The following is a 72089-nucleotide window of genomic DNA, read 5'->3' on the forward strand; positions in this document are numbered from 1 at the left end:
GGGGTTTTTGTGGAAAGGCCCTTACGAATGGTGCTTACGGGAAAGGAGCTTACGAATGGCTTGTGGGCTTTGAAGCCTATTTGAGAAAAGCCTCTTGCGAATGAGATTGTGGGATTTAGGCCTGTGGGAAAATAGGTTTTAAGGGAGGGCTTTTTAAACCTCCCTCGCGGAATGTTCCCGTGTGTAGAAGGTCTTAGACCTTGCTTCTTTAGGAAGCTTCCAAAACTTAGGAAGCTTTGGTTTTCTCCCCTAAAGGCACGTGGTCAAAGGAGAAGAAAAGGAAAAAAAAAAACATGAAATGGGGGGATGACGAATGATTGTCAGGGAGTCGGCGGGGATAAGGATGGTGGCGCTAGCATCTGGTCTGGGCGGCGGCTGGCGACTCCCTCTATTCACGGCGCAGCTTCTTCAACTCTCCCCTCTTTCACCGTGCACGACATCGTTCCGATTGGCTGCCATGAGAGTGTCGAGCTGCCTCTAATTGCGTCTATGGATGGCATAAGAAGCTCACGGCAAGCAGCAGTTATGGTCTCGGCGAGACGCGTAGAAACACTGGTTGAATAGAGAGGGGAAGACAAAAATCTATCTTGCTTTCTCACTGTCTATCAACCTCACGACCCTTTTTTTTCCTTCTCACCCCTTAGAGGGGATATTTATAGGGAAGGAAGGGGTAAGGCCTTCTCTTCCCCCCACGTGTTTAGCCGCATGTAGACTCTCCCCTCCACCTCATTCACTCTCCCATTTTAGCACCGTCCCCTTCCCTCAGCCACGCTTCGGCTGGGGGAAGGTAATAAAAAAATTTGCATTAAATCCAATATTTATCCCTTATCCTCCTCCCAAGAGGAGGTTCTCATGAGAAATATGGGTTTTGCTAAGCTATGTCTCGATTGGTCTCAATGGAGAGTGTATTAGATTAACCCGTCCCAATGTAACATTGTCACTTCCCCGAGACTTCACCTGGCCTTTATGATATATATATATATTTTTTAACAGGAATATTACATTCTCTCCCCCTTAGAGGAATGGAGATGACCTCATCTCGAGATAAACTGGGGATATTGATGGTTGAGAGTGCCTTCATCTACCCAAGTGGCATCCTCTTCTGGATAATCTTTCCACTAAACGAGGCATTCTCTCAAGGTTCTGGATCTTAACTGTCTCTCCCTAACATCTAAGATCCTATCCGGCCTTAGTTGAAGGACTCCTTGACTAGGCATTACAATTTGTTGATCATCGAGTACACGGTTAGGGTTGGGTACATATTTTTTCAATAGGCTGATATGGAATACATTGTGAACCTTTGGGTTCTCAGGGAGTTGCAATCTATAAGCATATCCTCGATGACTTGATTTACTCGCTCTGTTTGGCCATCTGTTTGGGGATGGTAGGCAGTGCTAAAACAGAGTTGAGTCCCAATAGCTTCAAAGATAGCTCTCCAGAAGTGTGATGTGAAGGGAGAATCTCGATCACTAATGATTCTTCTGGGTAAACCATGTAGCTTGAATATCTCCTTGATAAAGAATGTTGCAATGTCGGAGGCTTTATAGTTTGTCTTTACTGGAACCATGTGTGCAACCTTGGTAAGCATGTCAACCACAACCATCTATGGAAGCCCTTGGGAGAACTTTAGGCTTGGGGTAAAAGGCATAGGAAGGGGGATTTTTAGTAGGTTTTTGGGAGACGAAGTAGTAAAGGTTTTAGGGATTTTAACTGGAGGTAAAAAAGGTGTAAAAGTAACGGTTGAAGGCTTATAGCACGGGTTCAAAAAGGGCTTAGAGGGTGTGTCAAAAAAAGAAAATGAGGGGGTGAAACACAAGGTTCCAACACACGAAGGGACTTATAGATTTAGGCATGGGGGTTTTTGTGGAAAGGCCCTTACGAATGGTGCTTACGGGAAAGGAGCTTACTAATGGCTTGTGGGCTTTGAAGCCTATTTGAGAAAAGCCTCTTGCGAATGAGATTGTGGGATTTAGGCCTGTGGAAAAATAGGTTTTAAGGGAGGGCTTTTTAAACCCCCCTCTGGGAATGGTCCAATGTGTACAAGGTCTTAGACCTTGCTTCTTTAGGAAGCTTCCAAAACTTAGGAAGCTTCTGTTTTCTCCCCTAGAGGCACTTGGTCAAAGGAGAAGAAAAGGGAAAAAAAAAACATGAAATGGGGGGATGACGATTGTCATGGAGTCGACGGGGATAAGGATGGCACCGCTAGCATCTTGTCTGGGCGGTGGGGCTGGCGGCTCCCTCTATTCACGGCGTAGCTTCTTTAGCTCTCCCGTCTTTCACCCTGCACGTCATCGTTCCGATTGGCTGCCACGAGAGTGTCGAGCTGCCTCCTGATTGCGTCTATGGCTAGCATAAGAAGCTCACGGCGAGCAACAGTTATGGTCTCGGCGAGACGCGTAGAAACACCGTTGAATAGAGAGGGGAAGACAAAAATCTCTCTTGCTTTCTCACTGTCTATCAACCTCACGACCCTTTTTTTTTCCTTATCACCCCTTAGAGGGGATATTTATAGGGAAGGGGTAAGGCCTTCCCTTCCCTCCACGTGTTTGGCCACATGTAGACTCTCCCCTCCACCTCATTCACTCTCCCTTTTTAGCACCATCCCCTTCCCTCAGCCACGCTTTGGCTGGGGGAAGGTAATAAAAAAATTTGCATTACATCCAATATTTATCCCTTATCCTCCTCCCAAGAGGAGGTTCTCATGAGAAATACGGGTTTTGCTAAGCTATGTCTCGATTGGGCTCAATGGAGAGTGTATTAGATTAACCCTTCCCAATGTAACATTGTCACTTCCCCGAGATTTCACCTGGCCTTTATAATATATATATATATATATATATATATATATATATATATATATATATATATATAAAACAAGATTATTACAGGCGATTAATGAAAAGAATATACTAAATGGTTATTGGGCTGAAGCAGTTGTGACTAGAGTTTCCATCTTGAATAGAACACCTATATCAAGCATGCATGATCTTATGCCATATGAGAAATTATATGGCTACAAATCGGATATCAGTCACACCTTAAGGTATTTGGTTGCATTACTTATGTACATGTACTTGATCAAAACAAGAAGTAGTTAGATTTGAAAGTGATAGGCTAACTTACAACGGGGATTTAGCCAAACATTTTGCTTACATGACTAAAGAGACGAGTCATAAAGAGCCTGTAACGTGTCCCCTAGTATCATCCAGGACACGTCTTAGCAGTCCAGCGGAAAGGATGTCTAGAAAACTCCACCCGGCACTCCCAAGGAATGTTACGGGTTTTGCGATCTAGGTCTTCCCGCGTCTGCCATGTAGCGGAAGTATCCTGGCCGTTTCCCACTTAGGATCGACCAAAATTAGGGTTTTCTTGTTTGGTCATTAGCTAACAGCAACTAGCGTCAGACCTGAGCGAACTACTTTATGCAGAAATGCCAGGTCCGAAGCGGATTCACGCTCCACTTGGTTCAAGGAGAATGGGAAACGAGAGGGATGCAAGGCTCAACCTCTCTGCCATAAGACCTAGTCCCATTCTGTTCCCCTAAAACAGCGTAAATCGGGTAAGACGTAAATCGGGTAAGACGTTCTTCGAGATTTTTGAGAAAAGTTCCCAGCTAACCGGGACCACGCAACCGTAGGATGGACCCATGGCCCATCCTCCGCACTTTCCTCGGTTTGTTTTAGTTATGTAATTATCTAACACATTAATTTGGCATATAACAATCAGCTTCTTTAATTAACCCTGTTAAGCACTGGTTCCTTCACGTAATCTTATCACGTGACATAGAAAAACAATATCAAGCAAGTTCTTTTAATATTTCATCATTTTATCTTTGAAATACAAGGAGTTCCACCCGTATGCTTGTCCATAATCTGCCCGAAGGCTATCCAGCAATCTCCAGGGATCACTATTCCAAGCTTCCGCCCTTCAACTAGTATGCGGGCCTCGAGATCCAATCCCGAGTCACGTTAGCCTCTTGTACAGGACCTGGAAGGCGAGGGATTTATGGCCAGAGCCCCCCCTGGCACCCAAGCGTCCTCCTACTCCAAGTAGAGCTCAACGGAGAGACCTCTCGTGGCGGGTTTGGTCCACATTCCCGGCGCGGTCAACAACCCCCTTGGTTAGGGTAAGGGAGGTAGTCGGGGGTAAGTGAAGCTGCCTCTCCCTTCAGGCCTTTAAACTGAAGTATAGGTACTCATTTAATTTGTAATTCATAATTCAAACAGAGCCCTAAAATCTCTAGCAAGCACAAACATTTCCGTTAATCAACCGAGTTGTTTGGCAAACTGCTAAGGAAGTGTTCTTTCCTTTTTGAGTGTATCAGCACTCGTTCCCAAGGTGTCTTGTAAATTGGCAAGATCTTTTACATTTGGTGTAGGGCCTACCCAACTTGGTTAACCCTAAAGTGCCTTAGATATGCTACATGCGGCATGTCCTCTTTTCTAGCTTCTATAGAATCGGCATTAAGCAAACAAATATAGTGTATGTACGCTAATCTAATCTCTGGACTCTCCTTTAAGTAGACACAAGTATAGTGCATTATTACCAATAACATTTTCTAGGTCCTTTAGCAATCCCTTTGAACGGCCGGGATTGAGCGTGTGCTTGTTAAGCAACCTACTACGTGTAGTTTCGGTATTTTGGTGCAGTATTCATGATGATATGTGATTGCAAGTATAAGTTCTATAAAAAAATGTCAAGTAGATAGTCAACTTTATTCAAATTTATAGAAAATATTGAGGAAATATTTTCTTTGCCCAAAATCTCTTTATTTATGAAGTTGAAAACCTAAATGCGATCAACTATCATAGTTAGAGTCTAAGGTGTCACAATTTGCATGGCAAGGGGACTTGCTTGAGGTACTATGCCAAACACACACAATACACACAAGAGAAAGCTCACCCAAGAATATAAGAAGAGAGATGGAGGGCAAAATGTTTTCTTGCTCATTTTTTTTCATTCTTTCTTCTTCATTGCATAACCAACGTTCACAAAGTATAGATAAAATGTAACATAAAGGAAAGTGACCATCTAAGTCAAATCGTGTATAACTAACTATATTAATCAAGTGATACTATAACTATGCCAGTTGTAGGTACAGGTAACTAACCAAATATAGTAAGTGATAAGTTAGTGGTAATGTGAGGATCATAATAATCATTGACATGCGGAACTATCTAACCAAGAAATCCATCATCATTGTTCGGACATGTTGAGTTTCACATCTCAACACTCCTCCTCAAGCTCAATCACATCTCTACAACTCCAAGTACACTTTAAAATACTTAAAGCTTCTCTCTAGAGCCATTGCCTTTGTGAAAAAGTGAGCTATCTTACCGTGTGTACTAACATATACCAAGTCGATCTCTCGTGCAAGTGCTTTCTCATTTTGTCATAGTAAAGGATAATTGGACCATCTCCTTATACATGCGAATCATTAAATAACTTTTATAGCCATATTATCTTACATATTACTACAGGAACACCTCTTTACTCACCCTTTGTACTTGATAAAGCAAGCGCTACTTGCTATTTATTGCTCCAAGTAACACTTACACTACCAAGGTAAAACATGAACCCACTTATATCTTCTTTCTCACAAAATGGTAGTGCACATATATATGTTTGGTCTTATCATGGAATGCTAGGTCCCTAGCTAATTGTATACTACTCATATTATCATGGTGAATGACAATTGGACTATCTCCTTGCAAATCCAAATCATCCAATAACTTTTCTAGCCATACTATCTCACATGTTACTGTAGGAGTACCTTTATACTCATCCTCTGTACATTGAATTCTATCTGCTATGGCCTTGTCATGGTTATACGTTAAATTCTATCTACTATACTCGTGAATATAGTAGGGTCTTCTATTTTATCCCTAGCATCAACACTAGACTTTACATTTTACTTTAATGGCGTTAAAAGTGTAACGTGTCCACTAGTATCATCTCGGACACGTCTTAGCAGTTCGTCGGAAAGGAAGTCTAGAAAGCTCCGCCCGGCACTTCCATGGAATGTTACGGGATTTGCGATCTAGGACTTTGCGCGTCTACCACGTAGCGGAAGTATTCTAGCCTTTCCCACTTAGGATCGACCTGAATTAGGGTTTTCTTGATTGGTCATTTCCTAATAGCAACTAGCGTCAGACCCAAGCGAACTACTTTAAGCAAAAACGCCAGGTTTGAAGCGGATTCACGCTGCACTTGGTTCAAGGATAATGGGAAACGAGAGGGATGCAAAGCTCAACCTCTCTGCCATAAGGGATAGTCCCATTCCGTTCCCCTAAAACAATGCAAATCAGGTTAAGACATAACTCTAGGTCAACGCTTTTGTTGTTCGTATCATTTGACGATCATCCCGCTGTTCTTCATGATTTGAGAAAAGTTCCCAGCTAACCGGGACCACCCAACCGTAGGATAGACCCATGGCCCATCCTCCGCACTTTCCTCAAGTTGTTTTAGTTATGTAATTATCTAACACATTAGTTGGACATGTAACAACCAGCTTCTTTAATTACCCCATTAAGCATTGGTTCCTTCACGTAAACTTATCATGTGACATAGAAAAACAAGATCAGACAAGTTCTTTATTAACATATCATCATATTTATCTTTGAAATACAAGGAGTTCCACCTGTAGGCTTGTCCACAATCCGCCCAAAGGCTATCGAGCAATCCACAAGGATCACTATTCCAAATTTCCGCCGGTAGACTAGTATGCGGGCCTCGAGATCCAATCCCGAGTCACATTAGCCTCTTGTGCAAGACCCGGAAGGCGAGGGATTTACGGTTAGAGCCCCCCCTGGCACCCAAGCGTCCTCCTGCTCTAAGTAACGCTCAATGGACAGACCTCTTGCGGCGGGTTCGGTCCATGTTCCCGGCGCGGTCAACAACCCCCTTGGTTAGGGTCAGGCAGGCAGTTAGGGGTAACTGAAGCTCCCTATCTTCTTCAGGCCTTCAACCTGAAGTATAGATACGTATTTATTTTGTAATTCATTGGTAAAACAAGTCAAACAGTGCTCTAAAATCTCTAGCAAGCACAAACATTTCTATTGATCGATTTTTGTTGTTGGCAAATTGCTAAGGAAGGAATCCTTCCTTTCAAATGCATCCACCACTCGATCCAGGGTGTCTTGCAACTTGGCAAGATCCCTTATATTCTGGGTTAAGGCGTACCCTATTAACCCAACTTGGTCAAACCCTAATGTTCATTGGATACTTCCGTTTCTGGTTTTTAACCTTCCTTACTCAGAAGGATATCAAGGTATACATCCTCTTGCAAGATAACTTGCGTAAGGATCCGCCATCCTTGTTGCGAGAATTTAGCCTTTCTTCTTGTGAATCAATCACAAGACCATATGAGTTCGTACTTGTCGTGCAAGTCCTGCATCATACTATGCGATAATGGGGTTACGAAACAATCCGTTTCAGTTTCTTTAAGCTGACGTTTGTCAGACCTAGGGTTTCCTAGCCTTATTATTTTCTTTTAAGAAACTCAGGGACAAACCCTAGTCTCTTTTACGTTTACAATTTGCTGACCCTACAATCAGGGAATGTGTGCAAGTATTTAAGGTATAAACATTTCTTGGATTTTAATTCATTCCAAATGAATATTTCGCAGCATAGGTATTTCTAAGTCTATATTAATTTGGTTAACTTTAGAGGATAACATCAAGATCACCTCCGCATGATTTGTTATCTATGTGTCAATTTATTTTTCAATCCTAAACTTTATCGATTTGAGGTTAGGTTAATTCAATTAATCTTCCATTTTCTTTGTGAACAAACTCATGCTAAATAAGAAACCTTTTCCTTGCTAAGTTAAGCAGTTAGAAACGATAATTTCCTAGAGTTTTATGCATCCTAAGAATCCTTTCATGATTTGCATTGTTCATGCATAGAGCTATTTGAAAAAGAATTACTTTTATGTATTATTTATTTTGCATGTTTCATTAAACTAAATTCCTTCGTCGTGAACAACTAAGACAAAATATATCCTATGCTTAACAATTCATCCTGCACGATTGAATTACAACGATAAAATTAAGAAGGAAAAAAACCTGGGTTTGGGGTGAGATATCCACATGGATACCGGGAGATGACCCTCCCGCAGCTACTCTTTGAACTTTCTTAGGAGGCATTGTCCTTCGAACGTGGAAGCAGCTTTACACTCTTTTTTAGAATTCCACCATCGCTCCCTTGCACGTCAATACTCTTTTTCGAGTAGGGGAAAAACCAAGTCCCAAGGGTATTTTGGAAAGGCAAGGAACCGTTAAGGGTTTAACCACGAGGAGGAGGCAATAAGACCTTTAAGGCCTTAATTCTTTTGGGAGGGAAAGGCTTACAAAGCCCAAGGAAAAGGCCCTATAGGGTTTTACACACGTGGGGGGAAAGTAACAAGCCCAAAAGAAAGGGGCTTAAGGGTTAAATACGGGGGAGGAGAGGTTTAAATTACGGGGTTCCAACACCCATGGGATGAGGGGGCTTAAAACACAGGGGGGTGTATGTGTGTGGTTCCAAAGGCATAAGAAGGGGGCCTTGGGAGATCTTTGGACACAGGAGTGAAAGATATAGGAAGGGGATCTTGGAGGGATTTTAGGACACGGGGGAGGGGTGTGTGGACATGGGGGTGAAAAGGACTTAGGGGTTTTAAAACCCAGGGGGGAAAGATGAAAGGCAACACAAGGGGGGAAAAGGGGCTTAGGAGGATTTTAAAAAAATACGGAGGGGGAGGGTGGATTCCAAGGCCCAAGAGAAAGGGGCTTATAGGGGTTAAAACCGAGGGAAAAAGGGGGGTGAATAGTGTCGGGACTCAACTCTATTTTAGTACCGCCTACCATCCCCAAATGGATGGCCAAATAGAGCGAGTAAATCAAGTCATCAAGGATATGCTTAGGGCATACTGCTGTCTAGAGCCGAAGGGGTGGATTCAATACTTACCTTTGGTAGAATTTGCATACAATGCTTCTTACTAGTAGAGCATTCAGATGACCCCTTTCCAAGCATTGTATGGACATGATTGTCGAAGTCCCCTAAACTTTTCTGATCCAACCCTAAAGGTTGAAGCTTCAAGGCTAATATTGGAAGAGATTGATGACCAAATTAAGACAATAAGACAAGACATACAAGCGGCTAAGGATAGACAAAAGGCATATGCGGATTTGAAGCGTCAAGAAAGGGTCTTCGAAGAAGGAGACATTGTCTTTATTTGCATACGCCCTAAAAAGAGTTCTCTATCCTTAGGGGATTGCAAGAAGCTAAGTCCAAGGTATTTTGGGCCATACAAAATCCTCAAAAGCCTAAGACCTAATGCTTATAAATTGCAACTTCCTGAGAACCTAAAGGTTCATAATGTATTCCATATTAGCCTATTGAACAAATATGTACCTAATCCTAACCATGTACTTGATGATCAACAAATTGTAATGCCTAGTCAAGGGGTCCTTGAACTAAGGCCTGATAGGATCTTAGATGTTAGGGAGAGACAATTAAGATCCAGAACCTTGAGAGAATGCCTCGTCAAGTGGAAAGACTATCCCGAAGAGGATGCCACTTGGATAGATGAAGGCACACTCAACCATCAATATCCCCAGAGAATGTAATATATCAAATAAAATAAAAGCAAAAAATTTCCCCCCCCTCCTTCTCCCCCAACCGATGTCGCATTGAAGGGGAAGGAGGACACGGAATGCAATACGCTGGTGCCCATGTAGGTGCTAGGGCCATGCGTACGACCGTGTAAGAGAGGGAGGATTCCCCCTCCCCTCCTATTTAAACCAGGCCGTGTAGGTGCAAGGGAGGGACGGAAGGGAAGAATTGGAAAGGACTCGCTGCCGCCCTGCAATTAGTGGAAGGAGGGAGGGACAAGCCACCTCATTGCCACTCTGCCCTGACAAGGGCTGTTGAACTCCTGTTGAGCTAGGACGGCATCACCCTGCCGTCAGTCCGTGCTGCCCATAGCAACTGGTCGTCGCCAGTCATCATTTGGCCATGTGGGAAGCTCTAGAAGCTTCCAAAGGCTTAGCCCCCATTCCCTTGACCTCGAAACCACATCCCCCGTGTCTAAACCCCCTTTTTGATGGGTGTTAGAACCCCCATATTTTACCCATTAAGCCTTTTCCTTAGGCCTTAAAGACCCTTTTCCTCCCCGGATGTAACCCCCTATAATGTCCTGCGAAAGGAGAATCGTGAGCTTCCCACAATATCTTCTACTTAAGTGACTAGCTTGCTGGTATACACAGCCTTGTTCTGTAGTAGACAAGTCCACTATTAATGGAAAAATCCTGATACTTAGCTTGCAACTTTTGATTCTGCTCCTTGATAGAGATATCCTTTAGCATTGATTGGTAGGCCAAATCATGGCATGCTTCCTCTCTAGCTAACTCAAGTATAGGGTTGTTCGGCATAGATACTTTTGTAGCTACAGATCTGGCTGTTGATGGATTCTGCAAGATTAGAGAATTTAGGAATGCCTTGTGACTAAGTGCATCAGCAATTACATTCTCTTTCCCTGGTCGGTGCTTGATTTCAAAGTCATATTCTTCCAACACTTCAATCCACCGACGTTGCCTCATGTTGAGCTCGTTCTGGGTAAAGATCCATTTGAGACTCTTATGGTCAGTTACTAGAGTAAACTTGTTACCCAACTGGTAGCGTCTCCAAAGCTTTAGAGCATGGATGACAGGTAGTAATTCCAGATGATGCGTAGCATAGTTCTTTTCATGACTCTTCAATCTCCTTGAAGAGTATGCTACTGGATGACCTTCCTGCATAAGTATACACCCCAAGGCAAAAATGCTAGCATCAGTTACTACCTCGAACTCCTTAATGAGGTCTAGAAGTTTTAGAATAGGTAATGATACCAAACTTTGCTTCAATCTGTTGAAGCTATTTTGTTCATGAGTTGACCATGCAATGGAAGTCTGCTTCTTCAGTAAGTCCGTCAGAGGTGCTGCAATCAAAGCATAGTTTTTGATAAAGACCCTATACCATCCTGTCAATCCAAGAAAGCTACCTATCTCTTTAACAGATACTGGTGTTGCCCACTCAAGCACATCTCTGACCTTGGCTGGGTCCACTGAGATTCCTCCCAGATATTCAATCTGATGCTTGAAGAATGCACACTTCTTCATTTTAGCATACAATTTATGTGACCTCATTGTCTCTAGGAAAATCCGAAGTTGAGGTTCATGATCTTCTTCCTGTTTAGAATAGACTAAAGTGTCATCGAAGAAGAAAAGCACGAAATCATCAAGATATGGCCTAAAGATATCTTGCATTAACCTATTGAAGGTGGCAGGTGCATTCGTAAGCCCGAATGACATAACTAGGAACTCAAAGTGCCCATATCTTGTATTAAAGGCCGTTTTTGGGATATCTTCTTCCTTGATCCTTATCTGATAGTAACCTGACCTGAGATCAATCTTGGAGAAGATCTTCGCACCCTGGAGACGATCAAGAAGCTCATCTATTCTAGGAATAGGATACTTTTTCTTGACTGTCGATTGATTCAACCCTCAGTAATCAATACATAGTCAAAGTGTCCCATCCTTCTTTTTTTGGAATAGTACTGGAGCTCCCCACGGTGAATTGCTAGGCTGGATGTAGCCCTCATCTAACAGTTGCTTGAGTTGTTCCTTCAGCTCAATTGCTTCTGGTATGGACATTCTATAAGGTCTCTTTGCAATTGGCGCAACTCCTGGTACTAACCTAATCTCATGATCCACTTCTCTTTGAGGCGGAGGTTTTGTCAACTCTTTAGGGAATACATCCGCGTATTCCTTTAACCACGAAGGTTCTTCATGAGACTCTTGCTTCTGATCTAATTTGTTGAGTTTGATTAAGTAAACATGTAATCCTTTTCTGACTCCTTTTACGATCGAGATACTTTGGCCAATTGGATTCTCGGCACTCCAGCCTCGCCTTGAGTTGTGACTAATTCCCTTTCAGAGTTTCGAAAGGAAACTTGACCCTTTCCACAGTGAATGTGGGCATCGTTAGGCTTAATCCAATCCATTCCGAGTAGACACTCATGGATACCTAAATTCATGACTCTGAATTTGACCGAAGTCTTCTTTCCTCCCAGAAAGAATTCCACCTTAGCAGTTTGCCTGGTACAAGTAACCTCACGACTTCCACAAGCAGAGTAGGTGCTTCTACTGTGGTTATTTCTAATCTTTTTGCACATGCTGGTGAGATAAAGAAATGTGTACTGCCACAATCAATCAAGGTCTTGAAATCTTTACCTTGATAGTCCGATGGTGTCTGAATCATCGAGAATTGGCGATTCGGCCCTTTCTTTTGTAAAGCGGCATGGACTGTCACTCTTTCGAATTCTGCTTCCATGGTCGGATCTTCCTCTTCTTCTTCTTCGCACATTTTCCTATTGGCAATGTAAGCGGTTCTTCCTCTTCCTTGGGTAGCGGCTCCTTGACCATGGCCTATTCCTTGGAAAGGCGCTTGGCGATGTCCTCCACCAAGCTTGGGACTTTGCCTCTTGAAGTGACCAGGTTCATTGCAGTGGAAACAAATGAGGTTTCGGCCATTACTTTGAGTAGGAACAAATTTGTTGACGTTATTTATCCTTGCTTTCTTTCTTTGTCCCTGATTATGACCTTGAACTCTCTTAATTTGAGGTTTGAATGCTCCTCTATTCGGGTCATTGTAAGACCAAGCTTTGTTACCCCTTGGTCTAGACTGTACCTCCTGAATTATAGGCGCCGCTTGAATGAGTGCATCCTAAAGATCTGATGGACGCATAGATTCGAGACAGGTATTTATTGGTGGATTTAAACCCATACAAAATTTGGACACCTACTGTGTCATGTCCATCTGTGGCGCATACTTTAAAAGTGAGACGAATTTAGAGTAGTATGCGTCAAGAGTGAGTCCCAGCTGTTTTAGCTCGTAGAACTCATTCATCTTCTGAGTGCGATATGCAGGTGGCAAGTATCTTCCCTGCACGGCTTTCTTCAGCTTCTCCCAGGTAACGGATCCCTCTGTGATCGCTTGAACCCTGCACCATTGCTTCCACCAAAGTCTGGCTTCGCCGGTGGGTTTTAACTTGGCGAGCATAGCCTGATTGGCGCGTGCAGTACCGGCTGCTTCGAAGTAATCCTCCATGGATTCAATCCAAATTTCAGCATCAGCTTGGACGAATCTGCCTCTCCCGTCAAACTCAGGTGGCTTAATCTGCTTGAGAAGGAACTTCTTCTCCTGGATTACAGCAGTACTTGATGTAGAAGGTGAATTAGGAACCTGTACCTGGGGTTATGCCTGAATAAAGGTTTTCTTAACGTTATTATACAATAATTGACATTAACTTATATTATATCTTCAATTCTGCTATCATGTAACCAATGTAGCTATTTAACTTTTTATCAACTCTTATGCACAATCAGACATAAAAAGAAGTCTTTATTTGTATTTATATGGGTATAGCCCTTTTGAATACAACGTTTCATGCGATGATAAGCCAACTGCTACATTTAGTTTGGGGAGAACAACGTTGTATTGCATTTATCTACAGGAACTATGTAATAGTAAGGTTTTGGGTCATGGATCTTCAGGAATCGATAAGTCATTGGAAGTTCAGGATATCCTTTCCGTTGGAATCCATACTTCTCATGGCGGCCCAACACTTTAATCTTGTCGGCGGGGATTACACGGGTTACTTCCTCATATACATATGAAATCATCTCAACCCTCCGACCTCGAATATGTAAATTCGAATTTATGTGAGCTTCCACAAAAACGAACAGCTTCACGACTTTCAGGTCTTCCAACCACTTGATCCTCTTTAGGTTGATCTGTAGATAAGCAAACCAGTGGGCGACTATAAAGTAGATTCCTAAAGCACCCGTCCATCTTCGTTCCATGTACAAAGGTGATGGATTATAGATCTGCTCCATGATGTTCATCATCCCAATCCTTTGTCTATAAAGGGGAGAATGCATTGCAGTCATAAAAATGACCCGAAATACCAAGAACTTGTTCCACGCTTCGTAATTCTGCAAGACAGCATTCAAGGTAAGGAAATGTTTGGACAGCAACAATTTCTTTACTTCATTTCATTGAGATTTCATAAAAACAATTCCATTGTTGGTCGGCTCTGATACCAACTGTAACGTGTCCACTAGTATCATCCAAGACACGTCTTAGTAGTCCGTCGGAAAGGAAGTCTAGAAAGCTCCGCCTGGCACTCCCATGGAATGTTACGGGATTTTCGATCTAGGACTTTCCGCGTCTGCCACGTAGCGGAAGCATTCCGGCCGTTCCCACTTAGGATCGACCTGAATTAGAGTTTTCCTGATTGGTCATTTCCTAATAGCAACTAGCATCGGACCCAAGCGAAATACTTTACGTAGAAACGCCAGGTCCCAAGCGGATTCACGCTACACTTGGTTCAAGGATAATGGAAAATGAGAGGGATGCAAAGCTCAACCTCTCTGCCATAAGGCATAGTCCCATTCCGTTCCCCTAAAACAGTGCAAATCGGGTTAAGACATAACTCTAGGTCAACGCTTTTGTTGTTCTATCCTTGGACGATCATCCCGCTGTTCTTCATGATTTGAGAAAAGTTCCCGGTCAACCGGGACCACCCCACCATAGGACGGACGCATGGCCCATCCTTCGCACTTTCCTCAAGTTGTTTTAGTTATGTAATTATCTAACACATTAGTTGGACATGTAACAACTAGCTTCTTTAACTACCCCGTTAAGCACAGGTTCCTTCACGTAATCTTATCATGTGACATAGAAAAACAATATCAGAAAAGTTCTTTATTAACATATCATCATATTTATCTTTGAAATACAAGGATTTCTGCCTGTAGGCTTGTCCACAATCCGCCCGAAGGCTATCCAGCAATCCACAGGGATCACTATTTCAAGTTTCCACCCGTAGATTAGTATGCAGGCCTCGAGATCCAATCCCGAGTCACGTTAGCCTCTTGTTCAGGACCCGGAAGGCGAGGGATTTACGGCCAGAGCCCCCCCAGGCACCCAAGCGTCCTCCTGCTCCAAGTAGCGCTCAACGGAGAGATCTCTTGCGGCAGGTTCGGTCCATGTTCCCAGCGCGGTCAACAACCCCCTTGGTTAGGGTTAGGAAGGTAGTCGAGGGTAACTGAAGTTGCCTCTGTTCTTCAGGCCTTCAACCTTAAGTATAGATAATTATTTATTTTGTAATTCATTCGTAAAACAAGTCAAACAGTGCTCTAAAATCTCTAGCAAGCACAAACATTTCCATTGATCGATTTTTGTTGTTGGAAAACTACTAAGGAAGGAATCCTTCCTTTCGAATGCATCCAGCACTTGATCCAGGGTGTCTTGCAACTTGGCAAGATCCCTTATATTCTAGGTTAGGGCGTACCCTATTAACCCAACTTGGTCAAACCCTAACATTCATTGGATACTTCAGTTTCTGGTTTTTAACCTTCCTTACTTAGAAGGATATCAAGGTATACATCCTCTTGCAAGATAACTTATGTAAGGATCTGCCATCCTTGTTGCAAGAATTTAGCCTTTCTTCTTGTGAATCAATCACAAGACCATATGACTTCGTACTTGCCACGCAAGTCCTGCATGATACTATGCGATAATGGGGTTATGATTCTTGGAGATTTTATCTTTTGCAGTGATGTCGCTTATCCTTATTTTACATGTTGTATATTTAGGAGTGATAAAGCTCTTTTGATGCCTCTGAATAGGTTGTTGTAAATTAGGAGTGATGTAGCTTCTTCTCTGTTGATGTAATTCATGAGTGATGTAGCTCCTGTGAATAGGCTCTTGTAAGTTCAACTTCATAATTTCATATTTTGAATATTAATATAATGGTAGGCCTATATAGAGCTGTTGGTTTTTCCCTTGAGCCCCTAGGGTTTTTTCATTCACAGTAAGGGACCTTTATTTGAGCAGGGGTGTTAGCTATATATAGTCTGTCTATATATAGTGCCCGAGGTCCCCTCTATATATTTCTATCATGTGTGCTCAGTTGACACACTTCTGGGGTTCCACTTTCAGTGTCTCCTGTCTCTCTTTTCCTCTCTCTTCCTCCATTCCTTGTCTCCCTCATGCACTATTCAACACAAACTCATCGCGGTTCTGCCCACCCGCTTCCCTCAATAGGCGTACTTAAGTTATCTAATTAGCCCTATCACATTTATATGTGACATGTAAAAGTAGCTTCCTTAATTAAGCCTCTTAAGGGACGATGTTCGTTTCACGTAATCTTATGGCACTAACACGAAAACCATTGAAACACGTTTCCTGGAAGTAAACTTAATATTAGCAAATTTATCAAAGATACAAGTCTTATTAAAAGGTAACACTTTCCACAATTCATAAGGATGCACTTTATTTGCATCAAGTTTTCACCTTGCACTAGTAACAAGGGCCCTCAAGAATCTATCTGGAGTCACGCAGATCGTTTGAGTAGGACCCGAAGGTAGGGAATTTATAGCCAGATTTTCTCTTGGCATCCAAGCGTCCTACAATCAAACCAACCCCCTGCGCAGAGACCTCTCGTGATGGATTCGGTCCACGTTCCCATCATGGCTATGTAGAAACCCCTTGGCTAGTGTTGGCGGCCAGCTAGGGGTGGTTTGGTGCACCCTCGAAATGTTTAACCTAATTCATTATTCCCATTTCTTTTATGGGTTTGGGGTCACACAATCCTTTTTTTAAGTAGTGTTCCTAAATTTACAATCACAAATAAGAGTGTAGGTGAGTGCTCAGGACATCTGCTAAGGTGGGGTCCCTCTCTTGATGCTTAGCGTTTGACCTTCTTGCCTTGGTGGAAATTTCCAAAATCTTTCGAGGGTTAGGGAATACCTTCTTTTTGACCTTGCTCTTGTGTGATAGGAGCGAGAAATTATGCAATTGGATCTATAGGATGGTAGCTGTCCAAGCTTGCTAGCCTTTAGTCCAGGGTTCTGGCCTTAGAAAAACAACACCCGATTTCTTTTTGTATTAACATTGAGTTGTGTCATGGTTAAGGGTAATATTATCAAGGTTGTTTTGACTTTGTCGAGGCTAGATATAGGACAGAGACCAAAGAGTGTTTTACTTGTCTTAGGGTCCTCCTAGTAGTTTGGTTCACTTACTTTTAAACCTCTAATAAGTCGAGTTAAGCTCTATCCTTGCATATATAGGGTTCATTTTATTGAACAGCCCTAGGCAATTTTAGCATTTCATATGCGTGACTTATGGTCATCTTTAAGATGAATCCCTAGCAACGCAACTAAAGCTGACCATGATGCCACGCAATCTAGATGTGTGTCTTTCCTAAGACGATGATGCAATGCAGGGCTTTTGCTTTTAGGAATTCATTTCGATGCACCTATGCAAAACATAAATAAAGACTTGTATTTTTCTTTTGAGTGGGGGGACATGAAGTTATAGGGCCTAACGCAAAAGCAAACCACTTCCCTTTGAAGGTTTATAGGAGCCTAATACCCGACTTAGTATTGCAATGACCTAGATATATTTAACCGTTATTGTAGCAACTCACGATCCTCATGTATTTGATTCAAGAATTTACTTCTACATTTCCAATATCACAAATCTCGCAATGCAAAAGAATACAATTTTTTACTTAATGAGGAATATGCTTAAGCGTCCTAACAACCCATTTTTTTCAGTACCCTTCAAGCATACCAATGGTAGTACATAATCTAAAGCATTATGAACACAACCAATAAAGTTCTTGATTTTTAGTATGCATGAATGCAAAATCTTTTGTGCAATTTGTTCATTCAAAACATGCCAAAATTCATTGAAACACAATTTCCAACATGATTGAATAATGGAAACCTAAATGATGGTTAGTTATCATAGATTTTAACTCGAATACTTCTCCCTTCCTAATGAATTTGGCCTATGTTCTTAACGGCTCCCATCAAGGTAGGATTTATGGGACACACCTAGTTACCAAGCATCGTGGTTCCTTAACTTGTAGCTCCATCGGTTGAAGCAAGATTCGTGCTCGATTGAACCTTACTTCGCTTGGGAGGCATCGTATGGCTCGGCTTTCTCTTTGCAGCTACACACCTAGGTTACGAGCGAGATGACTCCTCACGGAAGGAATTCGTCGATGAAAACCATCTCTAAGAGGGGGGGAAAGAAAGAGGCAAGCTTGGAAGCATTCAAAGAGGAAAAAATTCCCTCTTTATCTCTCTCTCTTTTTATTTTCTCTTACTCTCCCTTTCCCTCTCTCTCTCTTTTCTCTTACTCTCCCTTTCTCTCTCTAGTCAAACAGTGTGTAGGGGCCACAATCTCCACTCCCCCTCCTCCACGCTTAAGCCCTTTTTATAGTGTATTTGGGGGGGGGGGGGAATTTTGTAAGGTATGGAGGCCCCCCTCCCCCTATTCCCAATAGGGCAACTAGCTAGATGGCTACCGCCATGCAAAGAATGGGGGAGGGGAAGAGGGAGTAGTCCTTAACCCCCCTGCCCACGTCATCCTAGAGCCCCCACCCCCCCACGTGTGCTCGACATCCACACAACCCCCCTCTCTTTCTTCGTCAGCACACGTCAAAGCCACCCTACATCCGTCAACTAGTGGCGTAAGGGAAAAAACCATTATTCTTTTCTTTTTCATAAATTTGTTTAATTAGGGGGGGTCATACGGCAGGAGGGAGGGAAATGTTACAATGCCCTAGGTGGTTGTTTTAGTCTATAGAGCATCTTCTTTAACTCATATACAATATGTGAGGTGCTCTAGATCCTCATAACATGTTGGATATTTTTCATATCCATTTCTTATCAATTCAACATTTGGTTGCTACAAAGCAATCACATATTTGATAATTTCTATCCCTAGAAACTAGATTAAATGCCTCTTCATAATCTATCCCATATATCTATACATAGCCTTTTGTAGCGAACCTCGCCTTTTGTACATAATAATAGAACTATTAGCATTATGCTTTATCTTTATAGACCCACTTACAACCAATTGCCCTCTAATATGGCTCTCTCCTCATCCATTACTTCATTTCAATGAGCATGACCACCATCCTTCTCCAAACAAGTGGACTCAACATCCTCAACTACATTTACCATATGAACATAATGGTGTGCTATGCAATGATATTCTAATAGAGTATCTCACCTTTGCTAGAATTGCATATTAATGGACCACTAAATGTAACTTTTACATCAACATGTACTCTCTATATAACTAGTGTTCTAAATGAAGGAATATCAAGATTATTATCCAAATTATTTGAGCCAATAGAGTCTTCATCAAGAACTACATGAGTAGTAGATGCATTGTTACCACCTAACACTTTTTTCTCCCCTTTGTTAGTATTGGAAATACTAGTAGATGCACTTGAATACATGGGACTACTATGATTGTACATCAAAAAATATCTTTGGTCCAGTAAGAGTCCATGATTATTCCTACTTTTCTCTGCACACATGATGATCATAAGTATCAATATTATCCAATGCATCTCCACTAGATACATACCAATTTTTCATCTCATTAAAAATAGAATTCTTGCTCACCCAAATATTACAACTAACAAGGTTATAACTGTTGAGATGTGAGAGAGAGAGAAGAGATACACCATGTACACTTACAACAAAGACTATTTTATATTGATCACAATCTAAATATATATAAGTGAAACCTAGTCTAGATAAGGTGAGCTACATATAGCTCCAACAACCTCACTCAAACAAAGGTCTCTAGTTGTGGATGGAAGAAACCCTCGGGGAGCACAAGGGAAAAACCTAAGCTCCTAATAACAAATCTACAAACATGATCAAGAAGGATTATTGTGTGTAAAGTAAATCTGTGCATGTAAAGTGAAACTAAATATGTATGTATAAAGATGACAAATAGTTCTAAGGTATATATGCATGTGTGAAGTGTATGGTATCTAAAAGGAGTATGTACAATGGCACTACAATGTAATAGTAGATTTATTCCCAAATATTGAAGTTGAGATAACTCTTCCAAGTGCAGGAGAGTGAAGTGTGCATCATTGAGTCCTTTGGTGAATATACCTATAGTCATTTGATCACTTGAACAATGCTCAATCATGATTATACCTTTCTTTACTTCATATTGAATATAAAAATATTGCACTGCAATAAGTTTAGACTTCTTATGTTGAATATAGTCTTTAAGAAGAATAATAGCACTTTGCTTCTTCTCACATCAAAGTAGTGTTTAAAAGAGGAGGATGGCCAATATCTTATAGAACTTGTTGAAGCCATACAAACTCTCGAGCTGCTAAAGATGTAGCTACATATTCGGCCTTTCTAGTCAAAACATCAACACAATCTTATGTTTTGCTAGTCCAAGAAATAAGACTACCATTGATAAATAAACAATTTTCACTTGTAGAATGCATAGTTAAGTGAGAGCGTGCCCAATCTGTATCTACAAATGGTGCACAGATCGGATGTTGTATGCATACGTAGAGAGTGCCGAAAGAGTCCCCAAAAACAAAACAACTCTACTTTTGCACCAAAAACAAGAGAGAAGACTTGCATGACATGAAGAAAAAGACTAATTGGGTACAATCTCCCCCCATGCCTTATGTGAGCGCTCCACAAAGCATGTATTTAATATATTATTCATCTCCAAGCTCAAAAAATAGTCAAATTTACAGTCCCACTAAAGAATTAAAGCGATTGGATGCCCAAAGAGTCGGCGGGCTGTGCCCAAATACAATGTCTAATAACAAATATTTAAATCCTGCGCCCATGCGCATACAAAATAATAAGTAAATGTCAGGCGCTTCAATAAATAAGCGCATCAAAATAAATAGGGCACCACGCCTAAGATGCGCGCCCATAAAAAATGATAATTTCTTCTAAATAACTTAAATACACGCTATCGCCTAGTCCTTCCCAATGCCACCACTGCGTACTCTACACATCAACTGAAGCATTCACAATTGTTAGAAATAATAAAATTAAATCGATAAAAGATAATACCTAGCAATCTTTAGCTACAAAATAAATAAATTGGTTAGAACTCAATCCTAACCTTAATTATTACGAGTGTGCACTCTAAACTCATAAACATTCATTAATTTAAATATATATTTTACGGAATCACCCACTTGCATATTAAATTAACAAGATGCCCGAAAAGGACAAGCGTCCCTGTTGACTTTTCGCACAAGGAATCCACCTTGTGTATGAGCCCTAGCAACAAATATAATTTTACGGAATCCACCGCAAAACCTCAAGAATCCATCGTGGAATATACCTAGTGGCATTATACCCCCAGGGTGGGATAGCAATTGTCCTCAATTGCTATTAGCTCAATGTGGAGCCAGTAGTGAGAGGTAAGCACTTAGGTCTCGAGCATGCATCCATTGGGCCTCTTCAATAGGATGATTTTTAAACTTAACAAATATCTAGAATATCTACGACTAGTTCTAGTGATCAAAAAGTCAGTATCTAGAATAGTTTCAGGTTCAAGGATTTCAATTTTTTCTTCTAGCAAAGGAGAGTTTTCATAGATAGGATGTACAAGTAATTGGCCTCTAAAATGTCGTAATAAACTAATATGCAAAGTGTTGTGGATTTTTCAATGTTGTGGTAATTCTAGTTTAAATGCATTGTTATTAATTTTGTGAATGATCTTGAAAGGTCCATAAAATCTAGGAGCTAACTTTACAACAACACTTTATAATATTCGTTTTCAATACGTAACCAAACATAATCGTCAACTTTGAAACTCATAGCTTTTCTTTTCTTGTTGGCTTGTTTTGTGTATGATTAGTGAGCTTTCGCAATCATATCTTTAACTTCATAAAAAATAGTAGCATGCATATTAGCAATATCATCAGCAGCTTGAACTTTGTTTGATAATGATGTAACAGGTGTATGTAATCTATATTCATAAATAATTTTAAATGGTGCTTTCGGTGTAGTTGTATGTGGTGTGTTATTATATACAAACTGAAGTAAATATAAATGTGTATCCCATGTTTGTGGTTTTGAAATTGTGTATGCATGCAAAAGATCTAAAATTGTACTGATAGTAACTTTTGTTTGTCCATTTGTTTCAAGATGAAATGCAGATGAAAAATCAATCTTTGTTCCTAAATTAGCAAACAAAGTAATCCAAAAATTATTACAGAATCTAGAATCACGATTAGAAATAATAACTTTTGGCAAACCATGATTAGTGAAAACATTTTTCGAAAACAATTGAGCAGCTTGAGATGTAGTTAACGTTTTCTTCCATGGAATGAAATATGCTTATTTGCTAAACCTATCGACAATAGTCCAAATCATGTCATGATTATTTTTAGTGTTAGGAAAACAAGTGATAAAATCCATTGAAATTTGTTCCCATGGTCGTTCTGGAATTGGTAAAGGCATTAATAAACCATATTATTTACCATGGTATCGTTTAACTATTTGGCAAATTAGACATTAAGATACAAAGTTAGATACATCAGATTCCATGTGTGGCCAATAAAAATCTTCAATTAGTGTACGCAAAGTAGAAATAATTTCTCTATGGCCTTAATATGGGGGACAATGAATTTTATGCAAGACGATCGAAATGGAATAGTTACACATAATATTTTTTCATAGAACATAAATCCATCAGCGTAAGACAATGAATCAATGGGAATCTAGTTATTTGCAACTAATTTATTCCAATCAGCTTGAAAACTAGGGGCTTAGTCGTTGGTATCTTTCATAGGAAGAAGAGAGTCAAAAGATATCACAGAGATATTATAAATAGTCGGTCTTCTACTTAAAGCATCGACAACAATATTTTCTTTTCTAGGTTGATATTGTATGAGTGGATGAAAACTTTGAATAAAAGTAGTCCATTTAATGTGTCAATCAGATATTTGTGGTTGACTAAGGAGATATTTAATGCTTTGTTGGTCAGTTTTGATCATGAATTCAAATCCCATTAAATAGTATTTCCATTGACATAAAGCTTGTACTACAGCTAGCATTTTCTTATCATAGGTAGATTACTTAAGTTCAGAGGGTTTAAATTTACAGCTAGAGTAGGCTATGGGATGGAAATCTTGCATAAGGACTGCTCCTATTCCAGATCCACTAGCGTCAGTGACTACTAGGAAAAATGATCTATTGAAATCAAGTAATTGCAATACAGGAGCATGAGTTAAAGTATATTTCAATAAATCAAATGACTTTTCTAATTGGCGGACCAATGATACACAATGCCTTTCTTTAATAATTTTGTCAAAGGTAATGCAAGCAATGAAAAATTTCTCACAAATTTTCTGTAAAAGCTAGCAAGACCTAAGAAAGAACATAATTCGTGCACATTTTTAGGTATCGGCCCAATCCAAAATTGCTTCTATCTTTTTAGGGTCAACTTTGTGTTTCAATTTGTGTTTGAAAAAATTCACTCTTTTCAGGATTAGCATATAATTGATTCTCTTTTAATATTTTGAGAACCAAGGATAAATGTTCATAATGCTCGTTTTCATTCTTACTGAAAACCATTATGCCATCAAAGAAAACAATGACACAATGTTGATGCTTCAAAAATATGTGATTTATCATACGACTGAATGTGGCTGGTGCATTAGTTAAACCAAAAGGCATAACAAGGAATTCATAGTGTCCAAATTGCGTTCTAAATGCAGTTTTGAATATATCTGATGTGTGAAATCATACTTGATGGTATCCATATTTAAGATCTATCTTGCTAAATATTGCAGATCCTTGTAGTTTGTCCATAAGATCATCTACCCTAGGAATCATATATATATTCTTAACAATGATCTTATTTAGGGCACGATAATCAATGCACATCCTATAGGTATTTTTTTTCTTCTTCAGGTTAACAATTCTCGAGCTAACAATTCTTCAACTTGGGCTTGAATTTCTTTTTGTTCAATTTGGTTATGTCTATATGGTGCTTTACATGGTGGTTGTGATCCAGGAATCAAATCTATTTTGTGATCTTCGGGACATATAGGTGCACAAGGAACTTTCAATCGATCCCCATATAGAAAAAAAAGAGAATTTCCCATGGAATTCCGTAGTTGAAAATACATATAAGTGGGGAAAGTAAAAACTAGGAAAAATGGGACATTTCCTAGTGAGAATAAGTAGGGAATCACATAAGACCTTTCCTATGTAGGAAATATTTCCTACATAGGAAATATTTCCTACATAGGAAAATACAAAATTTTCTATGTAGGGAATAATTCCTATATAGGAAATATTTCATATATAGGAAAAAATTTCTAGAGGTGATTCCCTAAGTACTCTCACTAGGAAATCTCTCATTTTTCCTATTTTTTACATTCCCTACTTATATGTACTTTCAACTAGGGAATTCTGTGGAAATTCTCTTTTTTCCTTATCACTTTATCTACTTTGCCCTTCCTCTTAGACATGCTAATATCAAACAAGAAATTGAACAATAAATTTTTAACTAGAAAATTATATAGAGAATGTCATCATTTCTAAGTAAGGATCAATAACATACATCTAATGATCAAAATAGATTAAACAAATTAAGTCATCAATATCTACTTCTAACAACCAAAAGAAAAATGAAAATAATTGTAAAGGAGCATAGAACTAAAAACTAATTAAGCAACATGTGCGTCTTGATTGTTTTATCCCTTAAATCTCCAATATGTTGCAAAGTAATAAATGTTTGTCTACCCTCTTCTCTAAATTTCAATATGTTTGCCTACCCTCTTCTCTAAATTTCAACATGGGTGGCTGATAGATATCATCATATGATGGTATGGGTATCACTCCTATTGATACTCAAGTGATCAAATATGATTAGTTAGTATAACCATTTCAAAAAATGACTCATTATCAACGTAAGAAAGTTGGTAATACCTGATTCTTGGCTTGAAGAAGTGTTAAGGCAAGCAATCTCAATGTCTTCCTTTCTTGCATTGTCTCTTATGTCATCTTTAGTAACTTGTTTACCTATATATACATAGAGTTAACCAAAGCTCACGATAATACAAGGTTATGAAAAATTTCAATAACACAAAAGAAAGTAATTAAATATTTTGTATCAATTTGGGTCACCAAATTTGTACAAGTTTTTTATCCTTAAAGTTGGTACCTGCATCTTGACTTGAAGAAACATTATTGCAAGTAACCTCCTGATCTCCCTTTCTTACATTACCTCTTTTCCCACCTTTTGTTGTTCTTTAATCTATATTTATATATATACACACAATTACTCAAAGTTTAAAAATATGAATAACTATGAACTTTTTAAATTAGACAAAGATACTAATTAAAGCTAGTTAATCTCAAAATGAATCACCTAATAAAGCAAGATGTAAAATATGTACAAATTTTAATTTTCAAAGTTTAGTAGAAATAAAGACATATACCTGTATCATGATTTGAAGAGACATTAGGGCCAATGACCTCCTTAGCTTTCATTGTTTCATTATCTCTTGTACCATCATTTGTGATTTTGTTACCTTTATGTATACATAATAAACCAAAGTTTAGAAACATAAGAGACATTTGTAAAACATCAAAACACGCATTTGTAAAACATCAAAACATCAAAACACGCATACCTTTTTTGCCCTGTTCTTTACACCATCTGATAGTAAATTGAGCAAATGAAAACAAGGAATTCATTGTTCATACTTTTATGGGCTCACCAACTTCTCCTTCTGGTTTGAAGCATCTTACAGACTTCCTGTTGAACAGTGCGCGAGGGAGACGAGGAACGGAGGAAGAGAGAAGAGAAGAGAGACACGAGACACCGGAAGTGGAACCCCAGAAGTGCATCAAGTGAGCACACATTAGCTACAACATCAGCTTCTTAGCTAGAATAGATAAAACATCAAGTAGAATAAACATAAGCTTGAATAGACGAATCAACTGAAAATAGACAAACAACAACTGGAAACAATGAAACATCAGCTAGAACAACTCAACAACTGGAATAATAATGAAACATCAACTGGAACATTTCAAGAGCTAGAATAAGAATGAAATGAAATATCATCCCATCAGCTCGAAACATTTCTTATAAACAAAGCGTGGAATAATTTCAACGCATTAGCTGTAATATAGATGAAATGATATGAAACATAACATGAAGAGCCAAAAATCAACTGGAAGAAAGAAACATTTAGAATAATCAAATGATGAACAAAATAACGACAATCATCAACAAGAGCTCATCAGTTTTCTTACTACTGCTCAGAGCCCAAGAAAACATCTTAGCAATCTGCTTCTGGGACTCTAGGAACATCTTTGTATGCCTGGCCTCCAGATCATCACGAAATCGCTCAAACTCTCTACATCTGCAGTTTCATCTCTTCTAATCTGAGAAAGCACTCCCCCAAAGTGCGGATCACGGAGACCAATTCGGAGAGCGGAGTGCTATCAACTAGGGGCTGTTGATGCCGCAAGCTGGACTTTGAAGAAGTCCTATGGTTGAGGAATCTGTCCATCTTGAAAGCCTTCGCGGTCTCATAGTCTATATTGCGGCTACGCTTCTTGTGGAGAGATGTGTAAAAAGTATCATGGTCATCCAGAGACTAGTTGCGATACCAGCATTATCACTTATGGGACCATATGCATCTATGGCTAGACAGGTGGCAATGGTACAGAGCATTCCAAGAGCTGCAACTTTGATCCTGTACATGGCTGCTAGGGTATGGTTGACATAGATGGCAACAGCAATAGCAAATATTGGAATGATTACAGACTTGTAGCCAAGTGCCAAACCAAAGATGACATTGGTAACAGCTCCTGTCCTGCAAGAATTAGCAACATCCTGGACTGGTCTGTATGTATTGCTAGTGAAATACTCTGTAAGGTAGCCAATTACCAACCCTGCCCAAAGCCCTACTCCAACAAAAAAAAATAGTTTCCGGTTTTGAACCATCTTTGCACCACCGTTAGGATCATACATATAAAACGTGGATGGTAGTGCCACCCAACAAACAAAAGCTGCATCGAATGTCATTAAGATGGTGGATATCAGCAACTGTCTCTTCAGTGTAGATTCAATATCCCTTAGATTTGAGATCTCGAACACATCAGTTGCAAACAAGGTTGTGATGAGGCACACCACAATGCCCATAGAGCTAATGAGTAGAGGGAAGCACATAGCACATAGCAGTGAAGCCACAACAAGAGCTGCGCAAGAAGCTTCAGCAAAGGAGCCAAACAAATCTAAACCCATTCCAGCAATATCTCCCACATTATCACCGACATTGTCAGCAATGATCGCTGGATTTTGTGGATCGTCCTCTGGGATATTCCTTTCTACTTTTCCAACAAGATCTGCTCCAACATCCGCAGTTTTAGTATAGATTCCACCTCCAACCCTTTCAAATAGAGCCACGGATGAGCATCCAAGCCCATAGCCAGTGATGGCCTCAAAAAGGCCCTCCCAATCATCCTTGTAATAAAGCTGGAACAGTTTTATAGTGATGTATAAAACTATGAGGCCATTAGCGGCAAGTAAGAAACCCATCACTGAACCTAATTGGAAGGCAATTTTGAATACTTTGCGTATCCCTTTTCTGGCTTCCAAAGTTGTGTGAGCATTCGCATATGTTGCGATCATCATGCCCAAAAATCCCGACACTATGGCCATCAAAGCTCCCAATATAAATGCAACTGTAGTGAAAATCGTTGTAAAGAGAGCTGGGGCACATTCCTGATTTGGATCATATCTGCAAGGCTGGGGCTTAGTACTGAACCTCTTCACAGATCCCAGGAACGAGAAAATGACAGCAGCAAATATGCCCATGAAATAAACCAAATACTTGTACTCTGTTAGCAAAAACGATGTGGCTCCTATGGATATGGCTTGCTGAATTTCAGTGCATTTCCTAATAGCTGCTACATCTGATTCCTCATCCAATCTATCCTCCTCGTCAGATTCTGATGATCCATTGACGATGTTGTGACTGTGGGTCCACTGCACTTGTCCAATTCACAAGTGCATCTCCATTCTGAAGTTTCAGGCACCCACGATTCGCTGTGCCTCCCCATATTATTCCCACAGGGCTAGGCTTTTTCTTGCCTTCCTCAAACATCAGTACTACCAGGCTGCCACTGTCTCCCTGCATGTCAAATGCCTGCTGGTTCTCGCCCATAATCAGGAAAACAGTGAAAAAGTAATTGCCCTTCTCGTCATCGTACTCAAAGGCATATGCCATGATGCTTCCTTCTGTTAGCCCTGAGCTTCTGCCAACTTTTATTACCCTCCTCCCCACGATGTCGTTGACTCTTACTTGCAAGTCAATAGTTATAACATCTCCCATCTCACCTACCCCTTTGATAGTAGTTGTGACTTTGGAGACATCAAAATTGTCCCCGAATGGAATGAAAGCACCATCAGATCACACAAATGTCTCTGCCGCATGAGCAAACATCATCAAGTATCAATATTGTCATATCAAGAAATGGAAACCAGAATTCTTCTTTCAACTCACAAAGAAGTTTATAAAATGGACAATAAAGAATGCCTTAACAACAGACAGCTCAAAAACAAGTAGCAAAGAGGGAAACTTGGATTCACACTTGTAAAAATGCCATACCACCGCTCATCTGTAATAAAAGACGTTGCCCTTTCCACTGCACCCAAATAAACACTAGGTCCAACATTTGGAGGCAGTGGATGGAACATCCTATGGTTGGGGTAGTCCAAATCAACCGCAACATGTCAATTTGTCAGAGACCCAACCTGACGAGTCCCTGTCCTACTCTGTACTATGGCTCCAACTATACCAAATGTCTCATGATTTGCAACTTATGAAATTCACCAAAGAGAGAAACGTATCAGAATTGTCAAACTAGTAATGATGCAACAATTATTTACATATGTTGCAACTAAAAATCTGCCAATCTTCACCTCTATAGTGTAAAAAACACCATCAGTTGTTTAATTGATATATGATGAAGCATGTACACACTCTCAGCATTTCTCAAAGTTTATGGAAAGGAGGGGAAAAATGTGTGGAAAACATCTAATGACACCAGAAACACAGAAAAACATGAGATGGTGATTTCTATTTTCTATACACAAATATGGACATCATCATGCTGCAATTGAGTATATCGGTAAACAAAATGATGATAGATTCGAGAGTGATGCCCCTCGAATGTCAATGTAGACATATCAATCTGCCACTAAATTGTACACTATCATAATGCATCAAATGCCCTCATTTGATGTGCTAGTTTATACAACTCAATTAAATAAAAAATACTAAACAGTTTGTTAGATCAATATAAGACATCAATCTTGATTACATAAAAGGGCCTACAATTGATCCGAAAATTGAACTAAGACCACAAGCATGACATCAAAAGAGTAGACACATCCAGATTATGACCATGCTCTAAGGCTATGCAACTGATCCTTGAGACAATTTAGAAACTTGGTTGTAAGATGAACACCTCCAAAACAAACGTAAAATTATAGAATGACTAAATTTCAAGACGAGCAGTTTGTATTCAAACTTTGAAGTTATTCACTGGCTCTTTACCTGAGATCCTAGACCGACGGATGTGTCATTGCCCCTTAAACCTTCAGCGAGCTCTGTGTATACCTCTTGCTTAGGGGTTGCGGCTAGAATACCAAAATAAGAGAACTCTACCACATCAACATCACACCATATGCCTCTAGCTGGTCCCTGAAATCATCCAAATGGGTATAACTATAATATTTCTGTGTCAGCTTGCCAACTTAGATAATGATTCAACACTTTTACAGAACTGGACTTTTCTCCTGCACATTACTCATGGAAAACCAGGCAAGGAAACTTCTCTAAAAAAGGGACCATGAAGTTAAGCAAGAATTCCACTACATTGAAACTAGTATTACCTGTGGATCTTTAGTTGACATCATAACGCTTCTCATGTACAGGCAATCTAGGCAATTATTGCTTAAACTTGATCATAGAATTAGAGGCCATAAAACCACGTGCCATGGGTTTTAGAGACAACTTTCTTCACCTCAAGATAAGTTGGAAGCTACAAACACAATGATTGCAGGAGTACTTGTTAAATGCCCCTGCCTTCTGCGGAATCCCACTCCTCTTCCAAGGCTGACTCTTTGGAGCATCATGCTTCTACCCTAGTAAACTATACACCTTTCTCTCTTTTTTTAAAAAGTTCCTCCATGGAGCCTTTATTCTTCTTTGAAACATCCTTTGATGATGATGCTTTGCTTATTGAAACAGAAACCTGCATATATAGCAAATATCAGTACACATAGTGAATGTTAGATGAGAAAACCTCACACCATATTAGTCCTTGAAATATTAACACACATTTTGAACTGAGGTATCACTAGCCCAAGATGTGGCTAGCATATAGTGCCACAAAGACTCTAGCAATGCACTAACCCTCCGTTAATGAATTGAGTTGGCCAAATTTGAGCTGACTCTAATTGAGGTGCATCATAGGTACCTGTGGACTACTTGTTGGTGCATCTATAATTAGACTACCATTGTCCAATTCATGGAGGAAGTATACATGCTGTAGGGGCTTCTAGCAGTAGAAGCACAACACCCCAGATGTTCATCAAATCTCTCTCTCTCTCTCTCTCTCTCTCTCTCTCTCTCTCTCTCTCTCTCTTCCATTGGCTTGACCACCACAGTGGACCTCATTGCAATACTAAGACTCAATTGCCCTCGTCCAACAGACCTTAGGTCCACTTTATCTATGTCAGGTGGAGGCAGAAGCTCAAAGGCCTGCACCATCTTGCCCAACACTAGTGCTAGTATTGGCAAAGCTATAATACTCCTTAGATAGCTCCTCCTGCTCGAGCCAAATGGGATTAACCTGAAGTCAGTCCCATTGAGCTCTATCTTCCACTCCAAAAACCACTCCAGCATGAACTTCTTTAGCTTGTCCCAATACCTGAGATCATTTGCTATGCCCCATGCATTTTCTAAAACTATGGTGTTTGCTGGAATGTCATAGCCTCATAGGTTGGCTGCTTGGAGGTTCATATGGGGTACCAACAAGGGAATGAGCATGTGTGTTTGGAGGATTTCCTTCACTGTGTCCTGGTACAAACAACACCAATGCTGGGTACCGATTTTTCTTCATCTTCATTGACTTGAAGAGAATTTTGCACACATGAAGTGCTACAGTTCCAAATAATCTTTTGCACACATCTTGCATTTCATCCACATATACATGCAGAATATTTTCAAGGGTCCAAAAATTATGCACAAATCTGGGAAGCCTGCCTTCAAGTAGGGTAGATTTGGGACATCAGGCTCAGTATTGGTACACCTTTTCCTAACACTGTATTCAATTCATCCCTTATCTTCTTTTGGATGTATGGATTGTTCACTAGCTCTACAACGCCCCATTTTGATGATCACAATGTGGTATCAATTGTTGCACATGAAAATAAGTCCAAACAATCATATAAAAACAGAATTTATGAATGTTTGACAAGGTGAAGAATCTAAGCACTTTATAGAATCAATTTTCCCTAAAGTGATTCCTTGTAGCACCTGCAAGTATATAATACTGAGTAGAGTGTCATCCATTATTAGACATTTTTCTTCCACCGTGAGTGAGGAGAACTCCCTATCTATATACAGATCAGGTTTGTAAAGGCCCCCAGAAGTAGTGAATATTGTTCAATGCTCAAGTAAAAAGACTAAATTTGCTACAGCAAGATACATACGCATAGCCTACCTGCAACATTCATGTTTTGATGAATAAGATACAGCACACTGTTTTCACTGATCTCTCCTTTGAGGAAGGCATCCAGAAAGAAGTCCACTCCAATCTTCTCCCCCTTCTACTTGCAAAGCCAATTAAAAGAATACATAAGAAATTACAGGTCTTGTAGAATGGTAGGAATTGCACCCATACAACATTGGAACCTATTTGTAGATTAAAGCATTGCACTGTGGGTCTCAAAATCCTCAATACATAGCATTTAGGTTAAGTAGTATTTCCTTCGGTACAGTACAATAGATGATCGGAATCTACAGACAAAGCAGCAAATGACGAGTAAGTCTTACTTCTTGCGCTTGTTAAGAAACGTGTCCTGGAGGAATGCGAGCCTGCACTGGTTGGCGTCCGAAACCTGCTTGAGGTACCCACGGATGAGGGGCTTGAAGGAAGGCATAGAGTCACCATAGTTAATACTTGAAGCTCTGCACGAGAAGGCCAATATTTTCTCTGTTAAGGGTCATGAACTGCACATAGAGGGGGTCATCAAACCCTTTGAATCTTGTGTTGAACATCATCCTGTAGACGATGTTGTACATCATGAGCTGCAGACGGTCGCGGATGACAATACCTGTGGCGAGCACATTGGGCATGTCCCTAATCTCTTTGACAGCAAGGTCTATCTCTTGGACTACTTGTTGGGCTACTTGTTGGTGGCATCTAATTTTGACAATGGTGTTTTTTATCTTTCACATTGACATAGTTCAACATTATACCTCACAATGTTGCTAACCAATCTACATGGTTTGTCTTGGCATTGTTTCCTATAAGGATTAACACAAAATGCACCCCCAAAAGCATTAACACAACACTTATCTTTTTGCTCATGTAGGACCTTTAAATGAGCAACAAACTCCCAAGTATATGGATTTATCTTGTTCTCTCTCCACCTTGGTAATGCTTGTCCTGTAAACCACCTTTTATTAGAATCACTTTAGGTCCCCTTCTTATGATCATGCATTTTTTTGTGGGTAATCTTTTGGGACACCTACATATTACAATGATGGGATTATGTCCAATAAACCATGATGTTATTTATTTGGACAATGTAGTTCCTCTCATCTTCCAAAAGAGACACTTTAGGCACCCTTCTTATCATCATGCATTGTTTTTTTTGGGTGACATCTTTTGGGACACCTACACATTTTAATTATGGCATGATGTAAAATAAGCTATGATATTACTTATTTGGGAAATGGAGTGAAAGCTATCTAAGAAATCTCACCAAAATATTTCCCTTAGAACAAGCATTACCTATATTAGTTCCATTTTCCTTCCACACTATCTAATAGAATGAGTTCTAACTTGCTTAAATCCACTTTTTTTGCACTAACAGGTTCAAACTTTGACCTTTTAGGATCATGATGGATTCTATCCTTGAAACATATAGCTATTGTCACATGATTGGTTGCTACTTGCAAAATATTGCAAGTAAATTTCGTGTGTTATAGAATATGAAGGACAACTAGATAGGCTATGGATATAGGCACCAATGTATTTTCTGTAACCATTTTTCAATCTATTTCCCATTTTTATTTCTTTATAAGACAAACTTCCATGTGCACTCTTACCATGTCATTGGCACTCTATGTTTGTTCTAAACTACTTGGGACTAGGGGAAACCCCAGAATAGGTGCTTGGTACATTCCTTGTTATTCCTACACGATATACACCACGAAGGTACCTTAACTATCTTGGAGATCCTAGCTCTAATAAGTAGCCTATTGATTGTCATGTGTCACTACGGGTCTTTAATATCCCTTTCTTTCTTGCACACCCAAAGTGGGTTGCCTATGGGGGATGTTATAAGCTTAGTTAGCTGCACCAGTTTGGGGGTTGGTCAAGTTGACCAATGGGTTTTGTGTCCAGATGTGACCTTACAAAGCCAATGACTCTCTCTCTGTAAGGCCAATTGATGAGCAATTGATCACATGTAGTTCTTTCTAGGTTCCTCCATCGCTAAGATCCATCTAAGTCGTCAAGCCCTTGATATGGATTGCCTTGGATAGCCTCAGGTTTTTTGTGATTGGGGGGAAGCTCCCCTCTTGTTGCAGGATCACATTCTTGGGTTGTGGTAAATTGTGTGATTTTAATTGGCAGTCTATTGTCAAGAATATCAAACCATTTGGATTGTGGCCAATGGTGCCTCGTAGTAGTCTGAGAGGACTCAATCCAATCCCTTAAAAGGTGTACTGATAGTTGATCAGAAAGAACCTTCTTAAGTAGACCAAAGAGCAATCTATTGGCCTTGTTTGGGAGGGACTCTAATCCAAAGCCCCCATCCTCCTTATTAATTTTCAGGGTATCCCAAGAGATTTGGGCCACCATTTCCATCATGTCTCTTCCATATAAACTATTTGAACATTGTTTCTACTTGCTCCACAATGTTGTGCTGATTGGAAGGAGAGCCCATATATATGCAACAATAGTGTTGATCATAAAATGCAATAGTAGTGCATCGAAGAAGCTTACAAGTATTTCAGGATATCCCCAAATGTGATTTGACCAAGGGCTTGCCAGACATCAGAGTGTCCTCGCCTCTTGTTGCGCCTGGGGATGTTCTTCTAGATGGCCCTTGTGCTTGGGCGCTCAACTATTGTCCTTGCACTTCTAGACTATGCTGTGCCAACCCACCAACTCAGCACCCATACAAACTATAGCAATCCAACAATCCTGAACAATCAACCCATCTAGGTATTCCATTATACCAAACAAGAGTACACCCAAGTCCATAGTATGCAAATTCTCCTATGACCAAAGGAGATTAAAAATGGAAGTAAAATGTATCCCATGTCATGATATGATGCTGCCCACTAGATGCCTACCTTCTCCATCGAGTTCACACTAAAAGCACACTTATATTAACATAGCTCAATAACCAGAACTGTTTTTGCAAGAACATAGGTCCAATATGAGTCCAGAGTGAAAAATACAAAACAAACTGCGTGCAAAAAAACCATCATTTCAGCTACCTTACTGAATAATCTACAAGAATCATTAAAGAATGATATACAGTACCGATGCCCAACCAACTTAAACCTACAACAATCTAACTGTATCTAACTGAATCCTCTCAATCATGTAGCTTACTAAAATCTGTTGTTGTGGCTCCTGCCTCTACTGGGACTAGCCTTGTTGCAGCCCAAAACACCTAAATCGACTTAAAAACTGAAGTGTCCAATGTGACTACCTGATGCCAGGAGGCATATTCCACGGTGGATTCCGTGAGGTTTTACGGTGGATTCCGTAAACTTAGATGACCGGGGCTCATACGCAAAGAGGATTCTTTGTGCGAGAAGTTGATGGGGACGCCTGTCCTTTTCGGGCGTTTCATTAATTTAGTGTGTACATGGGTGATTCCATAGCGGGTGATTCCGCAAAATGCATATTAAATTAATAAACGTTTATGAGTTTAGAGTGCACACTCGTAATAAATTAAGGTTAGGATTTATTTCTAACCAGTTGATTTATTTATGTAGCTGAAGACTGCTAGGTATTCACTTTTGTCGGTTTAATTGTGTTATTTTACTAACGATTGTGAATGCTTCAGTTGATGTGTAGAGATAGCAGCAGTGGCGGAGGAAAGCATTGGAGTCTAGCGGGTTTCCGACCTTTGGACTATATTTTGATAGGCGTCACGCCTATATTTTGATTATGTCTATAGAGACATCGATTATTTATTATTATTTTGTATGCGCTTATGCGCCTGGATATGTTATTTTTATTTGGACATTGAGATTGGGCGTGCCAGACTCTTTGGGCACCGTCCATTAGCTTTATTTTCCTATTTTTGGTAGAAAGCAAACTCAAAAGCTAAAAGCTTGTCATATTTTTGTAATTGGGCTATTTTTGAGCAAAAAGATTGGAAATATATATTAAATACATGCTTTGTGAAGCGCTCACACAAGGCATGGGGGAGATTCAACCCAATTTGTCTCTTGTCTCATGTCGTGCTTGTTTTTACATTGGTTTTTGTGCTAAAAAGTAGAGTGCTTTGTTCTTGGGGACCTTTGGGAATTCACTACGTGAGCTACCTGCGTCCGATCTGCGCACCACTACCACTTCAGGTTCCAGACTAAATAATCTAAGAGATTTAATAACAGGATGGAACTCATGGCATCTCCCATCATGGCAAGTTCACCTTATACCCTGGATTGAATACAAATGACATAGCTGACATAATCTTCAAAAATTCAGCTGCCAAACTCAATAATGTATTTGCATTTACTCTTGCATCCAATTGCTTCTGTTGTCATTGACTAACCATGATGTGGCCAAAGCCCTTGATATGACAACTCACTTGGATCTTGGATCTTTGACTTTGGGCTTGTGCACCAAATATCTCGATGTTCATTCACATTGCACGGCTATTCAGAGAGTTAGCCACAAACCCACTGTACTAGCTATAAGTACTTCAGCTACATAAGGACATAAATATGGGAGATCCGTAAAATGTAAGCTAATATATGTAACTAGAAAACAGTACATTGCCCTGTTTGAAGAAACAACTACAAAAAACAGGTCAAAAAATGGTTGAAACATCATACCATTGATAAAACCAGGAACTATCACCATGCAATTGCACATTCAGATCTTGAATGTAAGTCCCGCATTGAAGAATGGTGAATTGCAATGATCCTCCTTCCTCTTTGATATTTGTTGAGACCCCTGCCTGCATCCCAAGCGCCTGGATGTCAGCTTCACCTACATCGGACAGTGGTTGAGGAAGCCATGTGTTGCTATACGAGTATCTCCAATCCAAAGTCAAGTCAACTTGGACATTAAAGGCCCGCACGGCCACACTAGTATTGCCAAGGGAGACGACAAGCTCAGGCACAACAAGCCCAATGAGGGTGACATTCGTGATGGCGATGTGCATTTGTCCGCCAAAAGGGAATCCGACAGATTTGATCATGTTTGGGAGCGAAAGGGGGATGGAGCTCTGCAAAACCTGGTTAAGCACCGCGTCCTTGAGGTAGTCGACGACATTTTGCGAGATCGTGATCCAGATGTTGGGGCTTTCTTCGCCTGATGCTTCTTGCCAAGAGGTCAGAAACCCTGGCATGGAGGGAGGGTCTGTTTGTAAGGTTAGCATCTCCAGATAAACTCTGGAGGGAGGGTTTGTCTGTAAGGTCGGCATCTCCAACTTCAATAGTTCATCTCTTCGCTTCGTGTAAGCCTCTGAACCAGGAGGAAGAGGCGGATCACCTTCCTTGCACACACGAATGCTGTCGCACGTCATGACGACATCTTGGAGAAGAGAACCCTCGATTTGTAAGGTCGGCATCTCCAGCTTCAACAGTTCATCTCTTCGCTTCGTGAAATTTGAAGTGCAATCCCTGGTAATGAAATTGTTTAGGATGACACAAAAAGCTTATGTGGGGGTGATGTCCATGATCATAGAGGATACATGCTACAAACAATGCACACCACTTCAAGCTTCTTCATATGACATATGCCAATGCTTTTGTGCATAATTTTCCAAGTCATATCGTGCATGGAGCCCATCAAGAAATGCATGGCAAGGAGCTTGGAGAGGGGCATTCAAACCACATTTTCTAATTTATATGGATTCTCGATACTCTAGATGTGGGTACCTCTTTTCTTTTATTTTCATGGAATATGTTTTGCCAATAAGTGTGGAGGTGATAGAAAAAAAAACAAAAAAAAAATCCAAGGTACCAAAAAACTACCTCAAGTCAAAACCACACATTCAACATTTCTATGGATGACAAGTGCAAGTCCAATTCTTTAGAGGAGCAATGTTGCATAAGTGGCTTACCTATTTATACCTTTTTTAATGGTCCTTTGCATATACATAATCTTTGAGCTAAGATCTTCAATGCAACGTCTTTTGTTTTGAGCAAATACAACTTGAATGAATTGAACTAATAATATTTTTACATTTGTTCAAAGTCATGCAATTGCTAACTATGGTGAACATGACTTTATGCTCTATTGATGGTTAATTGGTTGATGTTTCCAAAGGAGATGTGTATCTACTTTTTTTTATTAAAAATGCTCAATTATTTGTTCATTCAAAGAAAATTGCTCATGCTTTGGGAGGATTCCTTGCTAACCATGCCTAGTATTAGAACAATGTTGATAATAAGTCTTCCTTTTTTGAGACTTCATGCCACATTTACAATAAAATAGGGTGTAGTCTAGCAATATAATTTAGTCCTTTGGATCCTTTTAAAGAAAATGATGTAGCAATATAATTAGCCATTTGCATCCTTTTAAAGGAAATGATGTGCTATTTATTACAATGACATAAAGATAACTTGAATTTCAAATATAGAAATAGCATGTACTTGGTATCTCAACTTGTTGTCTTCTTGCAAAGAGCTAACATTTCATCTAATAAATACTTCATCTAGTAGGGTTACAAGTTTAAAATTCAAAGGAATTGAGAAGAGGGATTGTAGAAGCAAGTTTTGTCAATATATGACATTTTGTATATGTTTGAGGACCTCATTATTAGTGCCATCTACTAAAATCTCCACCAATTGCAATGCTAGATCATCTACAATATAACTAATTGATTTATTTTGAACAAGTAAAGGAAGTCCTTTAAATCAATGTGATCAATAAAAAAATCAACATAACAATAAATAAATTTAGAAGAAACTAAATAGAAATAGAGAAACATACATATTTTTAAGAGAGAATACAAAAGAGACAAAAGTGTGCCATGCTTTCTAGCTAGACCATTGTCATTTTGTTATGGGAAAAGGGGGAGAAATCATAGCCATGCATTCTTGATTACTGATTAGTAAAGATAAAGCAAAATGTAGAATATTAATTATGATGCCAACTAACTTGGGTTAAAATTTTAAAGCTTGAACAAGTAAGGCAAATCATTACCTAAGCATGCTAGTTTTGTATAGTAGCAATATAAGGCTCCTCCTTTTATGAGTCCCCATTTGTAGCTGATATCCCATAGAGTTTTAGAGCCTTTCAAAACAATATATCAAAATTCTTGGGGGGGAAAATGATAATCCTTTGAGGTGATGCCTGCTTCTTGCACCAAATGATTAGTTCAAGGCTAAGCCACGTTTCTATTAAGGTTAGCCACTTGATCTTGAGACTCACATATTCAACTAATTGCCACTAGAGCATGTTTAACTCTTCCTCAACAATCACATCTATCTCTACATTAGCATTTTTGCATGCTAGTCTTATTAATTCCATGATAGCATAAACACCTTGATGTACCAAGTCACCAATTAATGATGCTTTATATTATAGATTACTCAACTTGACACAAAATGCATTACGTAGGGTAATCTAATCTATGTCACAATTATTACTTAGACACTTATCCAATTATCACCAAGCTATCTGAGGGTTCATGTTATTATCTTTAGTAGAGGAATTGGATGACAACATTAATTATTGTAACCCACTCATGACAACAAATAAGAGTTCGGATCTAAGGCTACCTAGCATATGATGTTGTAAATCTCAATTTATGTAATTGACTAGATTTTGTTGCATTTTTCCTAGTTTGGTTGCTATTCTTCCTAGTTATAGTTTGAACTTTCTATATAGTAAGTGGTCTAGAGTTTGATGTGCCTTGGATTATGTAGGGCATGATATGGACTACAATATGATGCTTGTGCATTATACTTGAACCATGTTGGTCATTATCAAGAGACCACATATCATTCACACACCACCTCCTCAATAAGATGTCGATGCCCTCTAGGAAATACATGCACAAATTTTAGGTAGCTAACACTCATATTTTATTTCAGTGCATTATTGCATTTGGGAGCCATTGGTAGATTGGCTAGTACTTCCATGCTCTTAGGAATTGTATTCTTCAATGAATGATAATAGAGCCTCATGGCAATTCTAGCATAACTAAATACAACAAAAGCATTAATACTCTTTAAGGATGAAATTGAATGTTTCCTTTGGTTCTAATCCACAACATCCAACACATTTTACTAACCTAAATGCTAATTCATGTAGTTTCATTTGAGAATAAAACCCCCAATGCATGTAGTGTGATAATGTGGTTGGATGCATCTACATCATCAATACTTTCTCATTTCTCATCCTCTTGCTTGATGATTTGCTTCCATTGTTTGTGCCATCACTTTCCATTACACACGTTGCAGTCTTTTCACTCTCACATGGTATACACCTTTCAAGCACGTCACATGATATTGGAAGATACTTTCAAAAACACATCACGGAAGGTTGTTATACATTACAAGATTGGTATGCATACACACATGGAAGTGTTCAACACTAGCATGTGCCATCACTTTCCATTACACACGTTGCAGTCTTTTCACTCTCACATGGTATACACCTTTCAAGCACGTCACATGATATTGGAAGATACTTTCAAAAACACATCACGGAAGGTTGTTATACATTACAAGATTGGTATGCATACACACACACACACACACAAGGCATTTCATTGCAATACTGTAAAAAAAAATCTAATAGTAACTAAAAAGGTTGCGTTTTTTGGTATTTTGCCACTTTGACTTCATTTTTCCTAGGTTTATTTGGGAATATGTGTTGTACAGATATATAATACAACAAAATCTTTGTTCGTGTATGTTTAGTCAAACCACCTAGGACATTATTCCATTATAGCCCCATATGTATATATATATATATATATATATATATATATACATAGAGAGAGAGAGAGAGAGCCTGCACAAAGTTGTTATCCTTAGAAGTTAATGTTAATGTTATAAATACAACTATAATATATTTAAATTCTCATGATTAATTTTAGTTTACAAAGCCTTTCTTGTATACCCATCATAGCTACCCATGTGGTCTAGAAATGGGGCCTGTATAAAATTGAAACATATAAATAAAATAAATAAAATACTAAATATTAGTAAAGTAAAAATAAGATTGATCTAGTCACCTTAGTCGAGTATGTGGGCTAGGTGTGGGGCCAGCAAGTTTGGCTAGGTGTTGTATACCCAAAGCTAGAAATTTTAGTGTTGTATAAGCTGTAGCAAAGGCACATTCACTTTCTACAAGCTCGAGTACTAGCACAAGAGGCACATGCTATGGTTGCACAATAATCTCTTAATCACTTGGCATTTCTAAAAATGACATATGTTGTAAATGTGATTATAAGAAAATAAGTTTGAATGCTTGCATGGGCATGGAGGGGATAATGGTTGGCAAGGAGCATTGTGGAATTGTAATATCTTGTGTTTTGTCCACGCATGTGTCTCTTTGGGTGTGAAGGGGAGGACTCGTGGGTGAAATTAAAACAAAGGTTGAATAATCTTTACAAAAGCCTTTCCTTTCTCTCGTCAACTAGAGCCACCTCAAATTGCAATTGAAATATATGTTCCTCGTCGTTTTCATTTTTCTTATCCTCATCACCACCATGATAGTCATCATTACCTTTGTCGTTACCTTCTCGAAACCATCAGTATCAACTTGAATTGAGAAATAGAGAATTGTGATAAACATCAGCTTTATCTTATCCTCATTGTACCTTTAATTCACTATTACATAAAAGTAGGGAATCACATCCTTATAATTCCTTATGTAGGGATTTTCAAAGGAATGTGGGGAATGCTCTATATTCCCTATTATAAGATGTAGAGAATGTAGGGACTTTCAAAGGAATGTAGGAAATGCTCTATATTCCCTATTATAAGATGTAGGGAATGCAATTTCCTAGTTATAGACTGGGGAATACGTACTTGTCTACATAGGAAATATTGGAGAATTTCCTATATTTCACCAAATTGCCTATGTGGGGAACAATTGAAAGTTCCTTGTGGTGGTAAGCCAGTAGCAAAACAATCTTGAAATTGTGAAAGAAATTGTGTGTGCCTAGGATGTATCTGATTTTCTTTAGCTTTAATTTCATTCACCCATATTAAGTAGGATTTGCTACCTTTTCGTAATGCATGTTTAGCCTGTATATGACTAAGCAATGAAAAATTATTGAAAGTGTACATACCATGTAATGTGATTTGTTTCCCATTAGAATGAATCTTCATTGAATGCGTGGAATAATCTATATCGGGATTGTACTGATGACGCTTAGGCATTTCTAAGATAATGTCACTAGATTGTAAAGGCACAAATAAGAAATTTCTACATTCAACATAGTTACCAATTTTAATTTCTAAATCATGCACTTCTTGTGTTCTGTTGTATATGGTCCCTAAGAATGGAGCCTTGATGTGATAATGAGTAGAAACACCATGTAAATTCAATTCTTTGACCAAATTTGCAGAGATAAAATCGTGCGTGCTCCCATCATCATGTAAAACAGTCTTTTCTTTACTATGCACAAGACATTTCATCGTTAATAAAGAATGGGGATTTGGCATACTTGGTAAAGTATCTGAAGTAGTACCCATATCGTCATCGTCTTCCGTGAAATCTGGCATTTCTTCATGTTCTTCATCTTCTGTTTCTCCCAAATTGTTGATGTGAACAGTTGGATTTTTGGTTTGACAATTCGCCGCTAGATGTCCAGGTTGATGACATTTGTAACTGACTATAGGTTTAGCTTTAGACATATTATTGGTAATAGCAGGAAGTTTAGGAATGTTGGAATTTGGCTGGAAAGATGGCTTAAGATTTGGATTTGTGTTTGATGGTAAAGCAGAGGGTCGTGTCCAAGATTTATGGAATGAAGATGGAAGGAAATGGTTTTGATTGAATCTTCGAAAATTTGAATTGAATTGTTTTGAATCAAAGTTACAATTAGTTTAAAATTTTTGTGGCCACTTCTTGTCCTCGAATTTTGTCTTTAGTGTAATGGGCCAAGGAAATTGCATCTTCGAGAGTCATTGGCTTGAACATGTTCACCTCCGCATAAAAATATCCAAGTAAGCCAAACATAAACTTGCATTTATGGGTTGCCTTAGGTACATCTTCGAGCATTCGAAGTTACAATAAAGCATTCCAAGAACGCTTGGTATATTGTGAAATAGGCTCACGATCCCTCTGTTGCAAAAGATCCCATTGTTTGATTACTCTTTCGTGGAATTGGGAAGGAAGGAAATTCTACAAAAATTTCTTTTGGAAAGTCTCCCAAGTAGTAGGACAAACTACTTGGAAAGTCTCCCAAGTAGTAGGACAATCAATGCTTTTGCAGACAACAGTCCATCATAGGGATGCTCTGTCCACTAGAAGTGACACACTTAATTTTGTCTTTCTCAACATACTGTTCTTCATGGAAATAATCATCAAATTGATTGATAAAAGAAAGTAGAGTCTTTCCATCCCGTGATCCATTGAAAGTACGAAATTTGAAATTTCTTTTACTTATCTTTGTTTCTTTCCGAATAGATTGCGCTTCAAGTGTTGCATCGATCGTACACCATATAAGATCTTCTTCATCAGCTTTTTAAAGCTTATCTCCTTAAACAATAATAATAAACTTCTTCTCTTATCTGTGAATAGACGACTTGATGTAGGAGTTTGTCTGTTGGTCCTCCGCTTGTAGAGGCTAGTCTTTCGCGATCCAACAGCGTAGCAAGGGCTTCTTCACCGCCAAGAACGTGTTGGTATTGACAGATTGCTGCAAGACTGACTGTAGAGCTCAATCGTTCCAGAAGCTCCACCTTCGCACGAGATGGTAAGCGATTGGAAGCCCTCGATCTCAGCTTTGCTCTGATACCATTGGTGTATAGATCGAATACTGTATGCGTATGTAGCGAGCGCCAGAAGGTCCTTAAGAACAAAAGAACTCTACTTTTGCTCGGGGGGTTCACTATATATATATATCCTCTATATAATGTGCATTCATGGCCTATTTATAAATATCCTAATCTGTGAATTTTTCTTGAATAAAACACAACCCTTTTCTATTCAATTTGTAAGTAACCCCTTTATATGACACCCTTCTGTATGTAAAAAATATATAAAAATGGTGGTTTTAAAACCCCTTATTTTGAACTCACATTATATATGCATATAGAAGAACAATGTGTGTCTAATTGTGTAAGAGGGCAAGTAAGTGTACGGTGTAGCAAACACATTTTTACATGTGTGCCTCTATTGTTTCTCCGCGTGTATGTAAAACAACTCTCTATATTATGTATACCTAGAGCAGCATGTCACTAAGAATGTAACAACATAAGTGAGGATTTTGATTTTGCCTAGGGTTTCTAATCCATACTTCTTTGTTTTAATACCTACTATACTTTCTTTCATTTGATTTGGTCTTGTTTTGCAAATGGATGCACATATTCTTGTGTATGTCATTGTAGACACAATATTACTTTGTGTTACAATGCTTGGATATTTGGGAAAGCATTGCAAGTGAAGGTGGAGGTGCGTGAAATTTTAGAGAAAAACATTGCACTCACTACATGTAGCATGCATAATTGTCTTGAGGAGATCCAAATCCTCATCCACAATAAGCACTTCTTAGGGAGCGAGCCCCTCATACACCATTAAGGTATCCTCATTAGATGCCTTATTGAAAAATATAATGGTTAGAATTTTGAAATATTTAATGCAACAAAAAGATAACATTTTTGTTAACCCATATTTCAATTAAACAAGTAATAGCAATCCCTCCAAGTGGGTTGTGAGAAAATACTTCTCCCAAGAAGGCATAAAAATAACCTCTCAAAGTTTCCTAAACTAGGCCATGACACCCTCATGATGTCGTGGCTTGCTTTACACCATTTTCACAAAGAGAGAGAGAGAGAGAGATATATATATATATATATATATATATATACTTCCCTCTACAACCATTAGCCTATTTCTATAGGTGGACTATACACTACTCTTGCTTGGTGGTACTCATGGGTCATGACTCATGTTTGAAGCACTACGATGGTCACTTTCTTTCTCTAAAGCCTCACTCAATCACTCACACACATCTCTCTCTCTCTCTCTCTCTCTCTCTCTCTCTCTCTCTCTCTACACACATCTCTAATTCAAGGAATGGTGCCATGCCCTAAATTAGGGGCATATATAGAGGAAATTTTTTTATGTTAGAGATATTGAAATAGAAATGTCTTTTAAATACACGAATTATGGGAAGAATGAAAATTTTGTTAGTTATCCCAAGTTCCCCGTGTGCATGATAGAAATCTATAGTGACCCATAATGTCTCCATATATTGTAATCTATTAGATGGTTGATTGAGGTGAGCATTCTCCACCAAGACTCTACCCACAATGAGCTATACATGCCTCCTAAACCATAAATGTCATATTATATGGCACATCTGAAGACCTCCACATCATCACACCTACATCACCGTGCTTCTAGGTAAAGTCTAGATCAACTTCACACAAACTGTGACACAAACGTCAAATGATCTCATAGATGTAGTAGTTCACATCCTTAGCCACGCAAACATGTCATATTACCATGCTATGTTGACTGCCATAGTGGCATTTCATAAAAACTGCCCATATGGTCCCCATGTAGTGGGCATAGAAACCATACCTCTAATTATGTCTAAATGGGTGAATAAATAGAGAGAGGATGTAGCATCCTCCAGGGCACCTAATCATGCACAAAAAGAGAGATAAAGATATCTACATTTACCAAAAGAGTATGCACCAACCCTTTAATGGTTAGATTTATATAGGTTTGCATTGTGTAGATTTGAAGTTTATAGAGATGTGGCAGATGTCGTATTCACACCATACTTGCATGCATATCACATGTTGTGTGAAGTAATTCCTTGTATTGATTATTGATACTACATTTTTCTATCCAAGTAGAATGAAATTTCAAAATTGGGGCTACCTACTATGGGGTTGACACTAAACTACAAAATTTCTACGAAGGAAGTAGGTTATTATATAGATTAACTAGTCACATTATCAATTAATGACTCACATTGTCTTATACTTTCCATCACATCTTTCTTGGGAACCTTGCCTATAATATTTTATTATCAACCTTTCAAATACTAGCACCTAAAGGTTAACTAAATTCTTTGAAACACTAGTTTCTTTTAAATAATATCCAATTATTTATATCATGAAGCTCAATTCCTTAATGAAGTCCATGTTATCGTGATCTTAGAAAGGGCTTTACTACATAAAAAGCATCTTATAATGGGCAACGTCAATTGTAGACATAGAGGAAGACCTATGATATCCATCCCCCTATATCAGCATGCTAAGTATGGCCCTCATTAAGGGAGATGTGGACTCAAGTTTTGCCATTTTATATTTAGAGACTTTCAATTTTTAAATGTTTTATCTCATTTTTATTGGTGTTTAACATTAATTTTTTTTTGTTTTTTTTGGGGCACAAATTTGTGAATGCATAGAAAGCAAGAGGTATGGTGTAGTTTCAAACATTGGATAGAGACATTTCTTGCCATTCCCACATGATCTTGTAGTCTCTCAGTCCTGTTCCTAAAATTTTTGAATAATATACACATATCCTTTCCTTGCATTATAGTATCCCTATCTTTCTCTAAAAAATCTCCAACAATCCAAGAAAGTACATTTTCTCTCTCCATTTTGCAAAAGATTTGCTAGTCTCTATTTTCATTCAATTTATTGTTCAACTTTGCCTTCTATTTCAATAAAAGATTCACGTCATTGGCATCAACCTTCCTCTTCTATCAAAGCAATGAGAAATTTAAAAATTTTATATTGACAAGCAAAGTTGGATTCCTATAACCATCTCTATTGGTATTTGGGATATGTTGCAAAGAAATAAAAGAAAAAGACGTGGATATGAATTTGTTGATACTTAGAATGAGTGAGTGAAGGATTTGAAGCTCAAAGGACCAGAAGAAACAATCAAGAAGGTGCTTGTATAACATGCATATATGCACTCAAAACTACGCTTATTGAATTGGCCCATTGACATGCCATAGTATACTAGGATCTTAGGATCTTTGATAAATTTCATGGTTCCAAGCAATTATACAAAGCTACATCAAATAGGTCATTTGCTAAGGAATCTAGAGTTTTCTTCTATAACAAATTTTATAATGCACCATCAAGCATGATAGGATATGGATGTGTTAAACCTCCTTCATTCTCACTTCAATGAGCTTATAGTAGCTAAGGCTTTCCATTTTGTCTAGCATACATCCATCTTCTAAGATAGTTTAATGTTAGAGAATAAAATTGGCTGATTTTGAAATTGAAAACATGAAAATATTTTATATTACAGATATTTAAATAGATTTATGATCTAATCTAGCAAGTCAATAACTGAAGATTATAATCTTCATGCCACTATATGTCTTTGTGGCTTTTTTTATATGACAAAGTTTGAAAAATGCCATGAGATAAATCCAAGGACTTCCTAGGTCAAACACTCGATACAAAACAAATATGTGCGATTATATCCGAAGTATAATAAAAATCCTTTGTAACCCATAAAATCTATAAATATATGCTTGCATCACAAAATTTTATTTAACTTTCTAGTACAGGATGTAGTGAAAACTAGGAATTAGAGGATTTGTAGATGAAATGAAACTGTGCACAATAAGAGAAAGAGATAGAGACAATGTAGAAAATGGAGTGAACTGTAGTTTATCATTTCATTGCTAGTAGTTGTATATTTACATGGTACATTATTAAATGAGGTGGGTGAGCTTATTCTCTAATTATTTGAGATATTTACAAGGTGAATAACTATGGGATCCTTTTGTCCACATATTTTCCTATCCATATCTTATCCAAACTTTTATCCTAACATCCCCCCTCAAAAGTATTCCATAAGAAATCTACAAAAAAATAAGAGAGTATATTCAATTCAATTAGAATATTTTCCCCTCCCTATTAGAGCATGCAAAGGATTTGCATGGCAATTTTATGCTTCAAGTGGGGAACTAATTTGGTGAGGAAATCACAAGCATTATCACATGATGGTACATATTGAAGGATAATATGGAAATTTTCAACAAATTGCATACAAAATGATGACTCATATCAATATGACAGAGTTTGAGTCTTAATTTAGGGCCTTGAAGGACTGAGATACAAGTTTTGTTGTTAGTGAAGATTGGAATTTATTGAGGTTGATATTCTCCAAGAGTTTTTTAAGGTAAATAACTTCTTGGGTAGCTATGCTACATGCCACATATTCTGCTTCTGTAGTAGAAAGTGCTACTGAGTGTTGTTGTTTGGTGTTCCATGAGATACAACCTCCTGCTAGAGTAACAATAAAATCAGTGAGAGATCTTTGGGTAGCAAGATCGCCACCCCCATTTGCATCCAAATATGCTCATTAAAAAAAATCATTGTTGTCTTTGGTAAAACATAGCCCCACCTGAGACGTGGCCTTGAGATATCTTAAGACACATTTTAGCTACTGCTAACGTTCATAAGTGGGTTGATGCATGGCTTTGGAAATAATATGTCCTGCATAAGAAAAATATGGATGGGTACAAGTAATTAGATACCAGAGATATTAGAGTGCTTCCATATAAGGGATAGTTTCCATTTCACAAGCCTGCTCATTTGAAAGAAAGTGAGATGAGGATGGATTTAGTTGGAGATTTTGGGCAAGTTGAGTGACCATGGGGTTACAATGGAGGATGGAGTAATGTGAGAGAATAGACATAATACAGATATATTGAAGCATTTTCATATATGTGGGCGAGTGTTCAATTTCAATGGCAATATAATAATGCATAGGACCATAATCTTTTATAGAAAATTGGGAGGATATAATGGATTTTCTTTGAACATGGCATGAGGAGAGTTGGTGAGAATTGGAATGTCATCAACATAAAGGCCTAGGATAATAATGGTGTTTCCTTGAAGAAGAATACAAATGTTATGATCAGTGTCTAGCTATTTAGAACCATTGTGTATTAAGTGAGAATGAATGCCAGTGTACCATTGCATTGGTGCTTGTTTCAGGCCATAGAGGGCTTTATGAAATAAATAGACATGAGTAGAGAATTTTGGATTTGGGGGTTGGGACATATAGATTTTCTCTTCTAAGTGACCATGTAAGAAGGTAGTTTTGACATCAACATGATGGAGAATAAATTTGAAATGAGTAACCATGGAAACTAATACCCATAAGGAGGTCAAAGATAGCATGGGAGAGAATGTACTTTCGTACTGGAGGCCTTCAATTTCTTCGAAATTGAAATGAGCAGCCATGGAAACTAATACCCATAAGGAGGTCAAAGATAGTATGGGAGATAATGTACTTTCGTACTGGAGGCCTTCAATTTCTTCGAAACCTTGAGCAATAAGTTGGGCTTTGTATTTTTCAATAGTGCCATCTGATTTAAGCTTTTTGCAAAGTATCCATTTGCAACTGATTGCTGATTCTCTAGGAGAAAGCGAGACCAATGTCCAAGTATTGTTGTGAAGAAGAGCCTTATATTCTTTGAGCATTACAACTTGCCATTGAGAGGCTTCATAACTCCTAAGTGCTTAAGTGATGGAAGAGTAGTTGGGTGGCTCAGGAATGGTGTTTGGAGGCGATTATCCAGCTTGTCCAAGGGCAATGTTGGCTTGGAGATGAAGGTCATGTAATCTTTTGTAATATGGAGTTGCTAGGGAGATAACTTCATCATTCTCAGAGTTGGAAGAGCTGAAGAGAATAATAGGCATAGAAGGGAAAATTGGAGATGGGGGTTTCAGAGTGGTTACAATAGGAGCAGTAGGAAAAGAGTTATTTGAAGTGGAGAACATTGTAGCTATGTGAGCACACCTTCGAGATCAGGAAGGGAGTTTGAGGGTGCTTGATTTGTGGGAACTTTAGTGGGGAGCACTTTAGGGATGAATGGAGAAGATTTTTGAGAAGACGAGGTATTTGTGTATGGACTGAGAGGTACTGAAATAAATGTAGGATTTTGTGCCTTGGAAAATGGGATAATAGGATATTAGGATTGCTGAGATATGTGTAGTTCTGAATATTTAGTTGGAGAGATGGTACTAGGAATTGTAGAGAGAGAATAGGATTTAGTTGATTTCTTAGGAGCTGGATGAGGAGTGAACCTGGTGGTGGACAACACGCATAGCTCACGTGGTGGTTGTCTTCAAATGTGGTGCCCTATGATCTAATGAGGGCTATTGTGGTTGTGTGGCATGTTGAGCAAGCAAGACATCAACTATTGCAGGTGAGATTTGCACTGATTTCAGTGCAAAGAAAGGCTCCAAGTTGCCAGCATGGTGGTATAAACGTGAACTGGAACATTTATTAGATTTTTTAAGGTTAGACTATTTAGTTTTGGTGGGATTTGGAGCTTGTCCACATGTGACAAGTGGTGAGGGAAAGTTAAGATGGGATAAGGGAGAGGAGCATACTAGAGCAGGTGTATGCAAGGGGACAAGAAGAGAGGATCCAAAGAAGATATAGTGGGCCTGTCAGGAGTATTGTTGGACATCATTGTGGAAGATGTGGTGTAAAATGGGGTGATTGGATAAAGGGTTAGAGATTGAGGTTGTGTGATGGTGGAACCTGCTAGAAGGAGATTAACTTCATGAAATATGGCACTCTTGCCATAAATGAAAACCTTGTTGTGGGGATCATAAAACCGATAAGCTTTGTGACCATGGGGCTCACCATATCCTACAAAGATTAGTTGTGTGTCTCTCAGAGAGAATTTGGATTTATGATCTGTATTTACAAGAAAAGAAGTGCATCAAAAAACCTTTAAATGCGATAGGTCAAGAGGTTGACCAAACCATAATTCGTAAGGAGTGTTACTATGTAGAGAGTTTGAGTACAACCTATTTTAAATATATGTTATTGTAGCAATTGCTTCTTCCCAATATTCTTTTCCAAGAAGAGCTAGTGATAGCATAGCTCTTGTGGCATTTAGTAGAGTACGATTTTTACGTTTAGCAACTCCATTTTGCTGTGGATGATGTGGTATGGTAAGCTCATGTTGAATGCCCAAAGCTTTGCAACAATAGTCTTTGAATTCATTTGATGTGTATTCTCCTCCATTTTCTATACAAAGAGCTTTGAGTCTTAAATCATGTGCTTATTTTCAGCTGCTTCCTTGTATTCTTGGAACTTGGAGAAGACTTGTGATTTCCTTGTGAGAAAATATACAATAGTATATCTAGAGTAACTCGAGTGAGAGATACAGGATTGATAGGACCACAAATGTCAGAGTGTACTAATTGAAGAGGTTGGGTTGTAATGGAGTAGGATTTGGCATAAGGAAGATTTGTGGCTTTACTAAGAGAACAAGCTTGACAAAACTAAAGTTGAGAGAGAGATGGTGGAATGCCAAGGACAAGTTTCTTATCCATAAGTTTTTGGAGAACATTTTGAGAGGCATGACCAAGTCGAGAGTGCCATAGGAGAGTGTGTTGTGGTGTACTTGTGAGTGAGGTGGAGTTAGCAAACGCATTTGTACAAGCTTGTAGAAGTGAATAGCCAAGTGTGTAAAGCCGACCTAGTTTTAGGCAGGTGAGTTTGAGAGAAGGCTAGAGTAGTTGCAAGATGCAATGGCCTTTGTAGAAGTGAGCAGTGACAGAGGATTGAGAAATGAGCTCATTGATAATAGATTTTTCTTAAGGTTGGGAACATAATAGACTTTAGATACCTTGATTATGTGATTGGAGGGAAGCTCCACTTGAATGGTTCCGTAGCCCTAAACTTGTTGAATTCTCTTGTCCCCCATGGCAACACTGAGTGGAGTGGATATCTCTTTGAAGTTGAAAACCCATTCTTTATGAAAAGTCATATGGTGAGTAGTTCCAGAGTCAAGGAACCATGTATATTCTTCTTTGGAGTTTGAGGAAGGTGCTCAAACACTTGTGGCTAGGCTAATGATAGTTTTTGGTTGCTCTTCTATGTCATAATTGCCAATGCTAACAAAATGAGCTTGACCTTTTGAGTGATGTTTGTTGAATATTTTTTTTAAATGATAGTGGTTTTAGATATGACATTGTCATTTGCAAACATTACATATGAGATGATAATGAGAGTTTCTAGTTAAGGATAGGGATTGAAATGACTGGTAAGAGTTGGGCTTATATTGAGGATTACCAAGAATGCCTTTGAAGTTAAACCGAGAAGAAAGCTTGGGCTTTTGATGAAGGGGTTGAGTTCTTTTGTGAAGATGTTTTGGGTTGTAGGAAGTTACAACTAGGGCCATGGATTATTCAATAGAAGAAGTAGAAAGAGTATCTCGCATGATTTACTCTTGCTTGATTCTATTAATCAGCAATGTTGTATTGCTATGCGCACACAGTGTAAAAAAACTCTAGAGTACATCATCATTAGACTTCTTATTGATCTAGAGAGCGAATGCCATTAATGTCAGTGTTTGTAGTGTGGATGGTCCAAAAACTCCAAAAACTATAGACAACTTCTAGAATATGATGACGTAAAAGAAATCATGTAGCTTTCAGCCAATTTGAGAGGAGTTTATGTAAAAAGAAAGATTGGAAAAATCCCGCAATGCACGATCACAGTTTTTAGGCAATGAATAGTACTTTGAAATGGGGAAAAGGAGTGATCTAGGAGTATTTTGGCTAGGTGTGCTAGTATTTTACCCCCCTTTTGGAACCAATAGAAGCATCAGATTGGCAGTTTGAGCAGCATAGAGGAAGGTATTGTTTTATGTATGTTTTTATCTACAAGAGATTTATCTTCTTATCATGCAGAATTAAATTGATAGGCTTCAACTCTGTGAGTATTCTTCTACATCTTCTATTTCTTTCAACCCCTTCTCTTTCATCTACTTCTCTCCTTGAATCTCCCTTCACCCTACTATCTCTTATACCTGCGGTAGACATTCCATCCCAAACACTTCGATAGTGGTGAACCCGACGTGAAAATCGTGAAAATCGGTACAAGAGGTGTGTAAAGATGGGGGATACTGCTAGTTCATGTGGTGATGATGCTTTACAATAGATGATTGCTTTCTTGTAGCAACAACAATAGCAGTAATTATTGTTACAACAACATATGCAAACACAACAGGAAGTACAAAGAATTGATTCCTTAGCTGTGAATGCACTGCACATAGTGGGACAAGAATTGAAGCAGTTTAAAGGTCAAAATGTTTAAGCCTTCATCTAGTTGTATGAAGAAAAGATGTTGTTTCATGGGGTACTGCAGTATGCATGGAGTCAGTATTTATTCCATTTGGCCATGCATGGTTTACACAATCGCATTCATGAGTTACATAGAAGAGATGCTGATTGGGGGAAGCTTTTAAGAAAGCTTTGAGAGAAGATTTTTTCTTGGAAGATGCAAGATTGGTAACTAAAAAGACATTTACAAAACGGATTGAAAATCCCAATAAAGGGTTGGTTGCTACAACTTTGCTCTGTGAATTTGAAAGTCGATATGCAGAGTTGGATGTTGATGAGGAACAATCATTGGAGAGTCAGAAAATTGATTTGTTTCTAAAGGCTGCAGATCCTGTCTTGCAAGAGAAGCTCACTGATCATTTAGAAGATGCCTCTTTTGAAACAGGGCTAAAATCAAATTAGGCTAATGTAACTAAACCAATGCATATGTTGGTAAAGTGAGGGTGGATGAAATTAAGATGGGGGACAAGCACCACACCTGCTAGTCCTCAGAAGGGGGTTGAAATTGCAGCCAAGGTGTCTCTAGCTATGGCAGAACAATTGGCTATACCTATTGGTCTGGCTCTTAAAGGTGATACTCTGGATGAATTAATCAAACGCATGTGTGATTTGAGACTGAATTTGACAAAAATCTATGCAAAGGTCAAAAATTTGGATATCAAGGTAGAAGAGAAGACTCGAGCAATAGCCCAAAGACCGTACAAAGAACGATAGAAGAGGAGATGCATTTGGTGTGACAATTTACAGCATGAAAAGCAAGATTGTAAAGCCTATCGTGAAGTGTAAGAAAAAGGATTAATCTTTTGGAAAGATGGTAAAATGCATGTAACAAAAACTGGTCTTCCAATATAGCCAAATTTTGGAAATGGTGGCATGCAGAAGAGGCTGGAAGATATGGATGCAAGGACATCATCTGTTGCCATAGATGTAGCCACATATGGGTTGAGAATCGAAAGGATTGATGAAGCTCATAAAGGAGGCATGACTAAAGCAAAATCTCACATTTGGATGCAAGCATTAGATTGCATGGAAAAAGGAAAAACAACAAATTCTGAATTGGGTTATGCAAGTCAGTGTATACGAGGGAGAACATGATGTAGTACAATAGTGGATTCATTTTCAGCCTATGCTTATTTGGCTAAGGTTCTTAATCACGAATCTCTTGTGGAAAAAAAGAGAATAAGAGATAAGGACACTGATGGTCCTTCCTCTTCACACCCATCTAAATGCATAACACAAAGTCAAATGGAACATCAAAAAGAGGCTGAAAAAGCCATACTTGATCATGTTATGGAGGATACATCTCAAGAGAAGAAACAAGAAGGGAAGAAAAGGGGCAAGTAGCCAGGTTACAGGTTATAATTAGATCTTGAGACTACCACAAGCCTTAAAAAGGTCTTGGAAGATCGCATACTTGGCAGCAGGGTGGAATTCACATTTGGTGAAGTTCTTGAAATCGCAAAGTGTGAATGTCATGATGCAATCATTGATATGCTAAAACAAAAAATACAGTTTGATGGCAAAGTTTTGCAAGCATTGATGCAGGTTGACAAAGACATAGAGAAACATCTTCAGAGGGAATATGATGATGCATGTAATGTTCATTTGGGGCAGGCGCTAAAGTTGAAAATGAGCTAAATTGGAGTGTAGACAGCAAGCTTGTGCTAAAAATTTGTTGAGAAACACGGATCTAGAGCTATGCTAGCTATGGCGGACAATGGTTATACACATAAAACATGACTAAGATAAAGGATTGTAACTCAAGTGAATTAGGTTCCAAGATAGATTTTCTTGGACTCATAAACACAATCTTGAGTGTCACAAAATGATGGTACTTCTTGCATTAAAATGAGTGTCAACAAATACATGCTTTTAGATCGAGAGACCATTTTATCGAGTGATTCCACTTCTGTAAATTCTGAAAGAGTTTCAACTGTAGTGAGCCCCATGATGCTTCCAAATAGAATTCATCCAGCATAGACAAGTAAAGTGCTTTGAGGATGTCTGCTGCTCCACTAGTGGTGAAGGATCCACCTTCCTCCAAGTGCAATACTTTCACAATCCCATCCTCTTCCAAGTAGTGAGTATCGGCTTGACCACACACCAAGCCCCACAAGCTTGTCACTCAAATCTAGGGTCACTTCCATGGCTTTAGTGAAGCCAAGGTTTCCATCTGATAGTAGCAGAACCCTATCACCCACCCCAATGCTTTCCCCCCATGTTCGCATGACAAAGGTATCATTGACTGAAATACACGTGATGGTGTCCACACCCTTGGCACACGGAGTTCATTAGCCTTCTCCACGAACCTGGACAGGTGCTTCTGGGAGCAAGTGGGAATGAAGGCTCTGAGCACAACAAAGAAAACATCCTTCTTACGCTTGGTGAGGTCGCTGATGGAGATGGTTTGGACCTGGCCATCCTTGTCGAGGTAGGCAAAGGTGACCTCTAGCACCTTCTGTCCAACAAAGATGGGAGTGGCACCTGTCGAAATGCAAGCAAAGGCTATGGGGGCAAGGCCTTGCCGGCCAATAGCGGCAATGTTGCAAGGAGAATTGATGGACTGCTTGTGCGCATTCAACAACCCTGTTTTGCAGAGAAAGGCAGAGGACACAAAGCCAAAGGATTTGGATCTCATAAGCATGCAGGGCACGCTTGTGGAAGAATACCTTTGGATAGCAGCAGTGACAACAATGCCATAGGAGACACCATAGCCTTGGCCATCATCATGCTTGCTTGCCCTCTCCTCCATTGCCGGTCTATTTCTTCTTCTGCTCTTCTTCTTCTTCTTCTTCTTCTTCTTATGATAATGAGGCCTAAGGTGTGGATATGGTAGAGAGCCTTAAGCTAGGTTCAACTCCTACTATCCATTCATAATAAAAAAATAGGGCTAAAGAAGGATTATACTCTAATGTAGCTAGTCATAGCTCACCATGGCTCTGATACCATGTTTAGAAACATGAATCTAGAGCTATGCTAGCTATGGTGTGCAAAGGTTATACACATAAAAAATGACTAAGATAAAGGATTGTAACTCAAGTGAATTAGGTTCCAAGATAGATTAGCTTGGACTCATAAACACAATCTTGAGTGTCACAAAATGATGGTACTTCTTGCATTAAAATGAGTGTCAACAAGTACATGCTTTTATAGCTTTTGGATAGTACCATTGTACTCATTATACATATGGGATTTTTGAAATCTCTTCCTAGAGTATACATCATTGTCTATCTCTCATACAAAGCCACTTATGGGCAAGTCTCTCTCTAGCCTCTATGGGCATGCATTCATCCAGCATCTATGGGCATGCATTCATTTGATTTCTAAACAAAAATGGTATTAGAGGCAACATTAAGCATAGAGAGAAGGCTATGTATAGTGGGGATGTCCATCAACAAGCACGTGAAGAAGAAGATGCTCATTTTATTCCAAGTAGTCATTATTCACCAATGCATTGGGCTCATGCTATAACAGAGATAATTGTTAAAGTGGGAGAAAGAGAGATGCCTTGCATAGCTCTCTTGGTTCATAGCTGTGAAATCAATGTTATGGCATGCAGCTTATATGAATGGAGGTTGGCCAATTGATGTAGATCCGGAATGGCACATTCAAGAAGCAAACAATTCATCAGGGGATCTTTATGCAGCTTGTCCGAATGTACCTATGACTATTAGAGATGTTAGGGATGAATATCACTTTTTTGTGTAGGATTCATGTAGTTATCTGATGATTTTAGAGCATCCCTATATTTCGAAATCAAGGCTAGAAACAAATGCCTTGGATGATGGTTCTTCATACGCTCAAGTTCGGAGTAAAGACAATACAAAAGCGGTACAATTTCTCATTATTTGTGTGAATCATCCCTGCAATTGGGATAGGTTGTAGGATAATCCCATGCCATCTAATGCATGAGAGTTTAAGGGTTTTTAGATAGTGCTGTTATAAGTGGAGTCTATGGTAGTGCCTCTAGAAAGATAATTATGTCTTCAAGAAAGGGGAAAAATGTGTTTGTGTCTGGATTGCAAGAATGGATAACATGTAGTCTTTGTAGTTTTGAGAATATTTCAACCATGTGGAAGGCTAAAAAGAAATATGTAAGATGGGCTGAAAAATAACTGAAGAGATATGGTTTGATGGCTATAAATGAAGGTATTTCAAGGCTATTTTCAAGGCTGGATGATGTTGATATACTGGCTAAATTTTATGCAGCAATTAATGCTGAAAACAAGGCCAAAAAAAAGAGACGTTATTCAAGAGTTTGTTTCTGAGCACGAACATGAGAATATGGAAGAAGAAGAGGTAGAAGATGAAGACATTGACATGGCAGAGTATACTTTATTAGCTATATATAGTTTGTCTATATATAGCATCCCTAGTCCCCTCTATATATTCCAACTATGTGTGCTCACTTGATACACTTCTGGGGTTCCACTTTCAGTGTCTCGTGTCTCTCTTCTTCTCTCTCTTCCTCCATTATTCGTCTCTCTCGTACACTATTCAACATGGTATCGGAGCATAATTCGTGCAGTGTGGATCCATCGACCTCTCCTTCCTTTCTTTCCATGCACGGCAATGGTGAACCCCCCAACATGTGCGCTTCTGTAGACACAGACAGGCTTCCGCGAGTTTCTTCACCTGTGAAAGTTGACGCAGGCTTTCAGGTTGGATGGGTTAGGGTTTCCTGTCCACAGTCTATCCATTCGCAGTTCCTGTCAAAGGGAAAGGAGTGTTGTTGTGGCAGTTACAGCAAACGAGGGGGTTTCCACAAAATGGTCAACAGCTGGGAAATCGAAGAGCTTCGAGCCCTTGCATTTGTGTCCATTCCTTCTAGGAAAGCTCAACAACCTCAGGGGGTTATAGTTCCAACAGTAGCATCTGCTGGGAAGCGGAAACGGATATCTGATGACCAAGAAGAAGGGGATATCCTTTCTAATGAAGATGCAGCAGCGGTCATGGCATCACAATCTGGTTTGGCTATTCCCAAAATACACACTCCCCAAGAGGAGTTTTGTCAACTACAAATACAATACAAGGAAGTAGCATTCCTGTAAGTGGAGATTCTGGTGTACAACGATCTGTAACTATAGAGGTACCTGCCAGCGAACTCGATCGACACGAATATGCATATGGCAATGAGCTGAGGTCTCAATCTCTGCACGACGCACAGGCCGCAAAGATTCTCTCTCAACCTAAAGTTGCAGAGGATGCTCAGCAAAGCGAATACAAGCAATCAATTTGACAGAACTATTTGAGGAAATGCAACAACAAGGTGTGATGCCAAATAAAGCCACATTTGTGAGCCTTCTTGATGCTTATGATGGTGAGGCATCGCTGCTTGATGCGAAGCAAATGCATGCTCGAATAATGGATTGTGGCTTTGAGTCAGATGGCATTATGAGTAACGCCCTTTTAAACATGTGTGGATTCGGGTCAGAACCGTATGTGCCGGGATTATCATCACTCCCGCGTAGCGCAAATCATGTTGGTTTCATGTGCGGACCGTCACTCTATGTGTCCTACAGAGCGTATGACCAATGATTCAATGGAGACAAGAGGACGTGTGCCCAGAGGTTGTCCGTATGTATGCCTTTCCCGAATCTGGTATGGATCTCGATGCACACGCCCATAGCCTCCGCTATTTCAGTAGTGCAATAGACAGAAATCAGTCAGATTTAGTGTGCTACTTGCAGTGGTCATCCCCTTGGCAAATGAACAGTAGGTAGCTGATCAGAATGCCATGGAAAGCGTTGAAGCTGAGGGCAGGATAACATCTCTAGAATACAGTGTTAATCCTCTGGTTGATCTACAGTATTTAGATACATTAAGGTTGAAGTACTTTGCCAAACCCCTCATCAAAAGAAGACATACAGAGGTTATAGTCATGGAGGAAGCTGAGGAGAAAGAAAAACGTAGTAAAGTGTTTGTCATCAGAAAGCTAACATGGATAGCTTCTATCCTAATAGGCATCTTGGAGTGGCTATATTTAGGAGTATGCCATATCAACGTGGTTGATCTTCTAGGTGTATATGATTTTGTCATCAGAAAGCTGACATGGACAGCTTATGTCCTAATAGGCATCTTGGAGTGGCTATATTTAGGAGTTTGCCATATCAACATGGTCGATCTTCCAAGTGTATATGATGCTGCATACAGAGCTGTAATGATTGGATTGATGTGGTCCATAAGGTGCCATCCTATGCCAGAATATCTGAAATTGGCTCTGCATGATTTTAATTATTGTCAATCACTGCTTAAGCTAAGTGTGATTGCAGATTGCTCAAAGCTGAATAGCTTGAGGTCATTTTGTGAAGCCTTGCAAGCTGTCAATGGGCAGCCCATAATAGTCATGTTTGAAAAAAAAGATATTAAAGGAAGACAGGGGGATTTTGTTGGAGAAGGGTACTATAATTTGCATGGCCACCCTTTATGTATTCTGAAATCATCAACATGGAATGACTCAAGTTCAATGGATACTACACAAGAAGAGGATCAGTTTTACATGAGAGAACGGTTGAGATGTATGGTTTCACAGAACGGTGAGAATGCATGCCTCAAGAGCCATAGTAGTGTTTGTTTGGAACTTCAGGATTGTAGTTAGACTGTGTCCTTTAGGAAACTCTATGGTCTATGACTACTATCAATGCATATTTGGCATGGTGAAGATAGATACAACTCTAGCACAAAGTGTGATTCCCTTAGGCACAACAGTGGATCAAGGAAAAGGAACCACAGCAGTGGATCAAGGAAAAGGAGCTGCGGATCCTCGGAGGCATTGGAGGTCTCTAATAAGCATAGAAGAGGGGACATTGATTCACACCGAAAATCACGCAAAAGATATGTAAGCAAGGTCATTCACTTTCTTATGTGCAACCAGATGGTGCGAAGCTGCAGAGTAAGAAGGATGTAGTTCCTGCTGTATATGTTGATCGCCTCTAGATTGTTGAGTTGTGCAACCTCATCCAGAGTTTGGAACGTACCATACATTCATAAGCCTTTTGACAACAGATTATTCAAAGGCAACACAGGTTGGTTGTATCTTTTGAGAAACTCTACTACAATCTTCAAGCTCAAGGTGTACCAGTGGCCAATATTAAAAGAAGATCATTGTAACTTTAGTTATGCTTTTGCATGTCTTGGAGATTGTCGATAAGTAATCCAATGCTTCTTCCATCAGATTTTTGGCTCTTCATGCTACGTTTCATATCATTTCATCTATATTACAGCTAATGCATTGAAATTATTCCACGCTTTGTTTATAAGAAATGTTTCGAGCTGATGGGATGATATTTCATTTCATTCTTAATGTTCCAGTTGATGTTTCATTATTATTCTAGCTGTTGAGTTGTTCCAGCTGATGTTTCATTCCTTATTCTAGCTTTTGATTCGTTCCAACTCATGTTTCGTTCCTTATTATTCCAACTGTTGAGTTGTTCCAGTTGATGTTTCGTTCTTTATTGTAGCTGGTTGTTGAGTTGTTCCAAACCATGTTTCGTTCTTTATTCTTCTTTATTCTAGCTCTTGAGTTGTTCCAGTTAATGCTTCATTCTTTTCGTTTTCTATTCTAATTTTTGTCTATTCTAGCTTATGATATATGAGCTGATGTTTCATTGTTTCCAGTATATTCGTCTATTCCAGCTGATGTTTCATTGTTTCCAGCTGTTGTTTGTCTATTTTCAGTTGATTCATCTATTCAAGCTTATGTTTATTCTACTTGATATTTTATCTATTCTAGCTAAGGAGCTGATGTTGCTGCTAATGTTTTTGTCTTGATAATGCTCATCTCGTCCATTCTTCTTTCCATTTGCTAGTGGTATGCCAACTGCTATTTCGTATATTCTAGTTGATGAGCTGATGAAATTTTTATCGTATATTCTAGCTGCTGAGTTGATTTACGACATTGTGATTGTGTTCTAATGTTGATATAACATTTTCTATTAAGTTTTTGATGTCACAGATTATGCTGCATAGCCGATTATATCCACACTCAAGAGAAAACAATTTCATGGCCCTTTATCTCCTTCAATTCCTTGATCTATTGTAATTCAAGATTGATGTAGCTCCTTCGATGCCTACAAGTAGGCACTTGTATATTCAGGAGTGATTTAGCTCCTTTAAACTTTGTAATAATATCTTCTCAATATTAATATAGCAGTAGGGCTATATAGAGCTGTGGGTTTTTCCCTTGAGCCCCTAAGGGTTTTTTCATCCACAGTTAGGGACCTTTATTTGAGCGGGGGTACTAGCTATATATAGTTTGTCTATATATAGCATCCCTAGTCCCCTCTATATATTCCAACTATGTGTGCTCACTTGATACACTTCTGGGATTCCACTTGCGGTGTCTCGTGTCTCTCTTCTTCTCTCTCTTCCTCCGTTCCTCGTCTCTCTCGCGCACTGTTCAACATACTTCTTCTGACACTACAGATCCATAAGACTTCGGTACTTGTCAGAGGATCTGCAGGTTAAGAGGGGGTGGATATCATGCCGCTATGTGCACACATTGTGAAAAACTCTAGAGTGCATCGTCATTAGGCTTCTTATTGATCTAGATAGCGAATGCCATTAATGTAAGTGTTCGTAGTGTCGATGGTCCAAAACTACTAGATTTTTGGACAAGTTTAATCACTTTTTGATATTTTAGATATTACATCCTGTTTAAAAAAATCCAAAAACTGTAGACAACTTCTAGAATAGGATGACATGTAAAATAAAGCATGTAGCTTTCAACCAATTTTAGAGGATTTTATGTAAAAAGAGGGATTCCTGAAATCGCGCAATGCGCAATCGTAGTTTTCAGGCATTGAATAGCACTCCGAACTGGGAGAAGAAGAAGGAGTGATCTGGGAGAATTCTGGCTAGTTGTACTAGTATTTTACCCCCCTTTCAGAGCCAATGGAAGCATTAGATTAGCTGTCTGAGCAATGTAGAGAAATGTATTGTTTTATGTATGTTTTTGTCTACAAGAAATTTATCTTCTCATGATGTAGAAATAAACTAACAAGCTTTAACTCTATGAGTATTCTTCTACATCTTCTATTTCTTTCAACCACTCCTCTTTCGTCTACTCCTCTCCATGAATCTCCCTTCACCCTTTTGTCTCTTACCCCTGTAGTAGACTTTCAACCCCAAACGCTCTGACAACGTAAGCTCTCCAAGGTAGAGTAAGGAGGAGAGGAGAAACTTGGCTTATAGTTCTTCAAAGATGACTAAACTAGATATTATGGTTTCATCTAGCAAGGTTTCCACTGTTATAAGAACTTAGTGGCAGATTGATCTTCATCCATAATGGCAGTAGATAGTTTTCTAAACATGGTCATTTAATAAACAATATATGTGTGTTCATATGTATTGTTGAAGCAATCCCAAATACTTGTCAATCTCCACAATGGACAAGTATTTCCATTCTTGTAGTTGCATCTCTTTGTATCCAATCTTCCTTGTGTGCTCCTTCTTATTCAATGAAATCTTCCTTTCCATTGATAATATTCCATAGGTTTGCTTAAGATAGGTAAAGTTCTATCCTTAGCATCCATACTTGATAGTTGCTGCCATTGAGTTCTCGATCTTGATGTGTCGACTCTAAGAGGTAGTGGCATTGACTGGAGCCATTGGAAGAATAAGAGTAAAGGAGGAGTAATAGTTTGTGATTTTGAGGAAAATATGATAAGCTAGAGAACTAGAACCTAGGGCCTTGATACCATGTAGTGAAAACCAGGAATTAGAGGATTTGTAGATGAAAAGACACTATGCACAATAAGAGAAAGAGATAGAGACAATGTAGAAAATGGAGTGAACTGTAGTTGATCATTTCATTACTAGCAGCTATATATATACATTATATATACATGGCACATTAAATGAGGTAGGTGAGCTTCTTCTCTAAATATTTGAGATATTTACAAGGTGAATAACTATGGGATCCTTTTGTCCACATATTTGCCTATCCTTATCTTATCCAAACTTTTATCCTAACACATGAGATATCATTACATAGTTGGAATGATTATGATAATTGATGAATAATTACAATATTACACTAATAATTTTATAATGATGTTAGATATTTGGCTAGAGAATGAGCTCTTAATAGTGCTAAATGTAAGGGAAAATGTATCTTTATACCAATTCCAAATAGACATAGAAAATGAGAACCTAAATATCCCTAACATGTATATGTTCAAGTGCAATGGTCAAAGGTAATATATATATATAATCCAAATTAGTGTAGATTAACTAAGACACTTAAGATTTTTAAAGTAATAATATTAATTATGGTGAACCTTATGTATAGGTGTTAAGATGTTGAGCCCTACATGACTTGGCATCCACTATATGGCTTGATATTGTTGCACAATATTATTAACTAGTATGTTAGGTGACAAACACGTGGATGCAACAGTGATTCTATAGTTAGACTACACTGATGTAGTCCACCCTTGGGTATGGCACATTTACTGTGCTACCTCTTCTTTTCTTAATAGATTCACACTTATAGTGACCGCATGTACATACATTGTGGTACATTCATGCTAGTATTTTATCATGTTATAGACTTAGTTTATTTATGTGGAAAAGAATAAATAATAATAATAAGAAAAGGTAGTAGGAAGTCCAACAATAAAATCCATAGAGAGGCTTTCACACTTGCCATTAGGAATCTCTAAAGGATGTGAAAACCCATCCGCCTTCAAGGGCTCAACTTTACTTACTTGACACTTTTGGCATTGAATAACATATTTCTCTATATACATATGTATTCCAAATTAATAAAAGTGTCTGCCTACATGGGCATACGTATTTTGCATCTCAGATGACCTACACTATGACTATTATGACACATAAAGAATTTGGCATTATGTATCTAAGTATGAGAATACACACACTTCACCTTTGTGAAGAAAGCACCCATCATCAATAGTAAAGTTCTTTCATAGATTAAGATCATCACTAGTAAGAGAGGAGCCATTGTGTGGAATTCACATCTTGTGCATGAGTTGGTGATGGATCCCTTTGTTTAATCACATTCCACACCTTTTCATATGATTGATCATGCTCACATTTGACTTTTGGACATTATAATATATCACTCTTTAATATTGTAAATGTGAGAGTATCAATCTTAGGCATTCTGCTTGGAACATCAACTACAACATTATATCAATACTTATGATATCATAATGTGTAGCCAAACTCCCAAAGAAATTCAACCCATCAAGCCTTTCTTCCTTTCAAATCTTTTTGGATAGTAAACAATTTGATACTCTCTTGATCAAATGCTACCTCAAACAGAGCTATATATAAATAATATCCCCATTTTTTCAAAGCATAGACAATTGTATAGAGCTCATGTTCATAGTCAAAATAATTTTGTTGAACCTTATCTAACTTTTTACTTTCAAAAGCCATAGATTGACCCTCTTGGAGGAGGATGACTCTAATGGCTATGGCACTAGCATCATGTTCTACCAAAACGGTTTGTGTGAATCAAGTATAGCTAAGATTAGAGCAGTAGCAATAGCTACTTTAAGTTGATCAAAACTATGTTGTTGTTTCTCACCCAAGAGAAAGTGCAACCTTGATCTTTCAATTGATTTTTTATAAGAATAGCTTTCTTAGCATAATTTTTCATAAACTTATGATAAAGTCTTGCTAAACCAAGGAATATATATAACTCCTCTAATTTGTAGGATGAGGTCATTGTAAGATAGTTTAAATCTTTTTTTGATCCATTCTATTACCTTCTTCAAATTTGATATGCTTGAGGTAGTGAACTTCTGTCTTTAAAAATTCACATTTAGTTTCCTCGCTGGTCCGCTACAATGGTATTGTGAACTCCCTAATGTTTTGATGCAATCTCCCTCTAAAGCACTCATGGAAGCCATACCTTCAATGAGCATAGAAGTTCGAAATAGCTCAATTAACCTCCCATCCACTCAAGGTGATAGCCTCTTTTAGCACCACATTGCTACCTTTAATTAGATCCATGGACTGTTTTTAGTCCCTGAATTTTAGTGAGTCTATTTACACTATTGCCTATCCTTTGACCCTATGATCCATATACCTACTATTAGCTCTTTTTTTATGAGTCCATTACCTACTATTAATTTCAAGAGCATATTGGTCTAGTACCTATTGTTAGCACTAACGTTGAGCTATCCTATAGATTGTGTCCACTCAGGACCCTTGTCTTGAGAATGAGGGTCCATACAAGCCTGTTTTACCATTTTTAAGTGGCACTTATTTATTCCGATCATTGCACCATTGCTACCTTTTTTGTGATTAGTAAAATGTCACTCATGATTAGTGGAGATACTATTTATATTTTTAATAAGAGTTTGACCAAAAGATTTTATTTCCTCTAAGCAAAGACAATTTGGTATAAGGATATTTTGACAAAGCCTATTTTTTATTACTTTTTCTCTTATTAGATGTAAGAGACTCTTACTTTGCTCTTACTAGATGTTCATTACTTCTTTTTGTTGATTTTACCATTGGATCGATTATCTTTAAATTGGAAAGAGGGGGAGGTATCTGGTACCTTTGAATAAATGTGTTTGACAATAGCACTAACTTCTCCTAGGATAGTGGTTTTGTGCTTGTTGGGAGGATGAACACGTAATGATTCCTTTTCTTGTGTCATTACTAATTCCTTAGGATTAAAGTTAAGGTCATAATCATTACCTTCCATTTTTTAGTCTAAGCTAAAATTTTTAATGAATTGAGAACTGCCTACAATTTCTTCCTCGTCGTCTGAGGAGACATCAACTGTGGCATTTTAAGTACATTAGGGATATCTATAGGGTATTTCCCTTCCTCCTTGTCCTTGAGATCCTTCTTCGATGTGAAGTCTTTGAGGTTGGCTACATCAAAGAGAAGAGGGAAAAACTTGCTCCTATATTTTTGTTGTTAATGTCTAGATCTTGCTAGTCTAGGGTTTTTGGGCTTATGATTTTCCACTATTTAGAAGCCATCCCCAAATGTTTGTGGACTTTCTCCCCTTGTAAGTTCTGGAGGTTTGCGTTCTAGGAAATACTTAATGAAATCCCCCTATTTGTAGCATTTAAAGAAAGATTTTAGTAGGTTGTTGTAAATGACTAGCTGATCCACTACGTATTCGCCTAGATAATTAGTGATTACTAGCGTATTTTTGAGTTATTATGTTGGATCTACCTGGACATGTACATGTGGATGCCATCAAGAGTTGACTATGTCTATCGATCTCTACCTTGATATACAACCTATGGGGGCACTTATTTCTCTGAGACAAGGGCGCAACCACATGGACAAGTTTGGCAACTTTACCCACATAGATGCCTTGGTAGGTTTAGGACTATGTGGGCTAAGAGTGGGGGGGAATTTGATTAAAATGAGTGGAGACTCTCACACCATCCATTGTCCTTGACTTAGAACTTTGAGTTCTAGGGCTTCTAAGTCAAATAGAAAAATAAAGTACTTATTGGGGAGGTAATATGTTGATAGGATTTTCCCTCTAATGTCTCCCAATTATGTTTTAACTAGGCTCAAAAAGGCTTGATAGGTGGACAAGGATTATGATCAAGGCTAATAAGGGCATGACTTCTAAAGATAGATTACCAATGAAACATACCATCCTGGTTTAGGGCAACAAGACACTTACCTTTTGGGCAGACGTTTTGTTCATTCATCTTATGAGGACTGGTAGTGCCTCCTTGATTGTTCAGTTGTGGCTAGTGACATGAGTTGCTTGGGGATACTTCGATTTGCTATTTTTCCCAATTGCAATCTAAGATTCCTCCTTTATATTTGGTATCTCCATTACCACTAGCATCTCCTTGTTGACTGGTTCCTTCTTGATGAGTAGGAATTCCATTTTTTGGAGGAGAGTCTTTCCTAACCTTTGATGATGGACAACTAACTCTTTAGTTATGCCTGTGGAGAGTTCTAGAAAGGGATGTTCTTGAATGTTCCCTCCCACATAGGATAGACTTCTATTTACTTGAGCCATGTTGGCATGCAAGTGTGGATAAGCCTCATAATGAAGGTTGCTTTTGCTCACTTTAGGTGAGCTTCCATTGTTGGCAGTGTTCCAACAAAATTTTGTGTAAATATTCAGGTAGATAGGAATAGACACATGATAGTAGAATAGCTAGTTGTAATACAATTTCCATTATAACTTATCATTATGCGGGAAGAGAATGAACCAAAGTAGAGCTATGTACCTACATGTTGGAGTTAATGAGCATGTTCATGTGGAGATGACAAGTGTTGGTTTTTCTGTGAGGGATAGTAACTTTGGAAAGAGGATAGTGTGTAGTTTTGCCATACGTGAAGGGGAGGTATGTTGGCCGCCTTCTTTCATGGCTGACATGTGGTAACATCAGTTGGTTTCATGAGGGGAAACATTTAGTTCCCTCGATGGAACTAGTCCTAAGGACTATTGTGTGACCCCTATGACACAGTACCATCTCGTTCTCTCTTACTTCTATTGCATCCTCAAGATGCAGCCAATATTTTCATCGTAGTTGCATGTCACTTTAATATAATCTAGATATCTCTCTCATTTTCAACTAGGAGTTGCATGTTTGATGGTGGCCGAAAGACGTCACATCTCAAGAAGCAGGCATGGCAAGTAGGAAGCTAGAATATGTGAAAAATAAGATGGAAAATCTAAAGAAAACACTAGAGTATACACACCCTATCAGATCATCTAAGCAACTCAATACATGTCACTCATACTCTAGGCAACTGGCCTCTACCTCAATTCCTCTCCGAACAATCTCTGTCAAGAGAACTTTGACTCGAACTTTCAGTCAAACACACATAACATTAGTTAGCAAAGATCTTGACATAGCAACAAGTTCCTGTCATCTACATAGCTATCCTCTCTTCAAGTAATGTTTCTCATCTGCCTAAACAAATTGAAAACGAATACTACTTCCTAAACCAAGATCCCATAATTTGTACTCCAATGGCATAAGGATGGGCATTTTGGATTCATCATGATGTGTAAGCACAAGTCACATAGGCTCAACTGGCCTTAATCATTTTTTTGATAAAATACCATAGTATAACATCTATATATTTTACACATAAAAAAGAATGCAAAAAAGTACCACCCATATTGAACAAGAGCACATGATCATCATCTAAGGAATGTTCTAATGAGATACAAGATCGACATATATCTAGCCTCTGAATGCTTGGTGCTTGACAAAAGATGTGTTGACTCTATCATATAGAACTTGAACAAGCCTTGAGTGAGAACTGAGGGGTAATCATGAAGAGACCTATTGTCAAAAAGACTCTCTCAGTTGTTGATGAAACCAGCCTATTGGTGGGACAATTCATAGGTTCATAAAGACTTGACACTACAAGATATAGACCTTATACCGACGTTTAAAGCAACGAAAATACAAACAACAAATTTTTCCCCCGTCGTCGCAAAAAGCGTCGTTATTGACGATGCCATAGAAACGTCGCTATTGGCGTCGCTATATGCGTCGCTACATAGCGACGCAACCAGTAAATTTGCGACGCACATAGCGACGCCAATAGCGACGCGAGCAGTAAATTTGCGACGCAAATAGCGACGGTAACAGGAAAAAAAAAATTGTGGCATATAGCACTGTGTGCTATATGAGAGCCATACAAAATAGTTTCTGCACTATTGCATACAAAGCGCTTGCAAACAGAAAGAATGTATACTGAAATCATAAAACTGATACATGAAATAAATACATGATCGCATAAAATGTGATTGGTACAATCATGAAAGGATATCACTAATACATAGAAAATGTCTGCATAGATCAGGCGACTAAAAACTAAAGGTGTGTGAGCTCCAAGGATCCAAGGGTGAGCTACAAATCCTCGTCCCCCGAAAGCTCATCCCACCGCAAAGGAGCATCAAACGGATTCTGCAGAAAAAGAAATAACACATCAATCCACCATACAATAATGCATTCAAATATCTCATGGTAACTACGGACAAGAAAGATGAGTGACTTACAGGGCCGCTGTGTCTATACAATTGGTCGATCAATGCATTGAGACCATGCCTCTCTGCATATCGAGACTCAAGGCCTTGCGGATTGTGATTTGTAATGGAGTGCTGCAAAGAAAACAAAATGCTAACTGTTAGAAACATGATTGTCAGTACAAAGAATATTTCAAAAAAACAAATAAGAAAAACAAAAGAGAAACTTACAAAGTCCTCCAAATATGTCCTGTGGCCGCCACTCCCAAGATGATGGACTGCTCCGGCCTCGAGTCGTGCCCTCGCCGTCTCCCGCTGCTGACTCCAACGTCTTGGCGAATATGTAGCCTCCTCCCTCAATCGGCGCCAGTCGTCTGCATCTAACCACTTGGGCTTTGCAGCCCCAGTCTTGATTGCCTTGTGTGCGTCGGATCGTCTATGTGACATGTACGCACACATGCAATCCATCATCCAGCCCGTAGAGAATCTATCTACTGCGGCGGCTGGCACCGGAAACTCCTCGTGCAAGGATGCTACTATGTAGTCCTTGCTCCCCTCCGGTATGTTCTTCCAATGATCCAGGACGTTGTGCCGAAAAACTTGTTGGCACAACTCTCTCATGCGAGCCATCACACTCCTCCCCTCATCATTCATGATGATGGCTCCTGACCTACTATCAACCAGGTATCCATAACCCCTAGGAGTCTGCCTAAGATGGGTCCTCTCCCATCTCCGTCCACGCTCCTGGGTATATCCAGGAGACCCCTCTACATCCGGTGTACCGACGGGGGTAACCTCTCTCGGAGTGGCACTCAAAGAGATGCCACCTGCTGACGGCTGCACAAAAGCCGGAGTAACTAGAGTAGACGTCCCCATAGGTGTGACAAATCCTAGAGGTGACACAGCTCCAACTGAACGACGAGACAGAGACACCACATCCGTGTCTCCACAGCAGCATCCCCTTGATCCCGATGAAGTCCCTCCCTCTAGCCCAAGTCGTGAGCGTCGAGATCGTCTGCTCGAAGCTGAAGCATCTGATCGCGCTGAAGGAGATCTAGCAGAGCGCCCTGACGAAGAACGAGACAGCTCCTAGTCTGCCATCTCTCTGAATCTCGCGAGCTGGTCTGGAGACATGCATGCCATCATGTCCTGAAACTCCTGATCGCTCATCCCTCGACTCATCCTGAAAATGTCACCTGCACAGATTAAAAATGGTGTTAGAATAATAAATTTAAACTATACAAAGCACAGTAATATAAATCATTTTTGAAAAATCCCTCTTAAAATGCATATCTTATGTACCTTTATGGAAGATCTAAACAACGAATTGAGTAATACAATTCTCCAAGAAGAAAGTATCCTATGGTCCCATGTTCATCTCCTGACACAACTCTGCATATACTGGAAGGTCGATAGACATGTCACCACAAAAGAATAAGTCTGCCTCGTTCTCAAAAAATTCTTGGACTCCTATATTTCCATCATTGTTAGCCGATGCGGGCTCCAAGCTTGCGGTGGCCTCCACCCCTTGTAATATCGACCCCTCTATTTGCATATTATCTTCATCTATGCCCGGAACATCGCTTTGATCATATACTCTTGCACTTCAAGGAGTTGAAGGTATAACATACCACCATCGAGATTGTCGGGGGTTTGGATAGAAGATTACATGTTCACAAACACGTACAAAGCGAGTTCAAACCATTGTGACATAAACCATGTCGTATTACAATTAGCAAGCAAATGACCCTATGCACCTGTTCACAATGGGCCGGCAACACAAAGGTGTCACGCAAATCCGTCCATTTTTTTTCGGAATCTATTTCGAGAAATCCAGATGGACTTCCATCACGTATGGACAGGTCTAGCAATCTCCACTTCGTCACAAGATGCACAAGAAGGTGAACTTGTATAGTGAGCATGCTAGTGGGCATGTATTCTCAAAGAGACATACCGTCTCCACTGCTCCCGACCTCGCGGATTCAATAGAGGACGTCTTAATCTCTTTCTGTGAGATCCATTGCACCAAAGTCGACAACTTGTAAATGGCCCCGCGAATTTCTGGAGTAAGGCATCCTGCGATCGTGATCGGTAGGACAAACTGCCACAAATGAGAAAGCATTATGAATAATGGCCACTTTTAAAATTGCAAAATGCCCACACTAATTACAATCCATTCTATTCACAAACCTGACATATCTTATGCCAATCATGGAAATTTAGCCCCAACAATTGGTCATCTTTAGAAAATGTGGACTTGAGAGAACGCATCATACCCATCGGAGTGCGGATAGACTTGATTACTTGCTTCACAATGCGCTCTTCTTTGTTGGACAAAACCCAAGGAGCACGAGGAAGCTGCACTCCCCCTTCAGCACTCGACTGCGGCCAAAGCGGCTCCATCTTACCTACCTCCTTCAAATCCATTCGTGACCCTATAGTGTCTCTCTTTCCTGTGATGTGGTCCCATAGCAAGCTACCCACATTCTTGAAAATATGCATGGGATCCAACAAGTGGTTGACCTGTAAGTGGGTCCAATATGGCAACTCGTAGAAAACTAAGAACCGTCTTATTCCATTTGGATGTGATTCTGGGTTTACCATTTTCAGCTCGTACTATCTTGTAGCGTTCATACGTGTTGGAGGTCGTCCAAGAAAACATTCCCTGAGTTCATGATCCTCCAGTAAGAAAGCGGTGTGTCCTTGATATACCATCTTCTTCATGGTTTGTGACCTTTGGGAGTCTAACTGTGGCCCACACAATGGACATGCATGATAACCTGAGGTAACCAGACCTGTAAGGCGAGCCATGACCTAGTGAATACTTGATTGAATGAAATAAAATATAGATATTACCAGCGAGAACAGAGGTCTGCTCACCTGAGCACTCTCCCAATCCCGGAAAGTCATGCATCGTCCACATGAGAATGGCTCGAATGTTGGCTGACCGCCGACCATCACGCCTGCTCATATCTTGCACAGTGACCCCCTCCTCCCACAAAATCTTAAGCTCATCGACTAATGGATGAAGATTACTTTATAGCAGCCCAGGACGAGCAAGGTAAGGATGAGATGTTATTTCTTCGTAGAAAGCCATGGAGGGATGTTGTAGTTGACAAGCACTATAGGCCACACATTGTAAGAAGTCGAGTGCAGACCGAATGGATTCACACCATCCATAGCGAGACCGAGCCAAAGATTCCTTAGTTCTCGCGCAAAGCCTGGGAAGGTAGAGTCAATGTGGCTCCATGCGCGCGAATCCACTGATATTCGTTGAACTCCATCCGTGGACCTATTCTGCACATGCCACGTTGTCAAGCTTACCATGCCAGACATGCAAAACATGTGGTTTATGCGGGGGATGAGCGAAAAGTGTTTGAGAACTTTTTGAGGGATGGTTTGCCCTTGCAAGTCCTATCGATACCTATGAGCACTGCACTT

The 72089-nt window shown here is 39.1% G+C and overlaps 1 long non-coding RNA gene and 3 pseudogenes across 1 annotated transcript; all 4 read right to left on the reverse strand.

Moving 5' to 3' along the window:
• Positions 1–24652: 24652 nt before the first annotated feature.
• Positions 24653–26269, reverse strand: LOC148018321 (uncharacterized). Its single transcript, XR_015687762.1, has 3 exons — positions 25352–26269; positions 24840–24932; positions 24653–24751 (listed from the first exon to the last, which is right to left on the reverse strand). It is a non-coding gene; the product is annotated as an uncharacterized LOC148018321 (long non-coding RNA).
• Positions 26270–26460: 191 nt separating this feature from the next.
• LOC148018322 (pyrophosphate-energized vacuolar membrane proton pump 1 pseudogene) lies at positions 26461–28261 on the reverse strand (annotated as a pseudogene).
• A 1212-nt stretch (positions 28262–29473) lies between these two features.
• LOC148018323 (trans-cinnamate 4-monooxygenase-like) lies at positions 29474–36945 on the reverse strand (annotated as a pseudogene).
• A 17603-nt stretch (positions 36946–54548) lies between these two features.
• LOC148018324 (peroxiredoxin-2E-2, chloroplastic-like) lies at positions 54549–55445 on the reverse strand (annotated as a pseudogene).
• Positions 55446–72089: the final 16644 nt, after the last annotated feature.

This window comes from Lygodium microphyllum, chromosome 21, assembly GCF_053477565.2.
Source record: "Lygodium microphyllum isolate KBCC chromosome 21, Lygodium_microphyllum_v1.1.10, whole genome shotgun sequence".
Classification (NCBI taxonomy): domain Eukaryota; kingdom Viridiplantae; phylum Streptophyta; class Polypodiopsida; order Schizaeales; family Lygodiaceae; genus Lygodium; species Lygodium microphyllum.